Source organism: Amborella trichopoda, chromosome 12, assembly GCF_054954075.1.
Source record: "Amborella trichopoda isolate Santa Cruz 75 chromosome 12, AtrichopodaSantaCruz75HAP2 v2.0, whole genome shotgun sequence".
NCBI lineage: Eukaryota > Viridiplantae > Streptophyta > Magnoliopsida > Amborellales > Amborellaceae > Amborella > Amborella trichopoda.
The window spans coordinates 38,411,656-38,483,744 of record NC_142347.1 but is presented as its reverse complement, the minus strand read 5'-3'; the positions used below and the strand labels follow the sequence as shown (position 1 = coordinate 38,483,744).

The 72,089-nt window shown below is 33.7% G+C and overlaps 4 protein-coding genes and 1 long non-coding RNA gene across 15 annotated transcripts in view; 2 read left to right on the top strand and 3 right to left on the bottom strand.

Moving 5' to 3' along the window:
* LOC18446868 (uncharacterized) overlaps positions 1–5,136 on the bottom strand; it is a 6,491-nt gene extending 1,355 nt beyond the window's left edge. The window contains exons 1-3 of one of the 2 annotated variants that reach the window (XM_006856983.4): positions 4,862–5,136; positions 965–1,047; positions 1–859 (exon numbers count right to left, since the gene is read on the bottom strand). The exon at positions 1–859 is cut by the window's left edge and continues 1,355 nt beyond it. In XM_006856983.4, the coding sequence (XP_006857045.3) occupies positions 1–737 (737 nt within the window). In that variant the 5' untranslated portion in view covers positions 738–859; positions 965–1,047; positions 4,862–5,136. Of the gene's footprint in view, positions 1,048–4,861 lie in introns of both variants that reach the window. The other variant, XM_011629707.3, reaches the window with a different exon arrangement.
* Positions 5,137–27,971: 22,835 nt separating this feature from the next.
* Positions 27,972–29,904, bottom strand: LOC110008353 (uncharacterized). Its single transcript, XR_002283158.2, has 2 exons — positions 29,578–29,904; positions 27,972–28,419 (listed from the first exon to the last, which is right to left on the bottom strand). It is a non-coding gene; the product is annotated as an uncharacterized LOC110008353 (long non-coding RNA).
* A 5,180-nt stretch (positions 29,905–35,084) lies between these two features.
* On the bottom strand, positions 35,085–50,267 carry LOC18446877 (squalene monooxygenase SE1). 10 transcript variants are annotated; one of them, XM_088853683.1, is made up of 9 exons: positions 49,825–50,177; positions 48,306–48,417; positions 44,860–45,034; positions 43,661–43,826; positions 43,210–43,434; positions 42,436–42,711; positions 41,902–42,180; positions 41,066–41,189; positions 35,085–37,977 (listed from the first exon to the last, which is right to left on the bottom strand). In XM_088853683.1, exons 1-8 carry the CDS (start codon positions 50,041–50,043, stop codon positions 41,088–41,090), a joined length of 1,554 nt encoding a protein of 517 aa, XP_088709809.1. In that variant the 5' UTR covers positions 50,044–50,177; the 3' UTR covers positions 35,085–37,977; positions 41,066–41,087. The 10 variants fall into 10 exon arrangements, with proteins under 10 accessions (XP_088709809.1, XP_088709810.1, XP_088709813.1 ...); XM_088853684.1 differs by lacking the exons at positions 35,085–37,977; positions 49,825–50,177 and adding exons at positions 38,873–39,232; positions 50,203–50,267 and having other exon boundaries at positions 48,306–48,421; XM_088853687.1 differs by lacking the exon at positions 35,085–37,977 and adding an exon at positions 38,873–39,435 and having other exon boundaries at positions 48,306–48,421.
* Positions 35,259–38,452, top strand: LOC18446867 (pentatricopeptide repeat-containing protein At3g49740). Its single transcript, XM_011629759.3, has one exon. It carries the CDS (start codon positions 35,259–35,261, stop codon positions 37,482–37,484), a length of 2,226 nt encoding a protein of 741 aa, XP_011628061.2. The 3' UTR covers positions 37,485–38,452.
* A 16,660-nt stretch (positions 50,268–66,927) lies between the features above and the next one.
* Positions 66,928–69,831, top strand: LOC18446876 (putative pentatricopeptide repeat-containing protein At3g11460, mitochondrial). The gene has a single exon (XM_006856980.2). The coding sequence runs from the start codon at positions 67,448–67,450 to the stop codon at positions 69,653–69,655; it is 2,208 nt and encodes a 735-aa protein (XP_006857042.2). The 5' UTR covers positions 66,928–67,447; the 3' UTR covers positions 69,656–69,831.
* The last annotated feature ends 2,258 nt before the right edge of the window (positions 69,832–72,089 follow it).

The window sequence follows — 72,089 nt, the reverse complement described above, 5'->3', positions numbered from 1 at the left end:
CAGTTCTCTTCAGTTTCCACATCAACCACCCCAAAAGCCAATGGGAAAATGGCACCATCAGCATCAAAGGCAGTAGCTGAGAGTAGGCTACCAAGATATTTGCCATGAAGGTGGACCACATCGAGCCCAAGAAGAGGTCGGCATCCATTCACAAAGCCATAGATTGATGCTTGGTAAGAAAGGAAGAGGCGTCTAAATCGGTGCTCAGCCCCAGTACTAACAACACGAGCAATGCTATCAGGGTTTGTGAGCTTGATTTGCTCACAGTAAGCTGGTAAGAGACGGTACCCATCTTCAAAAGACCCATAAATCGCTGTCATGCAGCGTTGGTACCCTCTCCATGCTTTCTTGTATGATATAGTGAACCCATGCTGCTTTTGAATGTCTTGCAAGATTTCCTTTGGCTTGCAATGCGGGTTCTCTTTCAGCCGTTCCTCTATGTAGCTTGCAACCCACTCTCCCGAAACTTGTCGATTGGTTGTGATCGTTCCCCCACAAGTATGTGCCTCTCTGATGCTCTTTATTGTGAAGATCGTGCTATCAGGGAGTTTTGCAGCGTGCAAGCGCCATGGGCAACCTTCTTTGGCACACCTAGCAGTGAAGCGGACCCTATCATTTTTAACCGATCGGAAATCGAAGCCTTCAGCGATGGCAGCCTCTTTGATCGCTCTCCGACAACTCTTAGCATCGGGGAACTGTTGGCCAACAGCTAAGATCCGGTGCTGCATGAAACTCATGGGGAAGCGTTGGGATGCCTCACTCGTTTTGCTTTGAAGTTATACTGAGGTTCTCTTTGATGCAGGTGGTAAAAATAGATGGTTCTCTTCTTTTGCTTAAAGACATAGATTCGTTTTCCAAGCTAAAAGGAAAGGAGTTTGGGAATCAAAAAACTTAAAGTGAACTGGTAAAATTTTAAATAAACTATACAGGTTTTTCTTGAAGAGAAAACCTGGGAACCACATACTTGGCCAGAGAAATGCTTTGTCTAATCTGAAGGAATCTAAATACAATTGCCGTCCTGCTTTGGATGGTAATCAGCACAAAATACTGCACAAAAGTATACCATCTATGAGACAAATGGGTGAATGTTTAATTCTAAGAACCATTGAACTCTACAAGCATAGAAACAAGGAATTAGAAAGTAAAAGTACGGTAGGAAAAAAACTCTTTAAATAGAATCTTTCTATAATGATAGACGTTGAAACTGTTGAATTTCTCGAGTAAACAAAACAAAGAAGGCTCTATTCCAAAACAAGTGACACGGGTTTGCAAGTGCAAAATTATGCATGTGTGCATGTGCACATCTATGCTTCTATACTATGTTAAGAGCGACTTTGGGGGCGTACCATTTTTACTGGCAAATAACCTCAATTACATGTAATAATGATAAAACTATCCTTGTTCTGTATAAGGCTTTTCAAGAATTCTGTCTAAGGCTTTTCAAGAAGCAAAAGTAGAATTCTGTTGAGGTTTTTCTTTTTCCCTTGATAAGTCTATGAGAGTTCTCCGCAAAAGATTCTAAAGAATTTTAGCAAACAATATTAATTAGTCTATTAATAGAACTAGTTATTATAGCAAACATTTAATTATGATATTATTCTCAGAAATAATAATAACTACAGTAATTAATAATATCAGCGTTGGAAAACTTGGCAAGCCCATTCGGACACGCCTGAGACACTGGGGCTCATCACACCGCCGAGCCTGGAACACCACCGACTTAGGTATAGGAAGTACCATTCACTTACTCACCTGAGTCAATCTAGTAACTTGGAGAGTCAGCAAGGTCTCCGAGTCTGCCAGAACTCGCCGAGACACATTGTCCACTTTAAAAGGGGTGCTAAAAACAGATCCCCCATTTCCACATTTCTCTTCAACCTTTGATCAGATTGAGCCCAAATTTCGTGTTTTTGCATGTTCTATCCATTTAAAGATCAGATTTAAGGAAAAAAGGTGAAAACAAATACAACTTTTATGGATTGAGGCACATAAATTTTTTAACGAAGGGTTGCTGAAGTTTGAAAACTTGTCATTTCTTAATGACCATTGCTCGATCTTGGTTGTAATTTGTTACCTAAGCCAATTTTCGTGTCGTTTATCGAATCATAGCCTTATTTCTCACAAAAAAACACTCAAAATCTCAGTTACTGCAAGATTTTGAATTTGGAAATCAAAATATGATTTACCCAAAACTTTCAAGAGCTCTGATTTGGAGTACTTGAGGAGCCTTGACAAAGATTGGAGGCATTACTTCACACCAAGAGCAAATATTGGTGAATCAGCTTTAAGATTTTAGGTAATTTTCTTTTTTTTTTCAATTAATTTCATACAAATGACTGAATTTCAGCTTCACATTGGATTATCAAATTACTTTGGAGAGTACAAGTCAGTAACATCAATTTTTATCATTTTGTTTTTTGAGAAATGTTAACTTTTCTATATATGGTGGAGTATTTACAGAAAGCTTAAACTACGGATGGCATCCCACAAGTTGGGTGCTCTGTTCACAACAAAAAAATTTCATCATTTTCCACATTACATATACTTCTGTCCTGAAAATTTGGGTATAACTTTTGTTCCGAAAAAATGGGACACACTAGATGATTTTATTCAAAACAAAAAAAAAAAGAAAATTTTTGAGTTTTCTAACACTTTTTGTTGAAAGCGAGTTTTCTAGGACTTAGATGTCATCCTTTAAAATTGGACGGTTTCATTTCAATCTTGAGGAATTATTTCTTTCAAGTCCATAGACAATGCAATTTCGATTTTTTTTATTGAGTATAACCTACGGATTGAAGAGGATGTCGTCCTTTAAAATTGGACGGTTTCTATTCAATCTTGAGGCATTATTTCTTTCAAGTCCATAGACAATGCAATTTCAATTTTTTTTTATTGAGTATAACATATGGATTGAAGAGGTTACATCCCAAAATATTGGGGTCCTAAAATTACTTCTAGATTGGGTTTTTGCCTGAGGGAGTAAATAGACAGTATACTCCTCGAAGCATAAAATCTTTTGGCATATCTTAAACTTCATTAACGGGAAAAGATTAATACAACCTTGTCATAGCAATTACGACTTCTGCATGCAAAGGGTTCCAAGAAGCATAGACGTTCAGTACAAGAATACCCACAAAATAAGAACTGGACATTTTCATCAAATAACCCATATAAGATTTTGATTTTAACACCACACTCATCCTAAAGAAAAGCATCATCCATGTATCCATGTCAGGACTTGTTAAAAGGGCCTCCATCAGAATTTTTTTTCCTTTCTAACAAAATATTGTCAATATTTTTCTTTGAACAAATATTCATGTCAATATTGGTATTTAAGGCTGGGTTGGAGTCCTTCTCATAATGATTAAAACGCAATAGAACTAAGAGTTTCACTGCAGTCAACAGGGAGACGTTGGCAAGGCAAGTGTTTGCCAACACCAACTAAAACGAAAAGGCCCCCTGTACAATGCCATTCCATACCGCATCAATATAATGCAGATGGAAACAGCCCTTAGGATAAACCATACGTCGCAATTGAATGTTTTAGTTTCCAAAGTAGAGCACAGTGACCATCATGTTAGGCACTTAATGCAGGGGAACCTATTGTCAAGCGCTAGCAAACACGGCTTGAAATGCCAACAATTTACCATTCCATTAAATTCCACAACCCATAATATTGGTGGTATATTGGTGTTTCCTTTTGTGATATAGATATCCTTTTTAAAGCAAGATGCAGGTATTCCATATACCAATATCTTGAAAACAATGTTGTTTTTAAAAGACCAGAGGTTTTCTCAGAGAGTAGAAAAATTGGAATATGTCCCCCTCTGACCAGTTCTAACATGAACACAGATGAATGCGTTTTTGCATTCAGAAATCAGATGCTTTTTTATATTCAGAAATCAGATGGGTAGAGTGTTAATAATCACAATCTGTTATAGGTTATTTGATGAGAAGCCCATAAAAGATTACAACAAATAAAAAGTAGGTTTGAGAGTATTAAAGTTTCAATCATCATTTTCTTTTGAGAATCAACTTTCATAAATTCATATTTGAATAGGATTCCTGCTCCCTAAAACAGGAAGAGCATGATACTTCTGAAGTGATTCATAATAAAAATGGCATCATTTTCTAATTCCTATCTTACCCCCCTCAAAGATGCCTCTCCTTCATCTTCAGTAACTGTTTCAAGGTATATCTCTCTATCATGTTCTCCCAATAAAACCGAGAAAAATTCACCAATGAATATAAAAAACACCCAAATTATAAGAATACCCCTAAGTTCTTCAATAAAAGGTTTGCATGCTCGAGGAGCTCTAGCTTTTCCTTGTCAGGAGTGAGAATAAAGGAATTATTTCAAACAAATCATAAGGACCTGATCTTTCCAATCGTTTTCATTTTATTTTTTGGAACTGTTTTTCATTCACTTGCAGAAGAGAAATTTACCTATTAGGAATTGAATTTCTGAGGATAACTGTTCTTATGGAAGAAATAAGACGGCAAAACTTTTGCATTCGGGTAAAGCCAACAATACCCTAAAAACTTCGAAAGTAAAGAAAATTGCAGTTAATTCGAATAAATTTCCAACCATTCATGACAAATAATCACCTTACATAATTTCTCTCTCATTTATCAGATCGTAGAAACTACCAAAAAACCCAACCAGATCAATCATTTCTTTCATTCCATAAAATCATCCAAGAAAGCATAAAATTTTAGTTAATATCAGCAATTAACATAATGGACACAAGGTCAAGAAAGTTCCATGAAAAATATAGCAACCAAAATTTCTCCACATAACATCAACCTGAGAAACCAAAACGTACAGCTGATTTCTAGGATTTGAAGCTCAGAAACTCACCAGAAAACTACGATGTATCCCACATCAAAACCTGCAACTGAAACCCTAATTTCCAAGAATACTAGGACAACCTTCTCAACAGATCTTGAGAACAAAATTTACACGCCTCCATGAAAGCCAGAGCAGACGAGACGGCCGGAAACATCACCCGAAAGTGGCCGGAAAAAAAAAACTTGAATGTTTCCGGCGAGGGAAGCAGAAGCAAAGGGGATGGTAAAGTCGAAGTAGGGTTTAGGAATTCTAGGGTTGTTGACGCCCTTGTTCATTTTCAAGGCAAGAAATTGGTAAGGGATTCAAATGTCATTTTATGTAAAGATTTGGGCGGATTTCTATGTCATTTTGAACAAAGATTCGGAAGACTTTTTGGTGATTTGGGTAAAAGATGGAAGGACTTTGTTTATTGGATTTTATGAAAACAAAATAAAACTTCACCTCAAAATCTCGTCGGAAAAGTACTTTTCAATACATAAGTATCGAAGATGGCTTTAAAAACACAGTGAAATTTGAAACTAAAAAAATGATACAAATTTTACACATCTGTAAATATTTATTTTCTGGACGAAATGGATGATATAAATAATTTGTTACACTTTTTTTAGAGGTTGAATTTTTTTTTTTTTTATAACCATAATGTTCAAACCAAGCCAAGATGGTTGATTTAAAGGTTTCTATGCGCTTGAATTACAACTTTTGATGAGTTGTGAGGTGAGGCTTTATTTATAAAGATAAAATTGCATCCCTGTCGAACCATTTTCTATCATTAAAATTGAAAAGGAAAAAGTTTATTTAAGGTGTCAGCCTTATAGTGTACAAGTAAAGTGCACTTAAAAAATTGGCTAAAAAAAGTTGTTCTTATACTGAAGAACCTTGAAATCAATCGGTCATCTCAACCTCGAGATTTATAAATAAGAAAAAAGGGTAATTCTAATCCTAAAAATAGTTTATCTTCCAACACATTATTTGTACTATCCATTTTCAAGATTTTCAAGTGTTTATATATCTGCTTGATCATCACTATTCTTGAAACTTTAAATTTCATAATTGAAAGCCAGCAATATATTTCCATAACAACTCAAAGGCTTTGCAGTATCGAAACTGCATTTTTGGCATAGTTTTGAGGTGTACCTTACTTCAATAGATGATGTTACATCCTATGTAGATGATTTCATATCCCTCTTAATGACCAAAAATACCCTTATTAAAAAAAACTTAAGGTAAGAAACAAGGGTATATAAGTGTCCACATTTTGTTGTGTTTTAAATTTGTTGAGTACAATAATAAATTACTCTATAGTATGAGCGCCCTATATAGGAAAAGATTGAATTTGGGTCACGACCTCATTTCGTAAGACTATTTTAATAATTTTTATAAATCTAAATCAAATGAAATTTTAAATATCTATTTCTTCTCATCAATGTGCACTTAATAAAAATATTAAAAAATAATTAATAAAAAATAAATTGATTAAAATACCTCTATAAGTTTTAGAGGTATTTTGATCTATTTATTTTTTATGAAATATTTTTAGTAATGACATCTTCAGCCATTAGGAGAGGGTGTGACGTCATCCACATAGAGTGTGATATCCCCCATATGGAGCATTAAATGACACTGGTGTGCTCCAAGTTAGTAATATCACACCCATAAAGAACGAATGACTAAAATAACCCTTACTAAAAAAATATGTATTACAAAACAAATGTATATAAATATCTAAAATTTGTTGAGTGCAATTAATGTTTTATAGTAGGAGCACTCTTATAACACAGGTCAGATTGAATCTAGGTCATGACCTCATTTCGTAATATTATTTTGATATTTTTTATAAATTTAAATCACATGAAATTTTAAATTTCTATTAATTTTAATAAAATAAATAAATTGATTAAAATACCCTTAAAAGTTTTAAAAGTATTTTTGTCTATTACGAAATATTTTTAGTATGGATATCTTTGATAATTAAGAAGGAATGTGACATCATTCACATGGGGTATGATATCCTCACATGAAATATTAAATGTCACTAATGTGCTTCATGTTGGTGACATCACACCCCATGTAGATAATGTCACACGCTTCCGAATGGCCAAAATAACCCTTCCTAAAAAAATATTGGATTACAAAATAAAGGTATATAAATATCCAAAATTTGTTTAGTACAATTATAAAATGTTCTAAAGTAGGAGCACTCTTATATATATATATTGTTTTCCTAAAGATTGTATATATAAATTAGTATAATTGTTTTGTTCTACAATATGGGGAATAAGTTCTTGTTTTTTACTTATTTCTTTAGGTATGACTTTATATGGTGTGGCAATTATATCATATAGAGATTGTGGTGGTTCTCCTTTACTTGATGGGGTTACTCCTTTGAGTATTATACTTTTTTTAGGAGGGTGTGTACTAGCAGTAGTAGTACCATCCGTACTAATGTATGTTTTTTATTCTGTAGAAGGATCTGAGTAATCAGATGATTCGGTCCATAATAGGTCATCATCCTGGATATGTTCTATATGTGATTCAGTAGAATCTGAGGATATAGAATCATAATTGATTATGTTATATAATTTTGTTTTGATCTAGTCATCTAAGTGTAATGATTCTATTTTCTTTTTTAATTTGCATTGGTGTTTATAATGACCAACTTTTCCACATTTATAATGTACTGGAAGTTTTTTTTTATTTTTTGTATTTGGAGAGAATTTGTTTATAAACTTTTGTTTAGACTTTTTATATTGTTTATGTACTTTATTGGATTTGGATTATATTTGTCTTTTTTGTATTTTTTCTTTTTATATAACTTTTCAGGGTTATTTTTTCTATCTATATGGTATCCAAATTGTTTACAGAAATCACCAAGTTCTTTTCGTTTAGTAATTTGTTGTTTATTTAACTGTCTTTTGAGTTTAAGATCAGTACATAAAGCTAATCTTTCAGCACATATTTCTGCTGAAAGTTCTCCAAGTGTATATGCTGAGTATACTATAATTCCATTACGTTTCTTTCTAAGTCTGTCTTTGACTTTTTCTGCAAATAAATAGGGTAGACCAGCAATAAATTTTTCTTTCCAATGGTCTAATTGACAATCTTCTCTTATTAATAGTCTTGAGAAAAAGACATCCTTATACCATTTATAATGAGATAATGTAGGACAACGAAGATTGGATAGCAGATCTTCTGATCTTGCTGCTAATAAGGTTGTACTTCCTACAAAATGTAATGTGATAGTATATATTAAGGTGTTTACTGCATCACTTTCAGTATAAATTATTTCTTGATTTTGTTCATTTCTGGCGGTCCATTGTCTTGTGTTGGTAAGGATTCTATTTTTAGTTTCATCATCTACATAGAAATCCCACCATCCTCTTAGCCAGCCAGTGAATCCATTAACTATTGCTTTAGCAACTTCTTGGTTGGGATTTCCTGCCATCTTGTTTGCAGAAGCAAACATTTTCATATGTCTCATAACATCTAATATTTTTAATTCAGATAGACCGTCTATTGTCCAATTAACTATTAATCTTCTTGAATAGGAAACAACTTGTTGTATGACATCTTCTTCAAGCTGGACATCAACAGGTATAGGTCTTTTATAATATGGTAAAGCTGTGATTGGTTTTCATGTTTTACCATAGACTATTCTGTTTATATAAGTAGGTGTAGTATTTATAAAAGCATTTTCTTGGTTTTGTATGATGTCTTCTATAATTGGTTCCACTTCTTGGAGCATCATTGTTTCATGCTCTGGTATTTTGGACTTTCTTTTATCTGAAGATTCTGGTAATGGAACAGGTATATTTGGTATAGAAATACTGAGTTTGGGAGAAGGAATTCATTTAATATCTAATTGAGCTAATTTGGCTATTAACTGATCCATTAAGGTTTTATTATTTTCACCAATATGAAATTTATTTTTATTAAGTTCTGGAGGTGATTTGAACAGAACTGCTTTAGGAAGAGAATGAGTTACTTCTTTAGAAACTAATCTTTCTATACGTTCTGCTTGTTTTCCTAAAGATTGCATATATAAATTAGTATAATTGTTTTGTTCCACAATATGGGGAATAAGTTCTTGTTTTTTACTTATTTCTTTAGGTAGGACTTTATATGGTGTGGCAATTATATCATATAGAGATTGTGGTGGTTCTCCTTTACTTGATGGGGTTACTCCTTTGAGTATTATACTTTTTTCAGGAGGGTGTGTAATAGCAGTAGTAGTACCATCCGTACTAATGTATGTTTTTTCTTCTAAGGTTTGAAGATTATCAAATGGAGGAATGTTTATTTTATGTTGAATGAACATTTCTTGTAACCATATAAAAAATCATTTTGTTTCTCTTTCTTTTTTAAGAAATTTATTGTATTTTATATGAAATAATTCTATTAACCTAGGTTGGAAGGTTTGCAGATACCATTCCCTAATACCTTGATTTTCTAGAGAAAGATAATCTTTTTTAAGATAATCAATATTAATTTTCTTCTTTTTTCTTGCTAATTTATCAGCTACATATGTATCATATATATTATTATTATTTATTTCTTCTTCTGTATCATCTTTTATTTGTAATGTAAGTATTTGAAATGCCTCTATGTTTGGTTCAGATGTATAGATAGGAATGACTACATGATCAGCTGTTCTATTGACTCCTTGTAATTGGAAGTTTGAAGATGGTGTAGGTTGTGAAGCAGAAGGAAGTATGATGACATCAGGAGTAGTATGACAAGATTTTTTAGCAGGTATTAATGGTTTTTTATTTCTTTTCCTATTAATATCTATATCTATATCAGAAAAAATATGTGCTGAAGGATTAGCTATATGTACTGATCTTAAACTCAAAAGACAGTTAGATAAACAACAAATTACTAAACGAAAAGAACTTAGTGATTTCTGTGAACAATTTGGATACCATATAGATAGAAAAAATAATCCTGAAAAGTTATATAAAAAGAAAAAATACAAAAAAGACAAATATAAATTCAAATCCAATAAAGTACATAAACAATATAAAAAGTCTAAACAAAAGTTTATAAACAAATTTTCTCCAAATACAAAAAATAAAAAGAGACTTCCAGTATGTTATAAATGTGGAAAAGTGTCATTATAAACACCAATGCAAATTAAAAAAGAAAATAGAATCATTACACTTAGATGACTCAATCAAAACAAAATTATATAACATAATCAATTATGATTCTATATCCTCAAATTTTATTGAATCACATATAGAACATATCTAGGATGATGATCTATTATGGACCGAATCATCTGATTACTCAGATCCTTCTACAGACATAGAATCATCCAATCCAATGGAAGAATTTAATTGTACTTGCCCTATACCTATACATAATCTTCATATGCTTACTCAAGAAGATAATCTAATATTAGATATTATTGAGAAAATTACAGATCCAGAAGAAAAAAGATCTGTAATCACCAAATTTATTACACTAACTAAAACAAAAGCAAAAACAACTCCAATTAGTAAAGCACCTCCAATTAGTAAAACACCTGATGAATACAATTTTGCTTCTATTATGAAAAGAGTAAGTGAACAACATACCTCTCAATACAAAGAACCTTCTATTTCAGACTTAAAACAAGAAATCAAAGAAGTCAAAAGGGAGGTACATCAATTAAAAAATAGAATTAAGACTTTAGAATTACAAAATATATCTCAACAAGAGTCAGATACAGATGAACTAGAATTCGATCAGCTTATTACAACATATAGTTCTGATCCACCAGAAGATATACCAGAAACCTCAGAAGCCAAACCACATCTGGTAACAATTCCCTCTGTAAATTTGATAGATAAAATTATGATTCAAAAATGGTTTGTTCAAGCCACTATAATCGTCGCAAAAGATTATCGTTTTCAAACCTCAGCCTTAATAGACTCAGGTGTTGACCTTAATTGCATCAATGAAGGATTAGTACCATCAAAATATTTTGACAAAACAACTCAAATCCTAAATACTGCAGATGGTAGTAGACTCTTTATCAATTATAAATTATCTAATGCTTCTGTCTGTAATAATCATCAATGTATTAATACACCATTTATTATGGTCAAAGGACTGTGCCAAGCAGTTATACTTGGAGTCCCATTTCTTACACTTTCTATATCCTTTATCAATCAATCAAACAGGAATATCTTCGAATTACCAAAATGTACCAATACACTTTGACTTTATTCATAAACCAAAATTAAAAGAAATCAATAATGTCAAAAGTCAGTTACATAATAAAGAAAATATTCTTTGTACTTTAAAACAAGAAATTAAATATAAATATATAGAAGAACAAATACAGGATCCATTGGTCCAACAAAAGGTTCAATCAATTCAACAACAAATAGAAAACTCTATATGTAGTGAGCATCCCAATGATTTTTGGGAAAGGAAAAAGCACAGTATTAGTCTATCATATGAACAAGGATTTGATGAAACACAAATACCTACAAAAGCAAGACTAATACAAATGAACACTACTTTATTAGATATGTGTAGAAAAGAAATTGATGACCTCCAAACAAAAAAGTTAATAAGACCAAGCTCGTCACCATGGAGTTGTGCAGCTTTCTATATCAATAAAAATGCTGAAAAAGAACGAGAAGTACCTTGATTAGTTATTAATTATAAACCTCTCAATAAAGTATTAAGATGGATTAGATATCCTATCCCCAATAAAAAAGATTTATTAGATAGAGTAGCCAATGCTTGTATCTTTTCCAAATTTGATATGAAATCCGGATATTGGCAAATACAAATTCAGGAAAAAGATAAATACAAACAACATTTAATGTACCATTTGGACAATATGAATGGAATGTAATGCCATTTGGCTTAAAAAATGCTCCATCAGAATTTCAGAAAATAATGAATGATGTCTTTAACGCTTATTATCAATTTATGATAGTTTATATTGTTGATGTCTTGATCTTTTCTGAATCTATAGATCAACATATCAATATTTTTATTCATGCAGTCAAGAATGCTGGATTAGTTGTATCGGTAAAAAAGATAACTTTATTTAAAACCAATATTAGGTTTTTAGGACATAATATTCATCATGGCACCATTATTCCGATAGATCGACCCATACAATTTGCTGATAAATTCCCTGATCAAATACTCGATAAGAAAACATTTCAAAGGTTCTTAGGATGTTTAAATTATGTTAGTGATTTCTATCCTAATCTTGCTATAGACGTTAAGCCTTTACATGATAGATTAAAAAAGCATCCTTTACCATGGACGAATATTCATATTAAAGCAGTTCAACTAATCAAACAAAAGGTAAAAACCCTTGTTTGCCTTTCTCAAGCAACGCATTGATAATCAGGAACAACTACTCAGGTATACCTCTAAAGCCTGGAACCCAACCCAGCAAAACTATTCTATGGTCAAAAACGAATTACTTGCCATAGTCCATTGTGTTACGAAATTTCAAAGTGATATTCTCAATCAACAATTTCTCATTAGAACTGATTGCAAAGCAACTAAATAAATTATGCAAAAAGATGTTCAAAATCTTGTTGCTAAACAAATATTTGCCCGTTGTCAGGCTATCCTGTCCGCTTTTGATTTCACGATTGAACATCTTCTCGGGTCTTCTAATTCTCTTCCTGATTTTCTTACCCGTGAATTTTTGCAGGGGGGTAACACTGACGCCAACGACGAAGAATCACCACTATCACTTGCACTACAGCTCTTTGCAGCTAATAAAAATAATACTACTCTATCCAATCCACCTACTCTCATGGGTTCTCGTAGCAGTTCTCGCAATGAGAAACGCCCACTTAATATAATACCATTTGAAGGTGAATATCCGCTTTTGGCAACCCTTTCACCTTCCAATTCTCCTATCCACCAAATCACTTACCCAGAAGCTAATACATCTACTCCCGCTTATTCTCAAGCACAGTCCAAATCAAACCAGAGGCCTAATTTTCCTAGGTCTTCATACACTGAAAGAGCATACCTTATGGACATTACCATTGACGATCACCATATGAATATGGACCCTATCAAACTTGCTCCATTATACCTGATAAACCATTTGAATCCAACCAATGGAGTCAAAACTAGAGAATATTATGAAACAATCCTCATGAAAACAGGATCCATATCTGTTGTCCATTACTATCAACAAAATACTAGAGTAATTGCATACTCCAAAATCCAGATCAAGAAATTACTCTCTTATGATGAATGGGGTTGCAATCCTGCTCAAGGGAAGAAATTACATAATCCTGATTTTTCATATAAATACTACAAGTATGCCGAATACATAGAAGCATGGCATAAAATGTTTTATTATTAAAATCCAAACAATACCCATAGTTGGTATATTCAGTTCCGATTACCTATTTTCGAAAGATTCCCTAACTGGTTTAAAAATTAGCTTTTAGTTTGGGGATCAACTACTGCAATTTTACGTCTTGCTTTCCAAAAAGTGCAGGAACAATTTGTGAGATTCAATAATAGTGATAATAATACAAACAATCACCTATACTTTATTGCACTATACCAACTCCCATGGATTATGAAATGGGAATACTCAATCTCTGTTAATAATACAGCCGATCATACCTATATTCCAAGACTGGGCAAAATCATCTCAGTTAAATGGTGGGACATCTTTAATATGGATCCCACAACCATAATTCCCAAAAGAATACCTTCACAAAAACCCATATATAACCCAAGTCCAAGTGAACATAATACAGCCAATACTTCATTTGACTTTCCCACATATTTACGAAATATGCTCCAATCAAACCCAAAAGCTTCCAAAGAAACCTTAAAACAACAAATGAAGGAAATATTTACAGAAGCAGGAAGAAAGCCGGTTTCATCAGATGAAACCGTACAATCCTCACCATTACACAACAATAAATATTTCCCATTAGAAGAAGCAGACCCAGAAGAAGAAGAAACAGACCCAAAAGAAGAAGCCCCAATGAATTCAGCCAAAGGCCATAAAGATGCTCCACAGTACCATGTCACCTCATAGGTCACCACATATACTGTACTAGGATGCTTTCCGTACCACATGTCACCTCAAGCCACTATATCAAGATGCCCTTCACTGTAGCTGCCGACACATACGACAAAGCTACCGATATATACGACAAACCATGCACTGTGCTACCGACATAAGACGACAAAAATATCACTGTTCAAGATGCCTCTTTAAGCATCTTTCTTTTTCTTTTGTCTTTTCCTTTTTTGCTTTATGTCTTTTCTTCCCCCTTTCGGTCACATCAAGTCACTTCACTTCATTTCCTTCCTCGCTAAGCTATCTCAACCTTCGCCTATAAAAGGAAGGTCCCTTCCTCATTCTAAGCAGGTCTCAGAGCTTCTTCCTTCTCAACTCTGCTCTGCTCTCTTCATCCCTCTGCTCTCTCATCTCTTTGCTCTCTACGTAAGACAACAACTGTTGTCCTGACCTCACAGGCAGAACCTATCTCATGATATCCAGGTTTTTTCTATCTTCTTAATACACCAAAACCAGGTTCTCTCTTACCTTCTTATCTTAGTTTTCTTTCTGTGTGACTGTTATGTGTGACTGTAACTTCCATACACTCCCATCATACTGTCCTCACAATTGGAAGTTATTATCCAGTTATTGTATCTGTAAGCTGTAAGTGTTTTATTAGTTTGTTATACAGTCAGTTTGTTTATGTTTCTACAGTAAGATTTGTTTCATATGTTTTATAAATAGCCAGTTTGGTTATAGCTTGTAACAGTTTGTTGATGATTTGTAATTTGTGATATATATTGTTTATATAAAATCTAATGCAGTTTAAACTTGTCTTCAGTATTAAAATAGGTGATAACACACACACATCGTGGTTTGTTATTGACATTTCTGTTATTCCTTTTATTATAATAATCTTACTTTGCCTTAATTATATTCGTCTATTACAAAAATTACTCAAATATAATGGTATGCTCTTTACTTACCTATTATAAAAAAGTTAGTTAACAAGACTGTAGATCTGGGCGCATTTATTGAGAAAATTACATATCCAGAAGAAAAAAGATCTGTAATCACCAAATTTATTACACTAACTAAAACAAAAGAAAAAAAAACTTCAATTAGTAAAACACCTGATGAATACAATTTTGCTTCTATTATGAAAAGAGTAAATGAACAAAATACAAAGAACCTTCTATTTCAGACTTAAAACAAAAAGTCAAAAAGTCAAAAGGGAGGTACATCAATTAAAAAATAGAATTAAGATTTTAGAATTACAAAATCTATCTCAACAAGAGTCAGATACAGATGAACTAGAATTCGATCAGCTTATTACAACATATAGTCCTGATCCACCAGAAGATATACCAGAAACCTCAGAAGCCAAACCACATCTGGTAACAATTTCCTCTGTAAATTTGATAGATAAACTTATGATTCAAAAATGGTTTGTTCAAGTCACTATAATCGTCGTAAAAAAAATAAATTTCATATTGGTGAAAATAATAAAACCTTAATGGATCAGTTAATAGCCAAATTAGCTTAATTAGATATTAAAGGAATTCTTTCTCCCAAACTCAGTATTCCTATACCAAATATACCTGTTCCATTACCAGAATCTTCAGATAAAGGAAAGTCCAAAATACCAGAGCATGAAACAATGATGCTCCAAGAAGTGGAACCAATTATAGAAGACACCATACAAAACCAAGAAAATGCTTTTATGGATACTACACCTACTGATATCAATAGAATAGCCTATGGTAAAACATGGAAACCAATCACAGCTTTACCATATTATAAAAGACCTACACCTGTTGATGTCCAGCTTGAAGAAGATGCCATACAGCAAGTTGTTTCCTATTCAGAAAGATCAATAGTTATATGGACAATAGACGGTCGATCTGAATTAAAAATATTAGATGTCATGAGACATATGACAATGTTTGCTTCTGCAAACAAGATGGCAGGAAATCCAGACCAAGAAGTTGCTAAAGCAATAGTTAATGGATTCACTGGCTGGCTAAGAGGATGATGGGATTTCTATGTAGATGATGAAATTAAAAATAGAATCCTTACCAATACAAGACAATGGACAGCCAGAAATGAACAAAATCAAGAAATAATTTATACTAAAAGTGATGTAGTAAACACCTTAATATATACTATCACATTACATTTTGTAGGAAGTATGGCTTTATTAGCAGCAAGATCAGAAGATCTGCTATCCAATCTTCGTTGTCCTACATTATCTCATTATAAATGGTATAAGGATGTCTTTTTCTCAAGACTATTAATAAGAGAAGATTGTCAATTAGACCATTGGAAAGAAAAATTTATTGCTGGTCTACCCTATTTATTTGCAGAAAAAGTCAAAGACAGACTTAGAAAGAAACGTAATGGAATTATAGTATACTCAGCATATACACTTGGAGAACTTTCAGCAGAAATATGTGCTGAAAGATTAGCTTTATGTACTGATCTTAAACTCAAAAGACAGTTAAATAAACAACAAATTACTAAACGAAAAGAACTTGATGATTTCTATAAACAATTTGGATACCATATAGATAGAAAAAATAACCCTGAAAAGTTATATAAAAAGAAAAAATACAAAAAAGACAAATATAAATCCAAATCCAATAAAGTACATAAACAATATAAAAAGTCTAAACAAAAGTTTATAAACAAATTCTCTCCAAATACAAAAAATAAAAAGAAACTTCCAGTATGTTATAAATGTGGAAAAGTTGGTCATTATAAACACCAATGCAAATTAAAAAAGAAAATAGAATCATTACACTTAGATGACTCAATCAAAACAAAATTATATAACATAATCAATTATGATTCTATGGTCAAAGGACTGAGCCAAGCAGTTATACTTGGAGTCCCATTTCTTATACTTCTATATCCTTTATCAATCGATTAAACAGGAATATCTTCGAATTATCAAAATGTACCAATACACTTTGATTTTATTCATAAACCAAAATTAAAAGAAATCAATAATGTCAAAAGTCAGTTACATAATAAAGAAAAATTTCTTTGTACTTTAAAACAAGAAATTAAATATAAATATATAGAAGAACAAATACAGGATCCATTGGTCCAACAAAAGGTTCAATCAATTCAACAACAAATAGAAAACTCTATATGTAGTGAGCAGCCCAATGCTTTTTGGGAAAGGAAAAAACACAGTATTAGTCTACCATATGAACAAGGATTTGATGAAACACAAATACCTACAAAAGCAAGACCAATACAAATGAACACTACTTTATTAGATATGTGTAGAAAAAAAATTGATGACCTCCAAACAAAAAGATTAAGATAGAAATCACTAACATAATTTAAACATCCTAAGAACCTTTGAAGTGTTTTCTTATCGAGTATTTGATTAGGGAATTTATCAGCAAATATATATATATATATATATATATATATATATATATATATATATAAAAGGTTGCAACCTTAAAATGTAGAATAACAAATGCACCTCAAAAATATATCGAAAATGTTGTTTTAATGTTGAAAAAACCCTCTAATCGATAATCTCGACATTGAAATGTATCAATATGAAAAAAAAAAAGTATTTGAGTCATGAAAATAGTACATCTTGTAGCACATTATCTAAACCATCCACTTTCAGGATTTTCATATATTTATAGATCTACTTGATTTTAACCATTTTGGGAATTTAAACTTTTCTAATTAGGTATGAAAATAGATTTTAAGATAATACTAAGAATTTTTTATAACAAAATTACATGTCATGATAAAATTATAAGGTGTGCCTTAATTGAATTGTTTAAGGTTGCATCCTTAGAAAAGCCACACCCATCCATTGGAAAAGGTTGTTTTGATATTAAAATCCCTATAATTGATCATCTCAACGTCGAGATGTATGACTATGAAAAAAGAAACGATTTTGAGTACCATAAATGATGCATCTTACAACACATTACCTAGACCCTCAATTTTCAAGATTTTCATATGTTTATAGATCTACTTGATTTTAATTATTTTTGGAATTTAAAATTTTATAATTAGATATGAAAATAGATTTTGAGATAATATTAAAAATATTTTTACCACAAAATTATATGCTAGGATAAAATTTGGAGGTGCGCATTAAATGGATTGTTTAAGGTTGCAACCTTGTGGAAACCACACCATATATATATATATATATATATATATATATATATATATATATATATATATATATATATATATATATATATATATATATATATATATATATATATATATATATAGAAAAATTTAATAATAGCTGGGCAACTATAATGAATAGTAATGTAAATCTCAACCGTCACAGCTTCATTATATGATTCAGAATGTATATCACAATATAAATTTTAATATTTTTTCTAGAAATCGAATCATGATGAAATTTTATATGTGTATACTAAAAAATAGGCCGCACAATTAAAAAATATATAAAAAATATTTCTCAAAATATAAAATAACCGACATACCCCTGAAAATTGATGGGGGTAATTTGGTCATTTTTAAATATAAAAAATAATTTTTTATATTTTTATATGGTGCGCAATAGTATTAAGTATATATACTCAAAATTTCATATTAATCAAATTTATATAAAAAAAAAAAACTTGAACCACTCAATATAGATTTGACGGTTGAGATTCCACTTATATTACTATTCATTATAGCTGTCGAGCTATTATTAGCTTTATATATATATATATATATATATATATATATATATATATATATATATATTGAGCCCACTAGCTCACAAAATAGTATACGCCCAATGGCCCAGATTGAATTTGGGATGATCTGAAGGCCGAACTATTTGAATTTTAATTTTTTTCTTCTAAAAATCTAAATTACTTGAAATTTTAAGTGAATATTCTTCTCATCAAGCCGCACCTAATAAAAATATAAAAAAAATAATCCATAAATTAAAAATGACCAAAATACCCCCAAAATTTTATGGGGGTATTTTAGTTATTTTTTTCATGTAAAATATTTTTTAAATTTTTTTCGAATATTCACTTATTTTTTATCAACGCACGTCTAAAATTTCAAGTGATTTGGATTTATAGAGCAAAAAAAAAAGATTCAAACAATATCGGGCATCCGTGATCGTTAGATCGGCCTAGATTCAATCTGAGCCATTGGGCTCATTTTTTCTTGTGCGCACATTGGCTCACAGAAGCCTTTTCCGATATATATATATATATATATATATATATATATATATATATATATATATATATATATGGATTTGTCTAGAGTTGACAACCCCTCAAAATACAAAGGTTCAAGTTAGAAGGGGTTGTGATTATTTATCAAAACTATAATTATTTTTTTATTAAAAAATTATTTAAATAGGTATCTTTACCATTAAGCAATGGCGAATTTGAAAATTTCACAAAAGTATAATGACATTTTGGATGTTAGTGTCCTGAAACTTTATTTGTAGAGTGACATTGTCTTTAATTAAAATTTCAATTTTACCCCTTATGGAGATGCCAAAATTGTCATGTAATAATATTTACAAAATTGGCCCACAAAAGTAACTTTTTTAAAAAAATAGATTACAAAATTAATAAATCCACCATTCACAACTCTCTATCTTGAGCCTTTGTAATTTGAAGGGTTGTGAAGTTTAGAATATATATATATATATATATATATATATATATAAAAGTTGATATTAGTCCACTAGCTCACATGAACATATGAGCTCAACGGCCTAGATTGAATCTGGGCCGATATGACGGTCACGACCTCATTTTGTATTTGAATTTTTAAATTTTTTTTTTACAAATCCAAATTACTTGAAATTTTAGACGTGTGTTCTTCTCATCAAGGCGCACCTAATAAAAATATAAAATAATTATTCTTAAAAACTAATGACCAAAATACTCCCGAAAGTTTTGGGGGTATTTTGGTCAATTTATTTAATGTAAAATATGTTTTTAATATTTTTCAAATATTCAACTAATTTTTATGAACAAACTTCTAAATTTCAAATGATTTTAATTTGTAGAAAGAAAATTAAAATTCAAACACTACCGGACATTCGTGATCGTCAAATCGGCCGAGATTCAATCTGGGCCGCTGGGCTCATATGTTCATGCGTTAGTAGGCTAATCCCAAATTTTTTCATAAATATATATATATATATATATGGGTTTTGTTATGCTACACAATGCTCGACATTTTTTGACACTAAAGTACCCTTAAATTGCAATACAAAACTTTTCAAGTAGGGGTATTTTTTATCATTTAGAAAGGTAATGTATATTTTATATAAAAAAATAGTGACATTCTATTAGTAGTTAAAAACAATTAATGCATCTTGGGAATGATGTTACACATCATATCGGTGATGTCATTGTTCACTACTGTTAATAAATATATTATTTCTATTAAGAATTTCTAGTTTATCATTGCCTAATTACTTAAAATACCCCTAAACAAAAAGTTACTATATCATAGGACAAGGGTATCTAAATATCAAAAAATGTCGAGCACTTTAAAGGTCTACACCGCAAATGGTGTAACCTAACAAAATTATATATATATATATATATATATATAACAGTGATTTCATGTAACCGTTGTATAGTAATATGATGCAACAACCTTAAAAAACCATCATATGGCCATTTGTTTGATCCAAATTTTGAAATATACACTCTTTTCATTCTAATGAATAATTCAAACAAAAAAAAAATGAAAACACAATCTAGAAAGTATTATTTAAGCCCAATTAACATATGCCGTTCATTTTGGTGAGATGCTTAGATCTAAGCCTTAGAAAGATTTTTTCATTTCCAATTTTTTGGGATAGCTTTATTATCATTAGATGAACAATGTTAGAAAAGAAAAAAATGATTTTGAGTTTATAAAAGCTAAGATCTTGAAATTCACAAAATGAATGGTCTAGATTCGTTTTTGGAAGGGACTCATTTTGACCATTTCTAAGGTTCAAATTGAACTTCTTTTTTTGGGGGGATTGATTATTGAGTTGAAGAGAGTGTGTGTGCAAAATTTGGGATCATACATATACGACAAACATGGTTTTCTAGAAGTGTCGTTACATTATACTATGATACAACCGTTGCATTGGATCATTGCTTTTATATATATATATATATATATATATATATATATATATATGTGTGTGTGTGTGTGTGTGTGTGTGTGTGTGTGTGTGTGTGTGTGTGTGTGTGTGTGTGTGTGTGTGTGTGTGTGTGTGTGTGTACTTAAAATCTTATGGAAGTTCTAGGCAGCTTGAAGATTTCTAAATATACTAAAGCAAGAACTATAATAAATAAAAAAAAGAAAGAGATATCCAAAATTATCCAGTTAGTATACACAGTCGGATGAATTTTAAGGCTAATAATAAACTTCACTTGCATTTCAAAAAAAAATATTTACAGTCTACAGAAATTTCAAACAGAGAAAAACTTACAGTTTACACATACATAAGCTAGTAAATAGCTTCCATTCATCAGGGCAGAAACTTGGAAGATCGCTAAACTTACAGTCACACATTTTAAACAACTATTAAGATGGTTTATAGATTACCATCTATTATACAAAACAAACTAGGAAATAAAAAGGAGATAAAGAGAAGAACCTGGAATAGACTGTAATACAGAGTACCTAAAAGATGAGAATAAAACTGCTGAGTTCTTCTGGGATTGTTTTTTAGAGAGAGAGAGAACAACAGATAAGAGAGAGAGTAGCTAAGAGCGGAAGAGAGAGAGAGTAGCTCGGAGAGGACTGAGATTTTTCCGGATGCTCGATGTAGAGCTCTTCTGCCCCTTTTATAGAGTCCGGACTTCAAATGCTTCTTTCACTCTTGTTTATTGTGGTCGGTGGAGGTCCTTTTAGATGACTGTTGACAAAGGCTTTCTACTATAGCAGGGCCAGGTGGTTTTGTCGGCATAAGATTTTTACTGTAGCAGGGGACAGGTGGCAATGTCAGCAGAATCTTTTTACTGTAACAGGGACAGGTGGCAATGTCGACAAAATCTTTTTTTCTGTAGCAGGGACATGTGTCTTTACTGTAGTGTCTGCGGTATCTTTTTAGGACAGGTGGCATTACTGTAGTGTCAGCAGCATCTTCTTATTCTTGATGGTATCTTTTTAGGACAGGTGGCATTACTATAGTGTCGGCAACATCTTCTTATTCTATTGGGTCGAGCTTATGGGTTTTTACTGGGAGAATTCTATAGCAGGTTGGTCTATTTCACAGTATTTGTTTTCTTGGGCCTAATCTTCTTCTTCATTTTGACTTGAAGTAGTCGTTAATTCTCCTTCTTCCTCAAATATTTGCAGAACTTGTTTTTTCAATTCTTCCTTTGCTGCTTGAGGGTGTTGTTTTCGTATTTTATTGATGTATTCTGAAAAACTATTTGGGCTTTCATATATCACTTGTCCCGAAATTTTCTTTAACTTGATATTTTCCTATTCAAGAGATTTATTCTCATATATATATCCCACCATTTGATGGATATCTTTTTCCCTAGCCCTGGACTACGTTCATAATCATTTGTTAAATTCTTTGATATTGCATATTCTCATTTCATTATCCATGGGATCTGGTATATTGCCATGAAATATAAGTGGTAATCTATATTGGGGTCTCTATTATTATATTCAACAAATTTGGCTTGGGATCTCTGAAACCTTTCTGAGAGGATTCGTGTTCCTGATCCCCAGATTAGAAACCAATTTCGAAACCAGTTAGGAAATGTTTCGGTAACTGGCATTTTTATTTGGAGGAACCATGTATGAGAATTGTTATTATTTTGGAGGGCTAAGGCTTTATGCCAAGCATCGATATATTATGAATATTTATAATATTTATTGGTAAATTCTGGAGCTTGCAATTTTTTGCTCCTCAAAGGATCTGAGCCCCATTCTTTATATGTTATTATTTTCCATATCTGGAGCTTTGAATATGCTATATTATTTGTATTTCTCTGATAGTAATGTACCGGAGTAATAGATCCAGTTTCAAGCAAAATGGCTTCATACCATTATCTTGTTCTGCTACCATTGGAGGAATTTAGGTTATTCAGCAAATAGAGATTGGCTATTATATCTGGGTTCATATTCCAACAAGAAAGGCCGTTTCTTCAAATTGGGATTTTCCCGAAGGGAAATCTTTATTTGGGCATGGAGATGTCATAAAAACTGGAGATTGAGAAGTTAGTAGAGGACCAAGAGATCCTGCATAAGTTACTATGGGTTTGGAAGGTGGAGAAGGTGGGTAACTTATTAATGGAGATCCTACAGATGGGGATGGAACAATTTCCATCTTCCCTTTGCCTTTATTTTGAGTATTCATATTTATTATTTGATTCAGCTGCTGCTGCTGGTTATCACTATTCCTTCCCTCCCTACAAAAATTCACGAGTGAGAAAGTCGGAAAGAGAGTTAGCAGAACCGTGAAAGTGTTGAATATCAAAATCAAAAGAAGAAAGAATAGCTTGCCAACGGGCAAAAATTTGTTTAGAAACCAAATTTTTAACATCTTTTAATAAAATATCACGAGCGGCTTTACAATCTGAGTATTAAGAATTTTTAATTGAGTATGTCACCCTGAAATTTTGTTACACAATGTACTATTGCTAAGATTTCTTTTTTAATAGTAGAATATTTTTGTTGAGTAGAATTCCAAGCTTTTGATGTAAACCAAACGAGTTGTTCAGCATTGTCCTTTTGTTGTTTAAGAATTCCACCAATTCCAATATCGGAAGCATCACATTCTATTATTTTGAAGGTATTAGGGTCTGATAAGGTTAAGCACGGTAATTCCTTAGCATGTTTTTTTTATCTTTTTTACTGTAAGAGTATGTTCATCTGTCCATTTGGAAGGATTTTTCTTCAATCTATCAAATAATGGTTTTGCATCAATAGCTAAATTTTTATAAAAATCTCCAATATAATTTAAACATCCCAGAAACCTTTGTAGTTAGATTTTATTAAGAATAATATCTGAGAATTTGTCTGCAAATTCTATAGCTCTATCAATAGAGATGATATTTCCCTAGATATGTTATGTCCTAAGAATTTGATTTTAGTCTGACATAAGCTTATTTTCTTAACAGATACAACAAGTCCTGCATTTTTTACAACATATCTAAATATTCTTATATGTTTAAAATGCTGATTAATATTTTCTGAGAATATAAGTACATCATCTATATATACTATCATAAATTGCATATATGGATTAAAGATTTCATTCATAATTTTTTGAAATTCGGAAGGAGCATTCTTTAATCCAAAGGGCATTACATTCCACTCATATTGTCCGAATGGAACATTGAAGGCTGTCTTATATCTATCCTTCTCATTTATTTGAATTTGCCATTAGCCAGATTTTAAATCAAATTTAGGGAAAATACGTATATTTTTTAATCTATCAAGCAAATCTTTTTTGTTGGGTATAGGATATCTTATCCATTTAAGTACTTTATTTAAAGGTTGATAATTTATAACAAGCCTTGGTACTCCTCTTTCTTTTTCTGCTGCTTTTTCTACATAAAAGGCTGAGCAGCTCCAAAGGGATGAACTTTTTCTTATTAGGTTCTTTCTGAGTAATTCATCGATTTCTTTTTTGTATATTTCTAATAATTTTGAATTCATTTGGATGGGTCTAGCTTTGGTAGGTATTTGACTTTCTTTAAACCCAACTTCATATGGTCGATTTACTATATGTTTTTTTCTAGCCCAAAAAGCATTTGGTATTTGACTACAAATTTCTTTTTCTATTTGAGTTCTAAGTTCGTCCATTTTCCTTTTATTTTCAAAAAGTAGCAATTCATCTTCTATTAACTTATATTTTATTTCTGTTTTTAAATGGCAGAGAAATTGTTGTTTATTTTTTACGTTTTGTTTGACATTGTTGATTTCTTTTATTTTTGGTTTATCTATAAATTCAAATTTAATTTTATGTCCATCTATTATAGATTCTATTCCAGTATGATCTATGGTTAAAGGGTAGAGTAGGTTTAAAAAAGGAGTTCCAAGAATAACAGATAGACTTAAACCTCTCACCATAATAAAAGGTATTTCAAAACAATTTCCGTTATTACACACAGCAGCATTAGATAATTTGTATTTAATCATAAGTCTACTTCCATTTGCAGTATTAAGTATTTGAGTGGTTTTATCAAAATATTTTTGTTGGGACCAACCCTTCATTTGTACAGTTTAAATCAGCCCCTGAATCGATGAGTGCAAGAGATTGAAAACTATATTCATTATTAACCATGATTTTTACTAAAGTATACTATTTCTGGGTTATGACTTTATTTATAAGATTTACATAGTTATCTTTTTTATCTGTATTAGAAGATTCCGGGAGTTCAGTGTCTTCTTTATAAGGTTTTATTAATTTATCAAATTCTAGCTCATCTTCATTGTCTGTTGTATCCACAGAAAGACTATTGTTTAATTCTAATATTCTTATCCTATTTTTTAGATGTTGTATTTCGGTTTTCACTTCATTAATTTCGTGTTTTAGTTCTGATATAGTAGGCTCCTTTTGTATATTATGGGTTTTATTTATTCTCTTCATTATTTCAGAAAAACTATATTCTTCTTGAGCTTTAATGAGAGGAGGAGATTTATTTTTTGTTTTAGCTATTTTTATGTATTGAGTTATAATTTATCTTTTATCTTCTGGGTCGGAAATTTTTTCTATTAAATCTAATATTAGGTTTTCTTCATTTGTAAGAGTATTACAAAAACAAACTGTCATTGGTTCATCTAAGTCAGAGCTAGTTTGTTCGTTTGAACTACTCCATATTAAATTTTCATCTTCAATTATTTCTGCTAAAGAATCAGAATCAGATGTGCTACTCTTTGAGTCTTTATCTATTTGAATAATATCATATATTTGATTTTTAATATGATGTTCTAATATTAAAGCATCAATCGTTTTTCTAACTCTACAATTATTTTTATAATGTCCAACTTTTCCACACAAGAGGTAAGACAATCCTATCTCTCTCACGCACCAGAGGTAAGACTGTTGCCCATCTATCTCTCTACATCTCCATCTCTAGCTTTCTCTAGACATACAAAACAATAAATCCGAGGCTTAATTGGAAGAGCTTTTGAGCCTTTGAGCCTTTGAACAGTTGAGAACTAGTTTTTTACATTGTGACCTGATTTTTTGAGGAATGAGGTTTGCATTATGACCTGATTTTTGCATTCTCTCTAGTTTCCTCTGTTTTTTTGTTATTGAGCTACCATTGTGACCTGATTTTTTAGGAATGTTTGATTATGGTGCTCTATATGTAGGTGATCTTGCTTTTGTGACACTGATGCTTAATCTATTGTATTGCTTTTGGGCTGTTGGATTACTTCTGTTCTTTTGCGTTTTAATGTTGTTTTGCCTCTCATGACTGGAAATTGTTATGAGAATTTGCTGAATATTTGTATCTTTCCATCTCCATTTCTAGCTTTTGTGATAAAGATTCTAGAAAGCCATGATTGCATCATCATCTGCATCATTTCGCCCTCTCTCTCTCAAAATTCATGCAGTATTTGATCCATTTTGCCGTGCTCTAGTCATAATAATTTAGTTGATACCTGTTTTTGTGGTCCGTTATGGCTTATATATCTATGGTGAAACAATTTTTTGGCTCCGCAAATTCTCGTGGATATGATGTTGCTTTTTTTTTTGGGTTTCAATTTGCAATTGATTTCTTTTTCTTTTTCTTTTTCTTCTCTCTCTCTCTAAATGCTTTCTTTTAGTCTCTCTAGTTTATTGCCGTAACTCTCACTATTTATGTTTAAAATTAGGCCCCCTTTAACTTGAGTTGATATCAAATTTATTTGCATCAACAATTATTGTATTATCTCCCTCGCGAGCATAGTTTACTTCTATTCAGTTTGCCACAACATGGTGTTTGATAATAAGTTCTCTATATCAAGAGCATTATTTTTCTATCTATAAAGTGTCTTCTTTTTCTCCCCTCCCCCCTCTCTCTCTCTCTCTAGGAAAACTCTAGATATCTTTCGTAGCCCTCCCATCTTTAGCTTTGCATTTGCTATACACAATGCTATATACATAGTGCAGTATATATTGTACTACAAAAGCATCGGTAAGCTCAAAAACCAGAACAGGATGTACTATAAGTGTCTGGGTTTTTTCAATGATGTGATGAATATGTTATCGCCGTGCAAAATATCAATTTAAAGCATCGTAATACGCAATAGTAAAATCCAATGCGTGAAGCACAATAACGTATCATGGTCAATCAAGAAGCAAGTGTTGGCCATGATACGATACTCGATGTCATAGGACGTTTGCAACAAATATTACTCGGTGCCGTTGGACGTTTGCAACAATTTTTGTATTTGATGTGTATAATAAATGTGTACTTGCTTGTGCTCATCATTTTTATTTTTTTAGTCTTTATTTGAAAAATGTGATAGTTTTTTTGGGTCGCATATTTACTAATGTAATTATTCCCATTGTGAAATTCAACTCATTTCCGATTATGATTCATGTTGTAGTTGAAAGTAACAAAAAGGTTATTTTGGTGCCATTTGAAATTGAATTTTACAAGAACTGAAATAATTGAACAATGCATCATATATAAAATAATGAGAAAAATTTTTAGGAAATTCCACACAAATCTTATGTTTTAATAGCAAACAAAAAACTACACTACAACATTTGCTCACGAATGCATGGACAAGTGAGGAGTCTCATAGATTATCTTCCACCAATGTTTCTCCATTAATATAGTGTAAAGAAATGATTTTCAGGATCAAAAGCAAAAAAAATATAAAGCGAAGTCTAAACAGCTCAGATAACAAGCTCTATTTAGATTATGGACCTAAATAAGAAGTATATTACAGACTGAACAATCTTTAATCAGTTGAAGCCCACAACTGCTCAACACAAAACCTAATACGGATCCATTTGTTAAAAACAGAGTTCAATCCAGAACAGGATATTGTCTAATGTGCATTGAGGGCAGGCAGTATCATTAAAGTAGTGCTCAAAACTTAAGTCATATTGTCTACTGTGCAAAAATGATTCAAAAGGAATGCCGCACCAATCAAACTATAAGCCACCAAGATTCTTTTCCTTAACATCCATAGAGGCCATTCTTAAATAATGTACATATTACATGCATAAAAAATACATTGAACAAGAAGATGACAAATTTGCCAACACTTGACCTCCCTCTTGCTAAATTGGGCCACTTTCTTCGACCAAATTCCAAAAGGAATGCCCTTACATCATTAGGCAACCCCAAAAAGATCACTAAGATTATCTAAAAGAGTTAGCACTGAACATGGTAAAACAATGAGTTCGAGTATTATATTCGAACACCAGCAACATGTAATATCTTCTTGAAGAAAAATCGACACATCTTCGTGCTGAATATAATATCTTCTTCCCTCATCCATTCCGAAGCCACTCTCTTTAGTGTACCAAGTGATGATAAACGATACAACAGCTCTGCCTCTGTTTCTTCTCCACCGCTAACCCAAGTCAAACTGAAAGAATAACCTACAAATTTTCAAGATTTAAGAAGGCAGCACGTGACTCATGATAGCCATAAATATACATATCCATAGCCATTAAGTGTTTGTGAGGGAAATGAAATTAACGGACCGGCCGATATGTATACTGTTTTGTTCATTTGAGGGATGCGAAAATCATGCCATAGTCATGTTATTCTCCCACTTTGCAATTCTTTTAAAGAAGATTAAGGGACCGTCCGATATGTATACTATTTTGTTTACTTGGAACACTATTACTTTAGCTAGAGAAAATACTCCTGTTGTGAACTGATATCCAATCCAATTTGTATGAACTTTACTAATGTCAAATGGGCATTTCTTTTGATGTGATTTATCATGTGTTCCAAAATGGTATTTTGATCTATGGTTTTCAGGTATACACAAAATCGTGTAAAAATTGTACCAAAATGAAAACTAAGAGGTTGAAAGAATGTGTCATCTCTTTCCTTTGGGCTCTTTTTTGTCCAAACAATATGCCACCAAATTGCACCCTCTACAAATGTGGACCTTCATGCACAACAGTTCTAGGGAAAACGATCATATTTCTTATAAGTCAAGTCATTATTAAACCCCTAAGCAGCAAACCAATGGTTGTTAAGCAAATCTCTAGTAAGAAACGCCTTGTGTATATTCATTACAATGAGAGACCAATGGTTGTTAAGCAAATTTTTAGTATAGGATTTTCAAAGCAAATATTCAGCAAATTCTCATAGCAATTTCCAGTTATGAGAGGCAAAACAACATTAAAATCCAAAACAACAGAAGTAATCCAACAGTTTAGTGGGCCAACCAAAGCAATGCAATAGATTAGGCATTAGTGTCACAAAAGGAACATCACCTACATATAGATCACCATAATCAAACATCATTCCTAAAAAATCAGGTCACAATGGTAGTTCAATAACAAAACAACAGAGGAAACCAGAGATAATGCAAAAATCAGGTCATAATGTAAACCTCATTCCTCAAAAAATCAAGTCACAATACAAAAACTAGTTCCCAACTGTTCAAAGGCTCAAAAGCTCTCCCAATTAAGCCTCAAATTTATTGTTTTGTGTGTTTAGAGAGAGCTAGAAATGGAGATGGAGAGATAGATGGGCAGCAGTCTTACCTCTGGTGCGTGAGAGAGAAAGGGTTGTCTTACCTCAAGTGCCTGAGAGAGATAGGGCTGCTTGGAGCAGCACCTCTGCGATTGCCACGTTGGGGTTCTCATGGGAGCTTTTTCATCTCTCAAACCCTGAGAGAGATCTACTGATTTAGAGAGAGAGCTACTGCTACTGATTTACAGAGATAGGGGGAGTTTTCGTAGGGGGGAGAGAGAGGGGAGTTTGGCGACTAGTTTAGGTGAGAGAGCTAATGGGGAGTTTTCGTAGAGCTATCACCACTGGCCTGATTCAAGGCCCATTTTCCGCCAGCAGAATTGTGGGCTTTGGTGTAGTTTCAAACAATCTTCCATATGCTCGTACTGTCTTCGATCTTATAGAATCGCCCGATGTCTTCATATACACCATGATTAAAGGATACTCCGAAACCCATGAACCAGAAAATGTAATTTCTTTGTATCCTATGAGTTTTCCTAGAGAGGGAGAGCGGAGCGAGAGAAAGAGATCTGCCGATTTAGAGACATCTGCTAATTGTCCTTTCTTTCACCTTGAACCAAGACTCAGAGGATTCTCAACTTTTCCAGGGCTTCGTGGAAGCAAAGATGAACCAACAGTCGTCGAGCTTGATGGACAAAAAGGAGAAGGATTTGATATTGATAAATGGGGCAAAGGTAATCGATGGCATTAGTGTTTTCCCTCTCCAGGCCAACTGCGTGGTGATTTAGGCGCTGCACCTACGGCCCATTTATTTAATATATGAAATAAATTAAACAAAATACCGCCGATAAGTTTAGGGGGGTATTTTTATTATTTTATTTTTCTCGGATAGATTTTTTTTATATTTTATGAAATACGCCTTGATGGAAAAAAAAACACACCTAAAATTTTAAGTGATTTGGATTTGTAGAAAAAAAACTAAAATTCAAACACTATCGGACATTCGTGATAGTCAGATCGGCCCAGATTCAATTTGGGTCGTTGGGCTCATATATTCATATGAGCTAGTGGGCTAATACTATATATATATATATATATATATATATATATAGTGTTACATTAAGGATTTCACGTTATAGAGTAATTTAATATTGTAATCACTAAAATTTGGACACTTATATATTAGTGTGCTCTATGTGGGTGATGTCACGCCTTATGTAGATGACATCATACACCTCTTAATGATCAAAATTGCCTTTATTAAAAAATACACCCCTCTTAATGACTAAAAATACCCTTATTAAAAAAATATTTCACATACAAAGTATATAAATATTCAAAATTTATTAAGTACAATGAGAAATTACTCATAGTGTAAGTACCCTAACATAACCCATATAAAAGAACAGTGATTTCGCCTACCCTCATCACTGTCCAAAGTTTATCACACTGTCACGATTATCCGGTAGTGTTTCATTTTTCAATTTTTTTTTTATATAAATCGGAATAATCTGAAATTTGGAATGTGTATTCATAAAAAATAGGTGAATCTACGAAAAATATCAAAAAAATATTTTACATGAAATAAATTGATCAAAATACCCTTGAAACTTTTCAAGGGTATTTTGATCAATTTTATTTTCACAAATTATTTTATTTTTATATTTTTATTAGGTGCTCCTCACTAAGATGTACATAAGCTCCAAATTTCAGATCATTCAAATTTGTAAAAAAAATGAAAAATGAAACGCTACCGGACGATCGTGACCGTGCGATGAACTTTGGATGGTGATGAGGGTAGGCGAAATCTCATTATTCATTTTCGCCTATGTGAGTTAGGGAGACTTTTCCTATATATATATATATATATATATATATATATATATATATATATATATATATATATATATATATATATATATATATATATATATATATAATGGATTTAATCTGGGCCGATCTGACAGTCAGAACATCATTTTGTATTTAAATTTTCATTTTTTTCTACAAATCTAAATCACTTGAAATTTTAGGTGTTCATTATCTCATCAAAGTGAACTTAATAAAAATATTTTAAAAAAAATCACAAAATAAAAAATTAACCAAAATACCCTCGAAATATTTCGAAGGTATTTTGGTCAATATATATTTTTAAAAAAAATTAATATATTTTTATTAGATTTTATTATTTTGAAGAATGTACGTTCACATTTTCAAGTAATTTGGATTTGTATAAAAAAAATGAAAAATTCAAATATGAAATGAGGTCGTGGCCATTGGATCGGGCCTAGTTCAATCTGAACTGTTGGCTGACATGGTAGTTGTCAGTTTGTGAGCTGACATGATCATTTCCATATATATATATATATATATATATATAGAATCATTGAGATTAAAAACTTTTAAAAAAGATTTTATTTAGTAAAATAGTGTAGAGAATAAAGATAAATATGAAATAGAGAGGGATATTAGCAAGATATGCAATCTTAATATGCATATAGATAACACTAAAAATATGAAACATTAGCGTACGAGAGAGGGGCGTGCTAGAGACTAGAAGTAAAAAATGGAAATATCATGCATATTTTGCTAATATCTCTCTTTATCTGCATATTTATCTTTAGGAAAAGCTTTCTATGTTCCCCCTACAACATAGAAGTTCTATGTTCTCCTACCATCCAGCGGTCTATTTTTTATCAAGAGAGCCACTCATCGTTTGATCTTAGATCCGACGTCTTAAAATATTTTATTTTTAGTTTTTTTAATACAATTTTTTTTAATATGAAATTTGGTACGTATCATCTTTTCATTGGGACGCACGTATAAAAAATATTAACAATAATTTTTCGATAAAAAAATAATAACCAAAATACCCCTTAAAATTTCAGGGGTATTTTGGTTATTTTATTTTATTGAAAATATTTTTTTATATTTTTTGTTAGTGCGAGTTTAATATAGGAATGGATGTCCAAAATTTGATGTCAAAACAGTTTATAGAAAAAACATTAAAAATAAAACAGTGTAGAGACGTGATATTGTGATTGGGGCAATCTTAGCTTTCCATTAAAAAATGGACGGTTGGATAAAGAGAACATAAAACTTCTATGTTGCCAGGGAAATATAAAAAGCTTTCCCTTATCTTTAACCATCACAAAAACGTTTTGTTTTTTTGTAAGTATTACAGAAACGTATTTCATGAACTAATGTAACAAATCTTGCCACCCGAAAGCAAATGATATTGGCTTTACCGGACACTATTTCCTTCTTCTTTTTTTAAGTTTTTTTGTTTTTTATCTGCTTATATTTTATATTAAAAGGTATTATTGATTTATTTTTCTCTCTGAAATGTTTTAATCATTCCTCTATCTAATTACATTTATATGTGCAACACATGTAGTTTTATAAAACCAGAAGTAATTATTTGTGGGGTGATTATCAGAATGGCTATTACCTTTGCTTATAATTGTTTTGAGTCTAAGAAATTTAGGGAAGATGAAGGAGTGGGCGAAAATTAGTAGTCATAAGGGGCATCAGGGTCCATTCAGACAATGTATGATGTTGGAGGGAGTGGGACCACCAGAAGACCACATATACCAAATAGTTGTTTGTAATGGACGTTACGGCCCTTAAGATTAAAATTAACCTTAAAATGTAGGAAAACATATGCATTTTAAAAATCCGTCGGAAAAGGTTGTTTTGGTATTGAAAAACATCTAATTGGTCATCTCGACATCGAGATGTATAAATATGAAAAAAAAAAAAAGATTTTGGCTCCCAAAATTATGTATCTTGCAATACATTATCTATACCGTCCATTTTCAAGATTTTAATATGTTATAGATCTACTTGATTTTAATTCTTTATGGAGTTTAAAATTTATAATTAGATATAAAAATAGATTTTGTGATAATCCTAATAATTGTTTTCACCAAAATTAATACAATTTGAAGGTGCACCTTAATTGAAATATTTAAGGGTGCAACCTTATAGAAAGCACACCCATTTTTTGAAAGGGAAAGCTCTCCATATTTCATCTATTGTATAAGTTTCATATACTTCCTCATATCGAGCCGTCCATTTTGAATGAATGGCTGAGATGGTTCTAACCACAATGTAACGTCTCTACACTATTTTTTTTATAGCTTTTTTGTACAAAATATTTTGAGCGTCCACTCTTCTCTTAAACTCACACTTGTAAAAATATTTTAAAAACAATATTCTTAATAAAATAAAATATCCAAAATACCCTTGAAAGTTTCAAGGATAATTTGATCATTGTATTTTATTGAAAATATTTTTTAACATTATTTTTACATGTGCCCCATTGAGATGATGCCACATATTAAATTTCATATTCATATAATTTGTATAGAAAAATTTAAATAAATTACTATGAGACGTCGGATCTATCAAATGGCTCACTTGATTTAAATTGGATAGTTGGATGGGGAGAATCTTCTATACAGTAGGGCAAATATAAAAAGTTTTCCTCGTTCAAAATGCATAAATACTTTCACGTATTTTCATATTTTACACTCAAAGTCAATTTTGTGAAAGCATAAAATATATTTTTGTTTTATCTCTTTTTCTACGTAGTAAATTAATCTCAAATTTGGCATGTTCACACTTTTCACTGTCATACACTTAAAAAAAAACTAAAAAATAATTTAAGAAAAACGATAACCAAAATACCCATATATATTTAAGAGTATTTTTATAGTTTTATTTATTTTAAATTGTTTTTAAAATATTTTTAGTAGGTATAACATGCTTACGTTAAAAAGGATAAAAACTCTATTTACTTCAAGAAAATAGGACCTAGGTGTAAAATAATAGATATAAAATTTCTATAGAGCTTAGGCTATATGAAAACAAAATAAAGCCTCACGTCAAATCCTTGTTTGGAAAGCACTTTCGACAACATAAATCTCCATGATGGCTCTAAAATCAATTTCCAACATCAACAATAAAATTTGAAACTAAAAAAATGGTACAAATCTTGTAGATCTATAAACTCTTATTTTTACGGCGAAATGGATGGCCTAGATAATTGGTTGCAATATGCATTATTTTTAGAGCGTCAAATCTTTTTTTTTTTCGTAAATATAATGTTCAAGCCGAGATGATAAATGTAAAGGTTTTTTAATACTTGAATTGCAATTTTCAATGAGTCATGAGGTGAGGCTTTACGTATTTAGATAGGGCCACAGCCCTATTAAAACATTTTCCATAATGAGTAAATGGCAATGTTTTTTAATTCCAAATATAAATAAAAAAATTTCCGCAAGTTTCCGTTTAAAATTTCCCATCATCTTTCGTTGATGTTGCTTTCCACTTTCTTTCGGGGATGTGGTCTTGATGGTGTAGATTTTCATTTTGATGTTGCAAATTTCAAACCCAAATAGGAGAACGAGGAAGCCCCTTTTCCCCATTTATTTTCACTCATTTTTCTCCAATTAATTTTTCTCTCCGCTCTCTCTCTCTCAACAGTTACCTTCAAGTAGTGATTGATGAGATTTTCTTAGGCGAGTCTATGATGTATTTTTTTTATTTTTTATTCTTTATGGCATGATTGGTAGAAGATTGCTATGCTTCAGAGCTTGGCCATGAGTTTGAGGAGGAGCTCAACCTTTAATGGCATAAAATTTGCAATAAAAAAGGAGAATACAGTGTTGCATATTCATACATAAAGCGTTGCAGCCTTCATATTGAAGCAACTCTATCTCTCTTTCTCATATTGAATTATCAACCATGCCCAATCCCATAACAACCCAATCAAACCAACATGATCAAACCAATAAACCCCAAAAATCTTGTCCTCTTAATCCGCCTCAACTCCCTGATCTCCAAACTCACCCACTTGAACCACAACACAGAGGCCCTTCACCTCTTCTCTCTCCACCCAAAACCTGATCAGTACACCATTGCTTCGGCCCTCTCTGCATGCGCAAATCTCCAAAATTCCGTCGCCGGGAAACAGCTCCATGCACATGCAACCGTGGCCGGATTCCGGCCAAATCTCAACCTCTGCAACTCTCTCCTTGCTTTTTATGCAAAATGCTGTGACCCCAATTCGTCTCACAAAGTATTCGATGAAATTACAAAACCAGATGTGTATTCATGGACTACCCTTCTCTCTTCTTATACCAAATGTGGTATGGTACATGAAGCTTGCAAGATTTTTGATCGAATGCCTGAGACAAATGTTGTTTCTTGGAATGCTATCATTAATGGTTGTGCTGGACATGGGCATGCAGACACTTCTTTGCAATTTTTTCGTGAAATGCGAAGCTCCGGTATTAGTCCTGATCGGTATACTTATGCAAGTGTTCTGAGCTTGTGTTCCTGTGAGGAGATGGTGAATTTGGGAATGGTGACCCATGGTTTGGTAATTCGATCTGGGGTTCTTTTGAAGGTTTCAGTGGTGAATTCTTTGGTATCAATGTATTTGGGTTTCGGCTTGATTGAAGAGGCTTACTGGCTTTTTGAGGAAGCTCTGGTTCGTGATGACATCACCTTTAATGGAATGATTTCTGGTTTGGTTGATCAGGGGAGAAACGTAGAGGCTTTAATGGTGTTTAAGGATATGCAAATTGGCCCATGGAGGCCTTCTGATCTTACTTTTGTTAGTGTTTTGAGTGCTTGCTCTTCTACAAAAATGGTCACATTGGGGGACCAGGTCTATGCTCTGGTTACAAAATCTGGTTTGGGAAGCTCAATTCCAGTTTGCAATTCAGCCATTACCATGTATTCTAGTTGCCAAGATTTGCAGAAAGCTTATTGCCTTTTCATGGAAATGACGGACAAGGACTTAGTCTCTTGGAACTCCATTATCACTGGTTTTTCCCAGCTAAATTGCCACCTAGAATCAATCTCATTGTTTCTGCAAATGCGAAGGTTAGGTGTTCAGCCTGATGAATTCACTCTCGGTACTCTTTTTGCTGGTGCCAATTTCTTAACCCCAGAATTTGCAGAAACAATTCAGGCCTTCGCATCTAAACATGGGTTTCTTCCGAGAACCACAGTCTATAATGCATTAGTTAGTGCATATATGAAACTGGGCAAGTTAGAGGAAGCTCAGCGAGTCTTTCATGAAATTCCTGAGAAAAATTTGATCTCATATAACGCAATCATCTCAGGGTTTCTGCAGAATGGGCTTCCCATCGAGGCCTCTGCGCTGTTTTATCAATTGCAGGGCTCAAAATTGAAACCCAATTCTCTAACTCTAAACCTCTTTCTCAACATTTGTGCAAGCAAGTCATCTCTAGCACATGGGAAAGAAGCTCACTCCTATATTCTGAGACATGGGCATGAATCAGAGACTATACTAAACAACGCCCTTATAACGATGTATGCAAAATGTGGTGCATTAACCACTTCTCGAAGAGTTTTCGATGAGATTCTAGAGAGAGATTTGGTCACTTGGAATGCTATGATTTCAGGTTATGCCCAACATGGGCATGGAGCGAAAGTCATAGCTTGCTTCGAGGCCATGCAGAACGAGGAAGTAAAGCCTGATTGTGTTACTTTCACATTGCTTCTCACTGGTTGTAGCCATGCTGGGTTAGTGGAAGATGGGTTGAGGATTTTCTCTCTCATGGTAGAGAGATACAGGATCGAACCTGGGTTAGACCACTATTCATGCGTGGTGGACCTTTTGGGTAGAGCGGGTCGGCTCCAAGAGGCTGAAAATTGCATAAGCAGCATGCCGTTCGAGGCAGATTCATGCATATGGTGGGCTCTTTTGAGTGCTTGTAGAGCTCATGGTGATGTGAGGCTTGGAGAAATTGCAGCGAGTAATTTGATGGAGATGGAGCCCGAAAACCCAGCAGTTTATGTGTTGTTATCCAATATATATGCAGGAGCAGGGAGGTGGGACGAGGCAGCAGAGGTGAGGGGGTTGATGACGGAGAAAGGGGTGGTGAAGGAGCCAGGGTGCAGCTGGGTTGATGAAAGAAGGGTAGATGGGAGAGAGACTAGTAGTGAAGGAGCCAGGGTGCAGCTAGCTTGAGGGGTTAGATGAGAGAGACAGGAGTAGTGAAAGAGCCAGAGCATGCAGCTACGTCAGTCTAAGGGGCAATAGACTGGGCCTGGACCCTCCAGTGCTGGCCCGGTGCCCTATAGGCTCGGTCCAGGCCTGCTCCAGGCCTGCTAGGCGGCACCACCACCAGTAATTTTAATGGTTCAGGCTGGGCCAAGCCAGGCTGGGTCTATAACAAATTAACATTTTTTTAAGTACAACAAAGAAAAAGGTGGGGCCGTGCCACAGGGGCTCTGGCCCAGGTCCTGCCTGGTCGACCATCTTGCCAAGCTGTCATGCCCGGGCTCGGGCTGTTCTGAACAGGGCCGTACTGTCCAGCCAATTGCGACCCTTATTGAGGGGATTGATGAGAGAATTGGGGGTGGAAGGAGGGGGTTATGTTGTGGCTGGGTTGCCCATTGGCTTTCGTGCTAGCCGTTGCATGTTGCTTTCGGGCTGCAGTTTGCTGGGCACTAATGCACTCCTGCAAGAAAAAGGTCGAGGCATCATGTGGTGCCAGGCTGCTGTGGAGTTGATGAGAGAAACAAGGAAACAAGGTGCAGCTGGGTTTAATGAGCTCATGAGAGAGAGGGAGGGGTGGTGGAGTTAGCATGCAGCTGGGTTGAGGGGGATGAAGAGAAAGAGAGAGGACTGATGAAAAGCATGGGTGCAGCTCTTTGATTGATGAAGTTCAAGGAGCTAGGGTGCAGCATAGTTGACACCCTGAACAATGTCAGGGCATGAGCAAAATGTATATTACAGTCCTAGCCTTGTGCAGCTTTTGATAACTCCATAAGCTATGCGCACAATAGGCCTCCATTGCCCTAGATGGTTCCATCAAATGATGCTCGTGTCACATCTCATTCGAGCAATGACTAGGTTAAGATAGATCATGAATATGAAATAAAATAAAGTAAAATAAAAATGTCAACTTTCTAAATATATGATCATTTTAGAGATTTCAAATTTTTGTTTTTTATTTTAGCGCTCTCGCCTCCAAGTAGGATCTTTTAAGGGGCAACTGACCAATATATGCCCCTTTTATTAGTAGAGATGGCCAAAAAGCTTCCAAATTGCTTTAGTTTTTGGGTTCTCCCTCTACCCACTTTCCCACTTTGCCTCTTTGTTTAACATTCAAATCGATGGAATTTTTGGTCTGAAGGGTTAAATTTAATGCCCAGACTCCTCTATACCGGCCATTAGCTTGGGCATTGTAGCGAACTTAGCGATATGCAGAGATATGATGTGGCTGTAAAGTTTTTACCTCTCTTTGAACCCACAAGGGAATAAAAGTATTTGATGAATTTTATGCTTTGTTGCTTCTTTTTTATTGCAGGGTTACGAAATTTCCTGCAATACCAATCAAGACCCTAGTATGCCCAAATATACTGCTTTCCACTTACATAGTTTTGGCGTTAATCTAGATCCATCGGCTATAATTCCCAAAAAAAAAACACAAAAAAAAGTAGACCCTATTTCTAGTGAGAGAAAACTAGTTCTAGAGAGATCTTTTTTGTCGTGATAATATATAGTGCACCAGTAAATTGCATCATATGTGAATGTTGCTCTTCGCATTGCTGAGAAATTCAGAGCTTCTGGTGGAAAGGGCGCTGTTTTGGTAAGCTCCTCCATCAACATTTCACCATGTGATCCCCAGTTTCATGTCTCAGGGTGGTGATTTGGTTTTAGGCAATGAGTACAGGTGAATCCATCTACAGCTCCAAGTTTTGTGATGAACACTTCAGAGAGAGAGAGAGAGAGATTACTTTCAGAAAGCAAAGCCTTGAGTGCTCTGAGAATAGGAAGTAACTGGCAAAAATACTTCAGAGAGAGAGAGGCTAAAGAAAAATGAGAGTGAAATTTCCATTTCTTGATTCAATTACTAAAGATTTCCCTGCCAGACAATTTTTCGTTCCCTTTGTAATGCAGTGTCACTTGTTATCTGCAAAACAGGGTCCAAGCTAATAACCAAGAAAGAACCACTGAAGCTCAATCAATTAGCTATTCGATTTCATTTTTTGGCTGAAAATATCACCTATGCATTCTTAACACCTCAACCGTCTTCCATTACATGGCAAAAACAGAAAACAGTTCAGAGAGAGAACAAAAAAGAAACAAAGAAGCTAGAGACAAACCAGAAAAGGAAGAGGCATGGAACATATTTTAGAATTTTTGTTAAGGAGAAGGTTAAATTAATGGTTTGCTGCTCTGACTCGAACAACTTTTCCAAAAATAGAAATAAATTTGATAGGTCCATAAATAGTTCAAACATAAACCTCAAAATATCTATTTATTTTTTTAAGATTTATTGTTAGTTTCCAGATTTACGATCCTGGTGGTTGAGCTAATTCAATTTTAGAAAAAAAACAAAATACATTTCTCAATAAAAATCTGGAAGGAGACGGCTCTTGAACAGGATGCAGTGAAACCCCATCCATCTTCTATAGCCATTCCCGTTCTCTATTCTTCGACTATTAATCTCGAAGTCGGTCTATGCTACCAGGAGTAGAATTTCAACCATTTTGTTTTCATCTCATCAATCTAGAAAAATGCAGGCCTATATATTCTACCAGAAATAGGCCTTTTTCAATTCGCGACTAAGGCATATTTTTGCTAGAAAGGTTAAAAACCCATTCTTGCCAGCGAGTACTTAAAAAATCACAAATAGGAATGTAAATACAGATAGAAGAGTGCATTCGCACAGATTACAGATCAGGAAAGGAAAAGAAAAAAGGTTCATTGAGTATTCCCAAATGCACAAGGACCCAGATTTTTCTGCTTCACGTCCACAGATTTGCAGCGCAATATTAGGGCAAATCTCATGATTTAGAATGAATTAAAACGAACGGCCTAAAAAAGTAAAATAAACTACTTTTAGGATTGGAAAAACCTTATACATGGTCTCAACCGTACACTATTTTAGTAAAGTGTACCTAAAAAATTCTCTACATGAGAGTGTTCCAATGGTGAAAAACCCTCCAATTAATCATCTCAATCTCGAGATGTATGGATATAAAAAAAAAAAAAATTCAAATTCTATAAATAATGCATCTTGTAACAAGTTATTTGGATCGTCTGTTTTCAAGATTTACAAGTATTTATATCTTTACCATTTTTGTAACTTGGGATGTAAATAAAATCTTAAGTCATAAGGTTTTTGAGAACAGAGCTAAGGCACACCTTACTTCTACAGTATAAGGAGGATGCCTTAAACAAACCTCACACTTCAAAGGTTTTTAATCGCTCTTTCTTTCTTTCTTTCTTTTTTTTAGTTTATCGACCTCTGTAATTTTGGAACCAAAGGGCAGGTACACTGGAATAAGGTGCACTCACCAAAACACTATCCATAAAAGAGACGAGTGCAAGAGCTTAAAGGAAGGCTATTGAGCCCCTCGTATATACCGTGAAAAAGTCAATTGGGAGTACAAATAAACAGAGACAACATTGAAGAACATAAATCCACTTTTCCACCTACACCTACATTTACCTGCTACGAGACAACATTACATACAAAATGAATTCTCACAGCCACATTGCAATTGAACAGAGAGCGAGACAGTGGCAGCAAGTACCTTGGCCTGTCATACTGCTCACTTAACTTGGAGGTGCCCTGTAATAAGCAGGCACAGTGTTGGGAAAGAACATTTGCCTGATCCCTTCAGCTTTAATAATTGGAAAAATGATATTTAATGCCCCCTGCATTAGAACCCAACGGAACCCATAAGCAACCATCCATTTATTTATTACTCGACAGAAAGTATTACAGGATCACAAATACAAAGAACTAATAAATGCTGCAAAAGCGAGTCATAGCCACAACCGCAGTGAAGTCATAGTTTCACAGTATAATTACATTTTATGAAGGGGGATTACGTTATAATCCTACAGATTATGGAAAAATTATCTACCTGCAATCAGTGGATCAATGGAAAGTGGGTCCCACCACCCCCTCATCGGACCATGATGACCCAATGGGCCATGGTTTCTCAATGATCCATTGGATTATTATAGAAAATATACAACCACTGGAGGCAGCGGGAAAACAATGAAATATTGGTTCATCCCTGTCAGTTTTAAGTGGTAGATGGTAATGAAGACATGGGACACACCACAACGAAACATGACCTTGTGTTGGTGCGTCCCATTCTCTCCAACAAGGTCCATCCCCTCAATAGACAGAGGGGATGCAGTGGACCATGGAAAACTTTCTCCATCTTTCATCCCTTCAACAGAATGATGAACCAATGGACTATGGCTTATCCATAATTCCCAGGTTCTAGCATACTGACCACCTATATTTTTAAACAATAAGAAAATTATGATTTTCCTGAATATGAATGATGTCATAACGAGCCAAAGATATACAGGAGGGGAAAAATGGAGGCAGCCATCAAAGACTTTCACCCACCGAAAGTAATCTAGCTCCAAGCCATAAGCGCTTGGGAGAAGGGAAAGGCAACAATAGACGCCCGACACCATATACAGCAACGGCAAAGAAATGGAGAACCAAGCTTAGAGGTCGTGGGTTAAGGCCAGATAGTAAGGCCACAGGTCCAGTTGAGAAGACACCTCCAAGACTTAGATAGTCGAAGCAGGCCTGACGCATTTCTTTCATCGCTTGATCAGGAGATGCACAAAAGACTTTGTACAAAGCACCTGCCAATGTATTTATAGTAGAGGCAACTGGCTGCAAACAAAATCCATGGGTTTAAACTTAGAACAACCATAAGTTTGCTTACTTAAAGCTCAAGACAAATTATACAAAGACTCACAATAAACAAGGAACACAATTGACAATTGGGCAGTTTAACATAATAAAAATGACAATTGGGCAGTATAACATAATAAAAATGAACGAAATGAACATGTTCAAAGTTTGATATCATATCAAGAAAACAATATCAATTTCAAATAATGAGCTTACTTAAATGAAGCATCTTACCTTGCGCAAGGTATAAAAGGACTCCAGATATTTGCAAAGTGCAGGGGCATCATGAAGGTCACGGAGAGGTTTAAGAAGGTTATGGAGAACAACAATATCAGATAATGCAACAGTCATGCCACCACCAGTTAGAGGATGGCGCATGTTGAATGCATCACCCATAAGCAGAGCGCCAGGAGTAGGGTATGGAGAAGCAGGCATGCTCTTGTTTGGCATTGTTCTTATGCTTCCTTTCTCAATAGCCATTAAAAATGATTCTCTTAGTTGTTCTGGAATCTGAAGCCCATACACCAAAAAGTGTTGAAGAAACTAGTTTTTAGTACCTCAAAGAAAAGAACCACTAGAAAAAATTGTGTACACCCTACAAAGAGGTTATCTCATCAAACATATAGTGAAGATGAGAAAATGAACGCAAAAACAAAATAGAAAGAAAACACAAAGAAGTTGCACACAAACAAGTAAATATGTATGGACCCGGTTTCTAAGAGTCCATGTAGAAATGAGGCATCTCTAAAAAATCTATTTTTGAGATGGATTTTTTGACTTAATTTTTAAGGACATGTAATCCCTAACATGGAGATCATGAATATGAAAAAAATAAATAAAATTTGAAAATTATAAATAATAATTCTATTAAGAAAACATTTGGACCGTTAGTTTCACTTGTTTTTAGATGGACCACCTATTTGTATCCATCTTTAAGTTGGATGACCGCATGTAGAAATGCGGTCCAGCCAGCATGAAACAATTTTCCAATATGTATTCTAACTATACCTGAGGGGCCACCACAGTCTTCAAATAGTTGGCCATTTCTCCATTAGCAATAGAAGGTACTTTCTGGCCAGGTACATCAACTAAGCAGCGGATCTCAGTGCTGCTTATGGGATAGAATAGTATGGGTGAAGGATCCGCTAAGACAACATGCCCATGGTTTGGATATGGGAGATGGCAATTCTCCAGATCCAGAACCAAGCCAACAAAGCAAGATGGCACTTCGACCTGCAAATAAACAAGAAGGCCAAAATGGTTTTGAAATAAAGTTGGACCCATGTAATGTCTATATGAATATGTCTTAAATTTGTTTGTACCAATCCAGAGTAATTGTGGTAGAAAATAAGGATTCCATTGGACAAAACAAGCTCACTAACATTTTGGGAAAAAGGAGTACCGCAAAAACTCCATAAACAATACAAGACCCAAACATGCAATAAGAGATGAGTTTTACCTTAGGGGTGCAGAGAGAACGCCGCAAGTTCGAAAAGCAACCATCACATACAATTGTGAGAGGGGCATAGGCCTCATGTTCTTCACCATTTGACTTATATCTCACACCCTTGACAGTTCCCTTTTCTTCAATCAATGAAGTCACAGTTCCTTGCTCCAATTGGACCCTACAGGTGAGGATTTGATAATAAACTTTCCAAAAATCAAGTAATCAATTTCATAAGGGATTGTGTACTATAAGGCAATTTATTTTTAGAACAAGGAGGTCACCATTGATCCTAGCCATTGGAATCAAGAGCTATTTATCAAAAAAAAGTAAAAAATGGAATCAAGTGCTGCTCCCTAGAGGTACAGAGCTCTTCATATCAAGTGCTAGCTCTCAAATTTAAGTCCACACTTACCAAACATAATAAAAAAGAAACGCCTCAGATAACTAATTAAAAATTGGGAAACCTTTATAGGTGGCGACTCCCACATATAAAACATAAGCGACAACTATTCTCAACCATCCAATCAAAATGGACGGCTGGGATAATTTCAGTCACAATGTCATGCCTAACACAACTTTATTACATGAAATTTGGTGTATGCTCACTCCCTACAGTGGCACACCCAGCAAATAAATATATTTCTGATAACACAAAATGACTGAAGTACACCTGCAAGTTGCAGGGGCATTTTGGTCAATTTTTATTTTTAAAAACGTTATTTTATTATTATTATTACATGCACCACTATGAGAAGAAGGGAAGCCCTAAATTTCATCTCAATTTGAATTGTAAGAAAAAATTAAAATACAAATAACATGTGCCACCCAATCAAGATCATATGCTCATAGGCCAACTTGTGGCATTATAATTGAGATATCCAACTGTTCATTCAGATAGGACGACTGCAGTCGCATGTTTTATATGTGGGTGGCACCACATGTAAAGGTTTCCCTTAAAAATTCAGGTTGATTGTAACTAAATAAACTGTCACTTATCAAAAGGATGTTTAAATAAATCTAACAAAAAAAGTGTGAAATACAAGTACCGACCCTTCTCCACAAGAAAACTTAAGAATTGACGTAGATTAAGAAATACGCTGAAAGCACAGCCAAATTTTAAACTTCCTGATACTACACCAAGAAGAGGGAAAACTGAAAAACAATAAATCAGAAATAACTCCAACTCCAAGCCATGGGAGAAAAGAACATACTGAGGAAGAGAAGCAGCTTTTTCCCGCATCCTTTGAATGAAGCGCCCATTATGAAAGCTCCTTCCAGCTACATCTGAATTATAATTTTCCAAGGGATATGAAACTTTGGTGTTCTTGCCCTCCTTGAAAAGTGCGTAACCCAGCACTCTTTGAGCATCTATTTCATGAACACAGTCTTCAAGAGAAAACAGAAAAAAACATAAATTTCCAAAGAGATTAGACAAATACCAATGCAAATGATTCAAAAGAACAAAATGAAACATAACAAATGTCACAATTTGAATGCTAAAAAAATAAAATCTCACAAAAAATCACTATGCAGTTGTAATCCTACATGAAATTGCCTTATCCCATTTTGATGATATTATAGGAATTTTCAATTTCAATTGGTAGAAAGCTGTTGTCATGAGCAAAGGGGCTCTCTGATTATATTTTTCATCCCAATTTTGAGAATCTTATGTACTTTATTATATCATTTTTCAAAGGGAAATGATACAATGAGCACAAGACACCTTTAAAACTGTCATTCATTTTGGGAGACTTTGGGCAAAGGTATGTATTTATGTAGAAGGGTGTCTCTTGCTCGTCATGGTGGTTCCCTTTTTCATTTAATTAATAATTTATGGGCCCCAAACCCCCAAAAATATAAACTTTGCAAATAAAACATTTATAACATAAATAACAAGCTATAGGCGTAGAAAACAAGAGTTCTACAACTTTTAATTTAATTAAGGAAAATTGTTTGGTGCGGCACGGCCCATAACTGTTCAGATGCGGTCAATTACACCTGAACTGTGCATCTAATCTGACAGTGCAGAAACTGCATGGTCCCCTGCCCCAAGCATTTATTACCTGTATCTTTACCAGCTGGATAGGTGGCCTTCTTACTGAGCCGTGGGAGAGCCCTAAATAATATCCAAACAAGAGAAAGAGAAAGAAAGAAACAGAATCCAGAGCGTGGGAGAGTGGGAGCCAGGGAAAAGCATGACGAAAGAAACAGAAAGAAGGGGGAATCTAGAGATAGAAAGAGGTTCAAATCCTTCAGAGCTCAAAAGGGATTTTAGAAAGAGAGAGGTACAGGAGCAGAAACTCAGTTTAAAGGGGAACTTTAAGAGAAATGTAAGATTTTCGAGAAAAGATATTTTAGAAAGAAAGAGGGAATCTTTCTCAAAAAAAAAAAACAAGAAAGAGGGAAAGTTACATAGGCTTTGTGAGAGAGAGAGGAAGAACATAGAGAGTTTTTTCCGGCACTCATGTTGCCGGAAAAATGGGAAAGAACCCTCCTCCTACTGCTGATCATATCATTTCCCTGGGTTTCAGGTAAAAAATAGAAAAATAATCCTACTTACCCTGCCCGAAATTGTCTATACCATTCCTTTCTGGGTTTTCACAGTTTGGTTTTCGGGATTCTATTCTTCTTGCCCGACTTTGAACAGGTTGATTTTGGCTCTCTTTTTTTGCCCGAATCCTCCAATTTGAGTTTCTTATCCCTGTTATTCAGGTGGGTTTGTGGCCGTGAACATAAGAATGGACCAAAATCAAAACCACCCATCATAAACCCTTTGCATTTCAGTCCTTAGACCTCGAAACCTAACATCTCCAGTATCTGAAAAAAACCTCTGCATTTCAGTCCTTAGACCTTGAAACCTAACATCTCCAATAACTGAAAAAACCCACCTCGAGACCTAACATCTCCAATATCTAAAAAAACCCAAACAAACAGTAAAAAAGAACAAGAACAAGAACAAGAGAGAGAGAGAGAGAGAGAGTTGAGGGTGTTTTTTAATTTCAAAGAGTGAGAAAGGAAGAGATGTTTTAGGATAAATGTTATCCAGAAGAGTAAATGGAGGTGGGCAGGTAACCATGGCGCTTTCTAAAAAGTAAAAAGAAGTACGGTGGGAGGGGTTGTTTGGGGCAGGGACAAGCAGAACGAACCAGAGCTTTTTGCAACTGGTTGCCTTCGCCATGGGATGTGCATTCTGCGAGTCAGATTACAGGGACGGCAAGGTAAATGCTCGCATTATAATAGTTGCGAGCCCTGCCGCACCAAATCAGGTCCTCTAAATAATGTTTTTCATCAGTTTTATGACAATATTATTTTTATTTTAAAGTAACAAGGAAAGTAAAATATATTCTTCAAAATATTAGCAAACTTGGTTTTAAGATATTAAAGTAGCAATGCATTTTTTCTTTAGAATAATGTGAGTTAATAACCAAAAGATTTGAAGAGGCATGAGCGTTTCATGACATGACTTCACAATCATTAAAAAGAAACAGAGAGTAGAATAAATGCCATAGGGTCAATTAGATGGGTACAAGCAATTAGTACATATGGACAACGAGTGACAATCAAAATAGAAAGATGGAAAATCTCAAAGTGCATTATAGAAAGTATCAACAGATAAGTCGTCTGAGCGAAATATTGCATGTCATAGGGGAATAGGATTTTCAGTCAACCATCTAAAAATTTTAAAAAATAAAATCAAAAGAAAAATAGAGGAATTTAGATAAAGGGGATAGGAAGCTCAAAAAGATAAGAGTTTTTTTTTTCTTTTCGTCATTCCTTTTTCACTTTTCTTGGAGACTTTGCTTACCCTGAGTAATTTTGTATTAGCGTGTACTCTCTTTTCCATCAATACAATGTTAACAGTATCAAAAAAAAAAAAAAAAAAGAAGCTCAAACATAGGAAAGAGCATGTGCTGGTTTTGAGAATGAATGACAGAAAAGAGTCTCATCCATCACTCATATGCCACAAAAAATTTGAATCGAGATGCAGATATCTCAAAATACGTAGAATTGTTTGTTAACCATCTACTACAGCACTGTCATCATCAATAAGAATAGATATCATGCGGGTTTTTTCCTTGATAAAGTGAAAAGATTCAAACAACAGTATTATATAACATGATTACTTGACTTTACTCAAAGCTTTAGAATACTCTTGGCATCTTACTGAACATTAGGGATGCATTAGATGACATTCATCCAAAAATGATGCTTTTATATAAGATGGGCAACTCAAAGAACAATAAAGGTCAGGTGCCTCGGGATTCATACAACAGAACTGGAATGTTCTGGTCATTTTAAGCAAAAAAGTGGGAGTCTCGACTCTTATATGGGAGAACAATTATATATATATATATATATATATATATATATATATAATATAATGTGTTATATGGAATTGTGGAATAGATGGATGACATCAACATCGTGCAATGGAGGATACATTATTACAATGAATTGTAGAGATAAACATCTTGGTGAATTTTCATTTTCCCAGAAACACCCGATAATTGGAGGTTTCGAGGGAAAACAAGCACTACAGAGGACCTTGAAGCTTGAAAACAAAATGGTCCCATTTAACACTGAATACAAGATCAGTTACAAATTCCTTTCTCATATTGTCATCTACTGCAAACCAAAGGTTAAAGTTCATACTTACCATCAAGGCCCAGCTCAACCAATTTCAGGTAGCCACCAGGCTGCAATAATTCTCCAACAATCCTATCAGGCTCCGTCAAGTCCCTCTCAATCACCTGAACCCGACGTCCATCCTGCCTTCATATGCAAAAAAATAAGGATATGATTAAAATTTCTTCCAAAAGGTACTTCATAGCCGTTATTCTAGTTGAAACTTCAAACAAATGTAGTTCAAAATAAGAAAATGTCTCAACCATAAAACAGTGTCATCACAGACACTTCAGCAGTAGCCAGGATAGACTAAATTCATGGCAACCATCAGGGGATGATCTTAACTCATTGAACACAATGCAAAGCATTCATTTTCTTTTGTTTATGAAAGGGCAAGAACTAACAATCTCCAATAGATCTCATTGTCCACTATTTTATCTTCCCCTAATTTGCCATAAGGGATGTCTTTGTTCAACAGTTTGAACTTTAAAGAAACTCAACCAATCATAACAAATCATTAAGACATAATTGTTCCTAACTACTCGTTGGATCTGACTTAGAACATGAGAATCACTTATCCAGCCTCTCTTTTGTTTTATGATGGGAAAATTAGTTAAGCAACAACACAAAACTTACAGAAATCCAAACAAATACAACCAACCTGAAAATGCTATGTGCTGATATTTGTAAAATGAGTCATATGCCTATAAATTGAACAAAGAACTGGGCTCATAAGACAGGTAAAAGATTCATTTATAATCATTACTTAACAGGACCCCTCATAGCCGTAGCCAATCATTCTTTAGTTTATGATAAAGGTAGCATTTTCATAATACACTTCATGTAGATTCACATGGGAACCGGACATCCATGATTCCAAGTACACAAAAAAGCACACATGAATTGTATTAACTACCCTCCTAGTAGCTGGACCTTGCTGAAATAATCCACAAGAAAGATATCTTTAGTGCAATAAGATTTTAATAACTGGTTTTCCTAACTCAAGGGAATTTCTCTTTTTTCTTTTTTTTCTGATAAGTAAACTCGAACCAAATTATCCAGGTGAGAGTTTCCCATACCTTGGTGGAACACAATTACAGGGACATTAACAAACATATCTATAGCATATACATGTGTATGTCTGTGCGTACATAAACGCAATTATGTCTTAATTATATGATAGGGAGTACAATCTAGAGATGCACAATCATGTAGCCTAATAAACTGGAAGTGATCGTTATCAAAGCAAATTTCAACCAATTTAATAAACAAAATTTCACGTAAAATGATATCACCAAAAGGACTTCAGAAGACCTTATTCCGAACCCTAATCTTTTAATAGACAAAGTGTTGGGTCGCTAGGCGAGTCACAATATCAACAACAAGCAACAACTCTGATCCTAATTTACATCAGATAATTAAACATAGAAAGCCTAATTAACCGTGAAAACCCTAACGGTTCCCCCTAAAATCAAAAGTTTACAACAAAAATTCAATAAAAAAATCAAAAATTTCGATGGAGATAAAAATTCAAAGCCAAAGTCGCATGCCTTTCCAAGAGTATACGCAAGAGCCGAGCCTGCAACACCTGCACCAACAATGATCACATCTGTGCTTGAATCCTTCGCCTGAAAACTACCATTCTCAGTTTCCCGGACACCTGGCCGGAAAACCGCAGGATTTTGCCGGGGACTCTTCTTTTTAAAACCAGAAAATAAGGCAATTGCTATCAAAGAGGCAAGGGCTAGCCCAAACAGAAACTGCAGCATCTTCGAGCGAGAGTTTGCAGAAGAACCGGCTAGCCCTAACCAGAGCTCTCTCTCTCTCTCTCTGGATCGAAAATGGAAAATCAAGCTTTTTTTTCCTTTTTTTTGCTTTAATTTTCCCTTAAAATATCGTCCATGAAAATGAGCTGGAAAGAGCCTTACATATAGCGGGGTTTGGTTTGTGATCCGGTGAACCTGTGGTCGCTAATGTTTGCACGTATGATCTTCTCTCTCTCCTTTATGTACTTTGCTCTCTGCACCTGCCTGCCAAAGCCTGTCCTTTCTCTCACTTCTTTTTCTCTCTCTAAAGAGGTGATTTTGCCCTTTCTCTCTCCTCCTGCCGGCTGTCCTTTCTCTCACTTCTTTTTCTCTCTCTAAAGAGGTAATCACATGTGCATTGTACACGTGCATTTATGGTTTATATCAGTGGTAGCTTCGGGTTTCAGTGACTTATGTGCGGCGGCCTTAAACATGAGAGAGTACACCATACGGGACTTGTGTATCGTGCACAGGAAATATACAATGGTCGCGAGAGGTGGACATTCAAGTGGAACTAAGGTTCATCCTCTCTGTCCGTCTTGAGAACGGATGGAAGGACCCTATCTCCTTTTGGTGTATCATACGCAGTATGCGTATACTACGTAGTGATCCCTCTTCACATGTGTATACATTGGGAGCCACGGTAAGTATATTAAGAAAATATTTGACCCGTTAGTTACAATTGTTTTTTGATGGACCACCTATTTGCATCTATCTTTACAATAGATGCTTTATATTTTTAAATTGCAGTCCAACTTGTATGAAACAATTTTTTTTATAAAATTAATCTTTTAAATATTTCATATCCATAGAACATATAAAGAAAATAGGATATAGGATTTTAAGTAAAATTAAATATTTTTATAGTTATGTTTTCAAAAAAAATATTAAGAAGAAATGTCTTATTTTCTAAAACATCAAAAATAAAAATGATATGTTAAATGTGTCCACAAGCACAACAATTTTTTTTTTTTTTTTTTAAATAATATCATTTTTCTGATGATACAATTTTTTTTATAGAATTCATTTTTAATAAAGGTTTTACTAGTCAGCAAAGGGTTATCAAATACTAAACTGGAATGGACTGCCTCATATTATCAGTCGGGCCACCAATTGGTGTCTCGTATAGTCTAAAACAAAAATCGAATTTGATAAAAATTGGTGTTCGATATATCACATGGCCTAAATTTTTGGCTCCTTCGAGTCTAGCGAGTTTCTTGCATATATGTGAAATCTAGTACATGTTTTCTTTCACAACTTTATAATCAGCGTCCTTGTTTACATCCTTTGTCTGTCCCAGCTTTGATTATTATGGTTGTTGCCTACAGGCCAGTATTTATAGCCCGGCCTTGATTATTATGGTTGTTGCCTACCGGCAAGTATTTATAGCTCGGTCTTGATTATTATGGTTATTGCCTACAGGCGAGTATTTATAGCGAGCATATAAAATTTTTTGGCTTTTTCTCATTGCTTATTTTATTTTACTTCTAAACTCCCAAAAGCTGCACAATTTGAGCCGAGCGCATGATCAGTTCGTAACCACCATTAATTGTTGACAATCGATGGCAGATTTGACATACTAATTACTATTTGTATCTAGAATGCATCACTTACATTTCTTTTTTTAAATTTTAAAGGGCTATCTATAAAAATAATACTTACAAGAGAAGGACTATTTAATATTTGGAGAAGCATACAATGAGACCATTTATTTTTAGTACATAGTGATCATAATTAATGTTGACTATTGGATATGAAATTAGATGACTGTATTTATTTCATTGACCAAGCTCAAATTTCAAAAGATATTTCTTGAACTTTATGACACAGCAAGCTATAAGTTTCACATCAAATAATTGTAAGTAATTGTGACCTCTTTATATCAAAAGTACATAGTCTCATTCTATACAATCTCGTAATATTTTATACATTTGCAACTATTCCAACATAAGGTCATTTTTTTTAGAAGTATTTTCAAATTTAATTAAAAGATACGAGTAAAATGTTAAATTATTCATATCTCATAAGTAATTTAATAAATTTTCCAATTTTAAAAGTTCTCAAGGCGTTATGTTTTATTTCTTTAAATTGTTTAGAAGGACATGTAACTTGCTTATTTTGTGATAGAACATGTTACCAGTTATTTGTGCCTCAATGAGGAGAGATTTTCGGGGAGATAACTCATAGAGGAAAAAAGGCATATTTTAATAAAGAGTTTGTATGGTATGATACTATTTATTTTTGGTATAATGAGTTCACACAATCAGAGTTACAACCACTTTTAACCCGTTGAACGAGAAATCGATAAAAATATACTATAATATTTAAAAAAATTTATTTTGAACTTTGCACTTAAACAATCACACATTTCCAACTACTCACCTCCATATATTAAAAACAAATGGTCTCATTGCATAGGAGATAGGACAATCGGCGGTCTGTAGCACGATATCCGCCCAAACTTTGCGTTGTCATTGTCATTTGATACCGAGATCACGTGAAGCATTATCTGACCAGGGCGCACCCCAACCATGGTCACAATCAGCTTTGGAAATAATCGGCGCTATGGACTGGGTTTTGAAGGGTCCCCTCTTGGATTTGGAAATTAGCCTTATCTGTCCATTTCCTACTTTTCTCAATTTTGTTTGATGGTTTAAAATACACACGGCAAACCTAATTGATTTTTTTGGGCGAGATCGGTTCCAAAAAATTAAATAATAATTTTGATTTTCAAATAAAATACATAAAAATTAGTAAAAAATATGTGGAATAGACTCCCATTTTTTTTGGGTGTGTTTTGTATAGAGTCGAGGCTCTAAACAATCAAAATAAAACCCACCTTCAAATAGTGTTGAGAAATGTGGTTTCAATACTGGAAATATTTGTGGTAGCCTTAAAATATATTTTTATCTTTAATTGTAAAATTTAGAGCTTCAAAAAAAGTGTAGATCGAGTAGATCTATAAAAACTTGAAAATTTTGAAAATTGACGGTCAAAAAATACCTTACAAGATGCACTATTTTCAAAACTTGAAATCCATGTTTTCACCTATCTATGCATCTTAATGCCAAGATGATCAATTTAAGAATATTTAGACATCAAAACAACCTCTTTGAATGAAATTTTTTATGTGGTCTCTAATTTGATTGTTTAGAGGCTTGGCTCTATATAAACCTTTTTCTTTTTCTCTTGATAGAACTGGATGAGTCTAAAGGAGTTAGGAACCTGCTCAGTTTCTATTGATTCTTGATCTAGATTGACGAATTTTGAAACTCTAAACTCGTGCCATGGGGCCAGCCCAGGCCTAACCCTGGCCCCGTGGTACCGGACGAGCCACATGTTCTTGCACTTTGTGTATATAAGCTTGTAGCCACATTCTAAATTTATAGGAGATTTTAGTTACTTTTGCCATGTTCGCCGATTGTAACAATTGTCAATAATTTCATTACCAAACTGCTCCATTCCCATACATCCTTAACGCCTTTAGGAGGTCGTTTGTTACGTGGAAAAGGGGACTGCACAAAGTTTGATAGCTGGTAGCCTCCTAAAAATAAGGTGAATTAGGTCGTGTTTGATAACAAGAAGGTAGAAGAGGAAGAAGGAACTTACCCATTATCGTTCATGTAATGCGTTTGTTCATGTTATGTGTTTGATAAAAAGTGAAAGATAATTAAAAAACTCTTTTTTACTGTTGAAGTCCCACCTTTTAAGCTTGAGTAAAGTTCCATAGTAGACCATAGAACTTGAAAATGAACTTTTTATTTTGTCCATGATATATATATATATATATATTATTTTATTTATATAATATATATTTATAATATTATATAGTAAAAATATAGAATGTATAATATATTATATTATATTATATTATATTATGTAATATAAGATAATTATATATATATATTAAAAATAAATATAAAATACAGTATATCATATATTATAGTATGTTATAAATATTATATATTTCTATTTAAATTATTATCTATGTAAATATAAATATAAGATATTTACCATATATCTCAGGACTTATCAAACACAGAAACTATGAACTTCTTAATTTCCTAGAGAGGTTATCAAACACAGAAACCATTAACTTCTCATGTATCTTCTAATTTACAGTTCTTCAGTAACTTCCAATTTCCAATTCACATTCTTGCTTCCTAATATCAAACACGCCCGTAGGGCAACAGTAAGGAGTGACTTCTACTCCAGCAAAATCGGAGTGCTACAACTCGTGAAAACCGCAACTTCCAGGAGTTGTGACTTCCTAAAGTAGTGTTTAAAAAAGGGCGAACCGACCAATCCGGTTGTGCCAAATATCAGGAATCAGCTGGTACTGGTCCCACTTTTAATTTTTTAATATTTAATATTTTTCAATTTTTTTGTTACTTTTTTTTAAAAAAATAATTGGTTTTCTGGATCGTTGATCTGGGCTATTTTTCTAGATGGGCGATTTGGGTCACTGATATGTGTTTTTAGCAGTGTTCAAAACAACGGATTGGGCCAATTAGTCGATCTTGGCCCGATCCGATTAGTCCGACCGATTTCGATTAGATTGGCCAATTAGTTCCCCGATTTTTTTCTGAAAAATGTAATTTTGGTAAAAAAAAATCCCAAAAACTCAAAGAATTCCAAAAAAATTGTAAAAAATGTTTGAAATTTACATGTATTTTTTTTTTTTAGTTTCGAAGAAAATGATTAGGTACCTAAAGCAATACTTTTTAAGTGATAAATATTTAAAATATATATACTAATATTATATATAATATGTAATCAATATATATTATGTAATATTAATTACATTAATAAAATAAATATATAATATATAATATATTATTATATAATATTATAAAATAGTATAATACTTCAACTCATGACCATGTTTGTTTTTTTTTTGGGTATTTTGGAATTCAATAAAAAATGAGTGTGATACAACCTTAACCAATCTAATTAAGGTGCACCTCCAAATTTTATCATAACATGCAATTTGGGTGTAAAAAATTATTAGGGTTATCTGAATATCTATTTTCATCTCTAATTATAAAATTTTAAACTCCAAAAATAGTTAAAGCAAGTAGATATGTAAACATATGAAAATCTTGAAAATGGATGGTCTAGATAATGTATTTCAAGATGCACTATTTGTGGGACTCAAAATCTTTTTTTTTTTTTCATATTCATACATCTCCATGTCGAGGTGATCAATTAGAGGGTTTTTTAATATTTAAACAACTTTTTTCGATAGATTTTTAAGGTGCATCTTTAATTCTACGTTTTAAAGTTGCAACCTTATATAAACTTTTTCATTAAGAATATAGGTAAAATATAAAATTGTTCATCTCTTTGAGACAATTTTGACAAATTTCCGTCTCTCTCTCATATATGTGCCTATGTGTGTGTGTCTATGTGCCCCTGGGGGGTTGGTGGTGTAGGGTATTAGATTGAAGATCAAATCAGATGAACAACGAATAAATTTTATATTCCCTCGAGTTGAGGGACTTGCAGGCTTGTCCTCTCTGATGCGCTCGACCAACTCTGGTGCCTTTGAGTCTATTTGCCCAAGGCGACAAACTCTGCAGATAGCAAATAAAAAAATTGTAATAATATATGAAGTTTTAAGTAGAGAAATAGAATAATAGGGGAAAAAAAAGAGAGGAGATTATTATAAGGACCGCTTGCAGACTCTGCACTATGATAGTGCACTTATCGGTCGATTAGTGCCGATTCGTACTGATTAATCTGATTAATCGGCCTATTAAATGCACTAAAAAAAATTACATATATGACCATTGGAATTGAACCAAGATCGACGATCCACACTTAATCGGCCGATTTTTTTTTAACACTCGTTTTTAGACCTTACACATAAAATACAGTTTTTGCAAATCAGGAGAGACGTATTAACAGTTTTGGTCTTCTGAACGAAGGTAGGTTTTTGATAAGGTGAGGAGATAGAGAGACGAAAGGGGACGGCTTGTTACGTTGCTCAACTATTCCCCGTGCAAACGCACCTGATACCCTTTTGGACCCATGCGGCCAGCTCTCATTGTAAAATGTGGGCTTAACAATAAATATTTTTTTTAAATATAATTTGATCTCAACTTTTATAGAATATATAATCTTTAACAAAGAGATCATGAACATAAAAATAAAAAATTAAAAACTAGAAATAATAATTATATTAAAAAAATATTTGAACAATTAGTTACAATTTTTTTAGCTGGACCACTTATTGGCATCCAATTTTAAGATGGATGCTTTATACCTTTGGACCGCATATTATAGACATACAGTCCAACCTGCATAAAACAATTTTTTTTATTTTTACTTTATGTTTAATCTCGAATACGTTTTAGGGAAAATTTTAGATTGTTTACCAAATATTTAAAAAAGAGCATATCATCCATAGAAATAGATAAGGATGAGGTTTTGATGCAGCAACTTGGATCTAAACTTTCAGGGTGATAATATCGACCACCACAGTTATAAACATGAAAAAAGAATAAAGATTTTGAACATTCCTTTTAATTCGTTAGAAATCATTTCACCTGTAATATTTTGTGTTACAAAATCTTGAATCTAAAACAAAAATTCATCTACAGTGTCTTTAATTGTGTTAATCTATCTCAAAAATAAATTTTTTAGTAGGAGTCTGCATTTGAACGGAACCTCAACCAAACTTTTGGCCATAAATGGAAAAATTATAAACTAGTAAGAGATGACCCAACTCATGATCCAGTTGTTTTTTGTTAATTAATTTTAAATATTGAGGAGGTACAAACCGTGGGCGACACCTCCTGATAGTTGACAAGGAACTTTATACCTCACATTCATAGGTTTATTATTCTTAATTTTTTTTATTTTTTGCAGCATTCCCTCCTTAGCTCCTTCTAAAATAAGAATAAGTTAATAATTATGTGGTCACCTTGTAGATTTCCTGCCAATGTTTTGAGTCCAAATGATGGACGTGCATGACACACTCTCTCTCCACGTAGGCAATCTCTTGAACCAGTAGTTAGCAGGTCCGGGAACAATAAAATATGGGCTGACCAAAATATCATAAATAAATTGGGTTTACTTCAAAAAGTCGGAGGAAAAAATTGGGTAAAAAAATATCGTTTGTCAAAAAAAAAAGGTAAGTTATTGAATTGTGAATATTTCGAATTTGGTTAAAAAATCTGTAGTAAAAAAAATCGGATATGTAAAGATGATACAATATAGTATTATGATTTGCAGCTATTATATAAATATATTAAATTCATTAAACAATAATTTTATGGTCTTAGTAGAATCATTAGAATAATACTTGACAATTTTTTTATTGAACCTTTGAATTAATCCAGCAATAATCTTACTTTATTGTCACAACATTTTTTTATTGAACCTTTGAATTAATCCAGCAATAATCTTACTTTATTGTCACAACAAAAAATATATTGTAGATTTTAATGGGGTATAGGATTATTTTTCAAAGAAAATAAAATAGAAAATGCCCTCAATATAGGATTACAGTTAATTAAAAAAACGCAAAGACCTAAATATGTCAAATAGTGGTCTATTATGTTGTATACACAAATGAAATAAAAGATAAAAAATAAAATATAAAAATTAATCAAACTTCCATAAAAAAAGCAACAAAATCTTTGAGCAAATTCGAATCTCACACAAAATTCCTAGCTTCCTAAATCTTTAGTATCATTGAATCTCTCTCTTCCTCTTTATAAGGACACTATGAGTTTAAAGAAAACAAATATTTTTCATTGGGTTACTCTTCTTCTTATTCTACCTACTATTTTGAGATATACAATTGTTTTGATTACGTTTTTTAGGGAATATATTGCTTGTATTCTTTCATGTACTTTTTTTTAAAGGAACTTATTGGGTGAAATTTTTAATGGAATTTATTGTTAAACAATATTCTTAATTTAATACCACTGTTAATGTATTTATCTTTAAACCAAATTCAATAATATTAATTCAATGAATAAATAAAGCTATAGGTAAGAAGTTTTTTTTAAAAAATATAAAATATGGATTTATATCGTTTCCATTAAAAAAACGTGATTTTTTGAAGATCTATTGAAAAAACTCGGAGTTTTTAATGGATTTCAAATAATCAGAGATTTTTTGAAAAAATCGTATTTTAAACATAAACTTGCTAACTATGCATGAACCCGAATGGCCTGCTTGAATCCTAAGATTGCCTAGAAAAATGTGTTTGGCTGCCATTTTATCGCCTATGCAAATGTTTAAAATGGCTCACATCTTGAATATGTCTGTTTTAGGGTATTTTTTGACACTTGTATCCCCAATATGAATAAGGAGGAAGTCAATCACAACCTAGGCCCGCGGGCACCAAAATGTGTACGGACCACGGAAGCATTATTGAAATAAACCCTGATTCGAAACAAGTTTTGAAGGGAAATAGATCGATCCTAAAAATCATGCTGACGTAGCGCTTGACTCCCTAAAGACACTCATCAAGTTTCGTTGAGATTTGACGACGTTAAGGTAGATCAAAGACAAAACCACTTTTCAGGTTCGGCCTCGTGTATGTTGAAAATGCACTTCATAACTACAACCCTATCACCGGAGCTTTAGCTGAACACCAGACCACTTCCATTGGATTCAGAAGGTCAGAAAACCCATAGATATCAAATTTCAGCTCATTCGGACACTTCTAGACCATTATGTGGCCAACTTACTTAAAATGGGTGCGTCACACATTAATGAGGTACTCCCTCGGTGAACCAGTTTCCATTTATGGGAACTAAGTAATATGATTTCAGGATCACATTTGAAAGGTTATAACTTCTTCATTGTAAGTCGAATCGAGGTCAAATTTCAGGAGGATCTTCATCTCGTCGCCGCGCATATTTTGATATGTGGCACAACCACTGTTCGCCAAACCGTCAATCTAACAGTAACCGTCTGGTTAGATCGGAACTTGCCAGTGGTTGGTTCCGGTTTTGGGCGATTTTGGTGATTAACAGATATTTTTAAACTTTAGATACGATACTACTTCAAATTTATATCATATATATTAGGATGGTTTATTGGTTAGCTTTGATAGTTAAGTTGTATGTGAATCATGGTTTGAATCTTGCCCTTGTGTTCTTTCTTTTAGGTGTTTTTGCATTTTTTTTTTTAAAAGTTATCCTCGATTCAAAAAATTATGAATCTTGCTAGTTATGTTTTTTCTTTTAAGCTTTTTTTGTGTTTTTTCTTTTAAGTTATCATTGATTCAAGAAAATTATTGACCACCGGAATAAACAAGTCCTCTATTATTAGACCCACTAAACAATACATCATTTACTACTTAGTTGACAAAAAAAAGGGCCTATATTATATATAACTTAATTTTTTTCTTCATTTTCTTTTAAAAAATAGAGTTGGTCAAATCAATTTTTTTAACACTATTTTTATATTCTTTACATTATGGCAAAGATTAAATTTTTTTTTTGGTCAATGATACTTTTATATTTTCTCATCTTTTTCAAAAATATTTAAAAATACCCCCAGGCACAAATCGATTTGTTAAAATCCATTTTTTTCATTAATTTTCAACTTCATTTGAGTGTGTTTTGTTTTAAACACATAATTTTCATATTTTGATAGATTTTTGTTTGTATCTTTTTTATTTTTTTAACACTTTTTTGATCATATGGGACTTGCCAGGTTAGAGCGGTTGAATTGGCCGGTTTACCGATTAGGCCGGTTAAATCCTTTCTGGGCCCATGTACGGTTAACCGTTCCGGTTCGATTTTGCGAACACTGAGCACGACCCATGATGCGACCCGAGATGGAATAAATCTTAGAGAGAAGCCGCTTAAGAAAACTCGTGCTTTACAAAGTTTTGCAAATAGGAGATCCCTTCAATCAAACGGTCATATCACGAAGCCCTGAGATCGGATCGACTTGAAAATGGGTCCGTTGTGACCGTGACGTCAAGGGCTTCGATCCAAAGTAAATATCATCCATGATAAGTGACCGAAAAGGTTGTATTTCGAGGTTGCACGAAAAGTATTTTTCGGCGACCGAAATCCATATTCCGTCCAATTTCCCCAATTCAGAAAGTGGTGGTCCGGCCACCAAATTGAGCCATTCTCATCACAAAACGACCGTGACGACTTCCCCATCGATCTATGATGAAAAGATCAATTCGAAACGCCAATAACTGTCTCCATAAGCCACTACTCCTAGAACTTCCCACTTCTCACTTGGAACCTCCCCTTCTCACTTCCGATCTAGTCACCAGTTCTGTTTAAGAAGCTCACTAGGTAACCCCTCTTCTCTCTCCTTTCTCTCTCTTCCCTTCTTTCTCTCTTCTCTTCTTCTCTTTCTTTTCTCTCCCTTTCTTCTATCTTCTTCTCCTTCTTCTCTCTCTTCTCTCTCTTTCTCTCCTTCTCTCTCTTACAGCTAACCGGGCCTACGGCTAAACCCTCCTCCTTTCTCTTTTCTCTCGCCTCCCCTCTTCTCTCTCTCTCTCTCTTCTCTACTTTTTCTTTCTCTCTCTCTCTCTTTCTCATTCTTCTCTCTCTCTCTCTCTCATTCTTCTCTCTCTTTCTCTCCTTCTCTCTCTCATAGCTCATAGGGCGATAGCCTTCTTTCTCTCCCTTCTCTCTCCATCTCTCTTCTCTCTCTCTTTCTACTCTCTTTCTCTCCATTTCTCTCTCTTTTTATCTTCACTCTCTTTTTCTCCTCTCTTCTTCTCCTTCTCTCTCTTCGCTCTTTCTTTCTCTCATTCTTCTCTAGCTTCCCTCTTTCTTTCTCTCCTTCTCTCTCTCACGGCTAATTGGGACGACGGCACTGGCCCACCTTCTTTCTCTCTTCTCTCTCTCTTCTCTTTTCCTTTGTTTCTCTTTCCTCTCTTTCTCCATCTCTCTCTTTCTCCTCTCTCTAAATCCAACCGTCCCCTCTTCTTCTACTTCCTTCTTCTCTCACTTCCTCACTCTCACTCTCTCACGGCCAACCAAGCTAAGCCGTCGGCTTGCCTCCTTTATCTCTCTCTCTCTTCTCTTCTTTTTTTTCTCCTTCTTTTCTCTCTCCTTTACCTTCTCTCTCCCATTCTTCTCTTTTCTTCTCTTTCTTTCTCTCTCTTCCCCTCACTCTCTCGGTCTCTCTCTCTCTTTTGATCTCTTTTCCCTCCTCTCTCTCTTCCCCTCACTCTCTCGATCTCTCTCCCTCCTCTTCTCTCTTCTCTCTTCCCTCCTCTCTTGCTCCCTCTCTCTTTCTTCTTCACCATCTCTCTCTCGATCTCTCTTTTTTTCTCCTGCTTTTTCCCCCTCTCATGCTCTCTCTCCTCCTTGGCCCCCTCCCTCGGCCTCTCTTCCACATGGCCTCTATCTCTCTCTATCCCTTTTCCTCTCTTTCTTTCTTTTCCTCCTCTCTTTCTTATTCTCTTTCTCGGCCTCTTCCTCTTCCTCCTCTGTTTTTTATTCTCTCTTTCTTATTCTCTCTTTCTCATCCTCTTCCTCCTCTCTTTCTTATTCTCTCTTTCTCATCCTCCTCCCTCTTCATTCTCTCTTAAAACCCCTTTTCTTCTCTCTCCTATCTCTCATGAAATTTCTCCTTTTATCCACTTCTTCAACCCCACATCATCTCCCCTATCATCATCTCACCCATAACACTCGGTTACATGTATTCATTTTATTTTATTTATTTGTTCGTTTATTCGTATGCCTATATGAGGGTCTTTGACAAGACGGTGCCAAAAGGCCGACGAATTGGCAAATAGTCTCGGATCATTCCACCATTCTACATATCTCTAATGACAAGTCAGGGTCTTTTGACCCACTTGAGCCACTAAAGTGCAAAGAAAGGGGGCTAAAACCGAACCAGTCTTAGAGTAGGGGCTTTCCGTCTTGATCTAAGAGGGCACCCGCCAAATGCCCGAGCATGTCACAATTCCATCGTGAGGTAAGTCCCACCTCACAACACACAATCCTCTCTCGTTAGTTGGCACCTGTCTGTACGTGCACCACACGTATCACGGTTCCCGAAAGAGCAATCTCTAGCCGGACCCGAATCTGGGTCCCTGCGAGGTCTCACGTCCCAACGAGATCGAGGCACCCAACCAATGCCAATTCTGAAAATGATGTAATAAAGATAATAGTCTCTTTATAGACAAACCCTTTATATATATAAAGCACCACGAGGTTTGGATTTTGGATACTATGTGGTACACAAGAAATCTAATAGCAGCGAAAGGTTTTGATCTAATTACTCTATATTCATTATGGTTTGAAAAATCGTTGATCCGGATTGGAATCGTCCGACCTAGATTAGGTATAGTCGATACCATTCCATATTCCTCAATATATTGGGATCTGGTTGTGTCCCCCCCAGAACTGGCTAGTTCGAGCAGGGCCATACCAGTTCTTTGCCAAAGAACTGAAGAGAGAACTGATTGGTTCCTAATGAACCTGATTTTTTCAATAATTTTCCAATAAAAAGTATTGTGATGGGGCACACCAACTTCACTTACATAAGCCGCTTGTCTTCACGCTTACCACATGAGCGATAGGGTTTTACACATATCATCACACTTACCTCATGAGCAACACCTTTTATTAGTGATATGGGTTCACACCTTTTATGGTGGTATTTTCTACCACGATCCTCTAATGTAGGATATCTGCAACCTCTACTTCAAAGTTAGAGATTTACATATCTATATTTCCATTGATTCTCTCTCTCTCTCTTGCTTCTATATTTCCATTAACATCTCTCTCTTTCTCTCTCTCGCGCTTATACAAGGGCATGTTTGTCTACAAAAATGAAATTGTCTATAAAATAAAATTATTTTTCTTTTTTAGATTAATAATATTCATTTTCTTTTTATAAGTTACCAAATATAGAAGTTACATATAGTTAAGTTTTAATTACATATAATAACAAAAATATTATATAATTAATTTACAAAAAATAGTATAATTATATTGAAATTATTATTGTTTTTTATCTTAATAACTTGTTAAACTTATGTCAATATAATCATATGAATATGATTTCATTAAAATTATGTTAATATTATTATGTTGAATGAATATAAGTATGTAAAAATCATTAACTTATTTATTATAATTATGTTAAAATTAGTATTGCTATGTTGAAATTTGTATTGTTATGAAACATTAAAACAACACATTAAATATACACATATATTAACAAATAACTATTTGTTATTGTTATAAAAACTTATTTTATTGATAAATAAACAATTAATATAATTTTAAATTGTATTAAGTTGTTATTGTTATATAGAATATATAACAAGTTGTTTAGACAATTATGAGGCATATATCAAACGACTCAATGATTTGCTGAGACAATTCATCAGTGGTACCAACACGATGAAGATGAAGTACAACGATGTGTTCCATTTTGGTATCAAGTTGTATTTTAATTGTTGTAAGTTCTATTTTAGACCATTATTATAAGCTCTTTTTCTCAGTGATATGAGTGAATTGTTAATAGCCATCCGGACAAGAATACGTCTAAGTATTCACGTATTTTTACAAAATAATGGAAGTACATAATGCATCACTCTCATTTTTTTAGAACTATTTTTTGGAGATTTTTAGTGATTATTTGAAATTTTTTTGGGTCGAGACCCACCAATCTGCCCGATTCTCCAATCTGTTAATCTGACACAGTATTTTGGGAGGCCAATTCGGGTTGCCGATCCGTTTTTTCAAACCTTGATATACACAAATTTTTTTCCCTGTATATACGGAATAATTATGTGAATTTTCAATACACCGTATAATGATGGATAAAACTTTTTATGCCCTTCTAAAAATATCTTTTTGCCTTTACTCTCTCCCTCTCCATCTCTTTTAAGTGGAAAAAAAACCCTGATAATCGGCTGTTTTTTTTTTTTTTTTTGACAAAAACAGATGATCGGCTCTTTTTCTCTCCTTCTCTTTCTAAATCCAATTCTCTCTTTTCCCCCTCCTCTTACAATCTCTCTCTGCAATGTAATCTCTCGATATAAAGCCAGATAGGGCTAGCAATGGGCTAGGCAGCCCGGCTTGTGCTTTAGGGCCTGGCCCTCTTTATTTTTTTTTTCTATTTTTAATGTTTTTTAAAAAATGTTAAAATCCCCTCAGCAAGTTAGCACGTCCGAGTTTTTCCACACTATCCTAGACATCGTCTGACTATAGCCACAATCTATACTCCTCGACCCTAGTTAAAACCATCCCAGTCGGACCAACAAAAGAAAAAAATAAAAAATAAAAAAAAATTAGAAATAATGTAACTCTCAGTTGACGGGCTACAATAGCTGTTGCTCAATTACCTTGTCCTTCCCTATGTTATTACATCTTAAGTAATGCAATGTTATTACATCTTAAGTAATGCAGTAAGATAGGAAAGTGTATATTGAAATATTGCCATTGTAGAAAGTAACAAGAGCATAATTAGTAAGTCGGGAACTATCAATAAATCGACTGACCATAAAATCAGAAACAAATTATTTTTATTTTAAATAATCGGATGAAGAAATCGGGTAAAAAATACGGATTGAAAAAAAAACTTCATATAAAGATATTGCTAATATACCGGATTAGGCAAAAAAAAAATCGGATAAATTTATAATATTAGAAATTTTAAAATTCTAAAAAATAAAAATTATGTCAAAGCCATCAATTACTAATTCATCTATAAAAACTTTACTAGACTAATATAATTAAGTTAATTAATTTAGATCCCTCGTGTCTCTCATCCAATCATCCAATATTAAATCTATAATTAACTAGTATACACCAAAAAAAATGTACCATGTAAATCTACCCGTTAAATACTTTAAGAAACATCACACCTACTTATTACATACAAAAACAAATATACCATATAAGTTATTAATTAAAATACTTTAAATATGGTATGGCGACAAATATACTATAAATTTATTCATTAAATATTTAAACGTCACACCTACTTAGCAGGTACCAAAAAATAAATACACGATTTTTTGTTCTCGTTACAAGGATTTAATTATGGTATGGTCACTATGGTTAAAGTTTTATAAATTTCTTTAATTGAAAAGAGGCTCCTAGAAATTTGGATTTCACTGTTGTGCTTACTATGTAGAGAGAGAAGAAGGAAGAAGGAAGAAAAGAAGAAGAGAGAAGAGAGAAGAGAGAAGAAGGAAGAAGGAAGAAGGAAGAAAGAAGAGAAGAAAATAGGGCTGGGACTCACAGCCATTAGGGTGTATAGAGAGAAGAAGAAGGAAGAAGAAAATGGTTTTCACAAACCCAAATGGAAAAGGCCCTAACTGATTTTTAGAGAGAGAAAAGGAAGAACCCTAATGGCGGATGCCCTAACTGATTTTTAGAGAGAGATAAGGAAGATGGGATGTTGATTTGGGATAGTTTGAAGATGAGTTTTCTCTCTGATTTGAGATAGTTTGAAGAAAGCTTTTCATTTTCTTGTGGAAACAGCAAGCAGAGCAGAAGGATTAAGTTTGGGGAACTAATCCTATATGTACAATTGCTTGCTCTTGTAAGGTTACAGTTTACACAGTCAAGAAACAAAATATTGATTACTTGGTCTTGTAGTCACACTCTTTGCTTCTCATTCATCAATAAAAAACTATATCTTGAGCTTTAATTTGTGCCACTAACAATATTTTCATAGAAACAATTATCACAAATAACCACAGCAATTTGCATGTATATGATTTCTTTACATAATGATTTACTTTACAAAATGATTTGCTATAACCAGTATTTCATTTACAAATTTTTCCAAAGGACAACTGAAATTGATTAAGTTTTTTAAAAAAATTCATACCATAAATCTACAACTGTGGCTTTGAAGAACACAGTGGGGATAAAAGTTTTTATTTTAGTTTTTTTTTGAAGCAAATTTTTTTTTAAAGCATGAAAGTAGCAATGGCTGCAATAGACAAAACAGGAAAAAAAAATATCTTTTTAAAAAATATATAGGTAAAAACGATAGGATTTTTTTGCCCGATTTAAATCGTCCATGAAAAAGCGCGTTTTAAATGGCTTTATGAAAACTACATGATTTTTTGCCGACCTTTTAAAAAAGCGCTGTTTAAAACTGTTTCCATAAAAAAGTCAAATTTTTGAAAAAACGCCGATTAAATGGCGATTTGCTACCTATAAATAGGAGATGAAAGTGTATATTGCATCTAACAAGATAAGAAAGTGCACATTATACCATTGTATTACCATTATATATATACAATGACAGAACCACCATAAGAAATCAATGTGGGCACAATTATCTTCTCAAAATTCATTTCTCTCTCTATAATTCTTTACTTAGTTTTATAATGGAAAATGTATGATTGTGAACAACCAAGCAACTTAAGAAAAGGAAAAGGTTATACAAGGTTGAGGCCTAATCAATCAAACTAAGACGCATCTCAAAACATTACTACAAAAAGTCAGTTTTAATACAGAAAAACTCTCAAATCCGATCATCTCGACCTTGAGATGCATGGACTTAAAAAACATATTATTTAGACCATCAATTTTCAACATTTTCAAATGTTTATAGATTGCTTGATCGACACTGTTTTTTAAACTTTAAATTTTATAATTCGATATTAAAATAACTTTTCCAACCATTATATTTTTTTTTGATATTGAAACGACATCTTTCGACACTTTAAAAGTGCACCTTACTTTTATCATTTAGAGCCACAGCCTCATACAAACCACACTCAGATCCAATAAAGTAACCCATGACAAAGCAACAAAATAGCCTCTTTTCTTTCCTTTCCTTCAACAAATCATATCCAATACAAGTGATATCCATTCTCTCTTTGTTATAGATAGATGTAGAGGGAGGTATTAATTTGCTTAGGTAAAGATCTTAAATAAATTAGAGAAATACGAGTTGCTCATTTTATAATAAAAAATTACAATCAAAGTCGATCAACGCAATATCTTTTTTTTTGACAAAATTATTCTTCGGTCCGAAAATGCTATATTCAAACTTTTTTTTATAGTTAAAACTAAGGTTCACACTGTTTTTTTTTTTTTAAAACTTAAATTGCGCATCTTTGTATCGCAACTTAAGTTTTGAAAAAAAAAAGTGGTCCAAAAATTTAAACTTTAAACTGAAACTTAAGTTTTGAAAAAAAAATAAAAAAAAAGGTCCGAGGATGACATTTTCGTACCGAGTGATAATTTTGTCAAAAAAAAAAATTGCATTGATTTTGACCTTGAAAGGAACAACTCGTATTTTTCTAACAAGATTCGTACGTAAATAACTCCAAATAATAAAATAAAATAAGTGTTCAATCCATGCAGGAGACTTAAGAAAGATTAGACCTGCACTGTTTCATGAAGCTTAAGAACCACCATTTACCAGGTCATACGAATCAATGATCACATCGAGCTCGCCCTTCCATCTCTGCCCTCTCCAAGCACCAAACCCTTCTACTTCCTCGCGGCCACCACTGCGCACCAGCCAGTGCGGTGGACGACCGTGTACCCCTCGACTCGTGGCCACACCCGACGCACTCGGCCCAAGCGCCAGCATTAGCGAGGCCAACACGTGCTCTGCCACGGTCACCGACCAAAATTACGTGAACCTCCTTCAAGAATGCATCGCCAAGGGAGACCTCTCCTTAACAACAAAATTGCACCATCAAATTCTTTCGTCCCATGTCCCTCTTCATGCTCGTTTGGGCAACACTTTGCTGAATACGTACACAAAATTGGGGGATTTACAATCAGCTCGCCAAGTGTTCGATGAAATGACTGACAGAGCTTCTCTTTCATGGGGCATCATGATGGGGGCTTATCTCCGCAATGGTGAAGCCGATGTAGCATTAGAGCTTTTTAAAGAGATGCACAGAGAAGGTATTGGGCGTGACCATCCCGTATTTGTGACTGCTTTGAAGTCATGTGGCAAGTTGGCTAATATGCTTGATGGCCAGATGGTTCACTGCGAACTTGTTAAATTAGGCCTTGACATGGATTCTGTGGTGACCAGTGCACTTCTGACTATGTATGCAGACTGTGGATCGGTACTTGAGGCTCGTAGGGTATTTGATGGTAGTACTAGTATGAGGAGTGGTACGTGTGTTCCATGGAATGCCATGGTCTCTGGATATTCTAAAAATGGGCTTGCAACAGAGTCCATTTCCTTATTTGTTGAGATGGGTGTGCAGGGTATTCAGCCCGATATGTACACATTTGTTAGTGTTCTCAATACATGTTCACAGTTAGCAAATAAGCTGATGGGTATGGCGGTTCATGGATTGGTGGTTAAGTCAGGGTTGAGTTTGGATCAGTCGATTGTCACTTCACTGATCAGAATGTATGCAAAATGTAACTGTCTTGATGGGACAAGGAAAGCATTTGATCGAGCAAAAGTGCTTGATATCACATGTTGGAATTCTATGATTGAAACATATGCACAAAATGGCAACAGCCATTCTGCCATTGAAGCTCTTCTAGAGATGCAAAGATTATCTGGCCTGAAACCCAATCGAATGAGCTTTATATATGCTCTTAATGCTTGTTCATCTCCAAAAGCAATAGAACTCGGCATAGAGATCCACAATCTTGCTATTCAACGGAAACTCGAACTCGAGGTCTCAGTTGCCAATGCTCTTATCACCATGTATGCTCAATGTGGGAACATTGAGGATGCATGGAGGCTCTTCCGGCGCATGCCCAACAAAGACATCCATTCTTGGAATGCGACCATAATGGGTTATGCACATCGTGGGTATGGCAAGGAAGCCCTTCAAATATTTGAGCAGATGCAAAAGTTGGGGCTTCAACCTGACGAGACAACCTTTGTAGGGCTTCTTGTTGCTTCTAGCCATGTGGGTGACATTGAACGAGCTCATGAGTTGTTACAACTTATGAGAACTTGCAAAATTAGCCCCACCCCACTTCACTATGCTTGCATTGTAGGCTTGTTAGGGCAATTAGGACGGTTATGTGATGCTGAGTTATTCATTTATCAGATGCCAATTCTAGCTAATGCCATGGTGTGGTGCCCTCTGCTTGATGCGTGCAAAGCCCATGGTGAAGCTGACTTAGCAACCTTTGCAGCCCTGAATATTCATGAGATGGAGAGTGAAAATGAGAAATTGAAGAATTGTGGCATGGAGATGGAGGAAATGTTGACACAATTGAAGAGGGCAGAGAGCTCTCTGGTTGTGGAGAACAGTCTGCTTGGTTTTTCTATTGATGGGGTGATGGAGCATCCGAGAATTGATGAAATATTAACGAAACTGGACGAACTGAGCTTCATGTTAGAGAGAAGAGGTTTTCGAGTTAGACCCAAGCTAGGCCAAGAAATTATAAGAGGGGATAGTGATAGTAAGGAGTTTGAGAAGTTAGTGGAGCAACACATTGAGGAACTGGCAGTTGCATATGGGCTTATTACAAATGATTCCAAAAGGCAAACCATTAGAGTTTTTAAAAGGACCTGCTTATCTGAGGATTCTCATGATCTTCTCAAGGCTGTTTCACTGGTAAGTGGAAGGAATATAGTGCTGAAGGATAACTTTGGTTTCCATTATTTCAAGAACGGACTCTGTTCTTGTGGAAGTAGAGGAGATCAAATGTAGTGTGAAGTAGCAAGATTCGAGATATATAAATGTATGCAGTTATTATCAGTAGTTCTTCTATTACTTGCTTGTAAAGTGTTAGTTGTTATGGAAAGGTTTGGGACATTAGCAAAGAGAAATCTGAAAAGACTGTAATATTTCTCAATTTCAATACGATTGTGATAATACCTGTGAAATATTTATAGCACAGTTGCTTCATTGGTTGTCAAAATCATTTTTAAAGTAGACAAATATATGCACCTGGAGTTTCTTCCCCCTCTTTCCTAAGAGATGGCTCTAGAGTTTCTTTTCCTCGCACCCATATGGGAGGGAAGACCACTCAATATCACTACTCTCTGTTTCTCTGCCCTGGCCTGATTTGAATAAAAGAAGTAATGCAAGGAGAGGCTGTACTGACAAGAACAATTCCAACCACTAATCCTTTTTCTGTTTTTTTTTTTGTATCGACACTTGGACACATGTTAAAAAATGAGGACATTGTAGATAAAAGGAACTTATAGATAATGCAGTTGAGAGTTTAAGAAAGAAATTCATAATTATATAATAATATAATATCTTTTATTGCTATTAAACTACAAATATTAATAATAATAATATAATATGATATTAATAATTAAGATAATAACAACATGTTATAATAAAAATATATTTAAATGATCACTATTTCAATAATAAATATTTTAAATAAAAATAATAACAATAGAAGTAGTAGTACATATAAATTTTATAATTATATAATAATATTATTATTATGAGGAGTGAAAGAAAAAGGCGAGGAGACACGGGCCCCAATGCAAAAGCAAGCTTTTCCAAAACCTTGGATTTGCTTATTTTGATTTTTTTTTAATGAGCAAATGCAGGATATGAGAGGTTTTGAAGATGTGGATATCCAGGATATGATTTCCAAAAATACACCCAAACGACATCAGACCATCAAAACCTATGAACACTGATTTTTAAAACCTATGAACTGGACTTGCCCAGTTTGATTTGGGAATCGTTACACCAGAGCCAGTTTCAGCAAAACACGGGGAATCGCCCGTGTCTAGAGAGAACCGGGCGATTCCCAACGTAAATCGCATGAGTCACTGTTCAAACACGGGCGAACAGTGTTTTACGATGGGAATCATCAAATTTTGGCATTTTTTTTATAATTGTTGTACTTTTTCAGCATGTGAATTGAATATTTCAGCGTTTTTATTTAGCTTTTCAGCCTTATCACTCGATAAATTGGAGTTGAAATCTTCAATTTCTATAACAAATCGGTGGAATTATGAAGAACAACGCGTTTTTTTAAGGTTTCCACCATTTCTTTGATTTCAAGCAAAATAGGACATCATTTTTTCTAAAATATGAGGGTTATTGATATTAAGAGTGTTATTTAGAAGAAAATAATTATACCTTGGGAGTATTTTGGTCCATTACAACTCAGATTTGGATTTGAAGCCACGGTTGTAGAAAAACTGGTAAGAAGTTCGGTTTTCCGTCATCCAATCTATTATATTTAAGTTTTTGCAAATAATTTATTAATATTATAGGGTTTTGATTCCTTATAGTGTTATTTCATAAAATATATTAAATTAGATCTAATTTGTTCAATTTGAGGTGGATTTTCGAGTTCAAATGACTGATGTCATGTTGGGTCTGTGTTTTTTCTGCTTTTTTTTTCCCGCCATTCTTTGAATTACAGATGAAATAAATCACTATTTTGTATGAAATAAGAGGAAAATTAGTCGTGATTGTGTTATGCATCAGAAATTGTACACCTTTTGTGTTGATTTTGGTGGATTTGTAGTGGATTTTCGATTTTGAGTCACGGTTTTGTGAAAAACAGTTAGGGTTTTTTTTTTTTTGCCAAACTTCAAATATGAGATGAATTAAAGTACTATTATGAATTATTTTAGAGGATTTTTTAATGTAATACTGTTATTCAATTAATTTTGGGTGTAATTTGTCGGATTAAGCAATTTTTATTACACAATTTCGAATGAAGAAGAGTTGTCGTTGCGTTTTTTGATTGAATGCTTTTTTTGAAAAATTGTGAAAATCGTGACCAGGTTTTGATTATAATGAGGAATTAAACTGTATTTTTTATTTTTATTGTTAAATTTTTAGTGCAAAAAATTGCATGTTGATAGATAATTGATGCAAAAAAATACATGTTTTAAATTTTCAATGCAAAACTGTATTTTTAAATTTTATTGCATAAAATGTATGTATATGATTGATAAATATTTTATCATTATATTATCTTGAATGACTATATCATTGTAAATATTATTTGTGACATGTATGTATATTTTTGGTATTAATCGTATGAATATCATTGTAAAAAAATCGTGGCATGTATGATAATTATATTATCTTACATTTTTCAATTTTATTAATAAAATTTTAATGCAAAAAAATGTATGTTGATACATAAATTGTATAT

Excerpts from the sequence above, each read along its gene's own strand:
- LOC18446867 (XM_011629759.3), top strand. The coding sequence starts at position 35,259 with ATGATCAAACCAATAAACCCCAAAAATCTTGTCCTCTTAATCCGCCTC.
- LOC18446877 (XM_088853683.1), bottom strand. The coding sequence starts at position 50,043 with ATGCTGCAGTTTCTGTTTGGGCTAGCCCTTGCCTCTTTGATAGCAATT. Across the intron at positions 43,827-44,859 it reads AAAGCTGCTTCTCTTCCTCA|GGTCCAATTGGAGCAAGGAA; the intron begins GTATGTTCTTTT and ends CCTCACCTGTAG. Across the intron at positions 42,712-43,209 it reads AGACTGTGGTGGCCCCTCAG|ATTCCAGAACAACTAAGAGA; the intron begins GTATAGTTAGAA and ends TATGGGCTTCAG.
- LOC18446876 (XM_006856980.2), top strand. The coding sequence starts at position 67,448 with ATGATCACATCGAGCTCGCCCTTCCATCTCTGCCCTCTCCAAGCACCA.